The sequence below is a fragment of the Bactrocera dorsalis genome, chromosome 2, assembly GCF_023373825.1.
Source record: "Bactrocera dorsalis isolate Fly_Bdor chromosome 2, ASM2337382v1, whole genome shotgun sequence".
Classification (NCBI taxonomy): Eukaryota; Metazoa; Arthropoda; class Insecta; order Diptera; family Tephritidae; genus Bactrocera; species Bactrocera dorsalis.
In genome coordinates, this window is record NC_064304.1 from 68,045,911 (window position 1) to 68,117,999 (window position 72,089).

At 38.1% G+C, this 72,089-nt stretch overlaps 2 protein-coding genes across 3 annotated transcripts; one reads left to right on the plus strand and one right to left on the minus strand.

The window, feature by feature from the left end:
* Window positions 1-51,053: 51,053 nt before the first annotated feature.
* On the plus strand, window positions 51,054-53,914 carry LOC125776699 (uncharacterized). Of its 2 annotated transcripts, none has more exons than XM_049450237.1 (3): window positions 51,054-52,035; window positions 52,111-52,288; window positions 53,283-53,914. In XM_049450237.1, the coding sequence occupies exons 2-3, from the start codon at window positions 52,111-52,113 to the stop codon at window positions 53,912-53,914; spliced, it is 810 nt and encodes a 269-aa protein (XP_049306194.1). In that variant the 5' UTR covers window positions 51,054-52,035. The 2 variants fall into 2 exon arrangements, with proteins under 2 accessions (XP_049306194.1, XP_049306195.1); XM_049450238.1 differs by having other exon boundaries at window positions 52,111-52,270.
* Window positions 53,915-53,996: 82 nt separating this feature from the next.
* LOC125776685 (uncharacterized) lies at window positions 53,997-55,508 on the minus strand. The gene is made up of 2 exons (XM_049450207.1): window positions 55,246-55,508; window positions 53,997-55,192 (listed from the first exon to the last, which is right to left on the minus strand). Exons 1-2 carry the CDS (start codon window positions 55,322-55,324, stop codon window positions 54,306-54,308), a joined length of 966 nt encoding a protein of 321 aa, XP_049306164.1. The 5' UTR covers window positions 55,325-55,508; the 3' UTR covers window positions 53,997-54,305.
* Window positions 55,509-72,089: the final 16,581 nt, after the last annotated feature.

Genomic DNA, 72,089 nt, shown 5'->3' on the forward strand with positions numbered 1-72,089 from the left:
GATTGAAATATACATACATACAGTTCAATAAAATACATTTTTGTAAATTTTTGGCGGAATTGTGTGTTGCCTTTTTCTTTATACATAAGGTTCCGAACGGTGAGTGCTAAGAAATTAACTTAAAAAGACAAAGTGAGTTTAAAAACTCCACAGGATATGAAGTACTTAGTTCGGTATCTATAATTGTAGCCATTGACAAATATTCCTTCATTTCTCCTTGAACCTCATTTAAAATGTCAGTGTTGATCCTATTAACAATTTCTTTTCTTGGAGCTAATATTGCTCTTGGAGGATGGAGTCATGTGTAGAAGTTCACGCAAGTGAGGAAAGTTCTCTGATCGCCATTCACTTGGGAGTGGCCAGAAACGATTCTTTTACATGTGACTCAAACAGCTCACGACTTCCGGTCTTTGACCAAGTATCCTCTGGGTAGCCTAAGAACATCCGTTTGAAGGCGAGCTAACGTGAGAAGGCGAAACATCCCCTGCATAGGGTTGTGCGCTGGGTTTGGGACCCGCCACGTAAAAAAACACCCCCAATGAAAAAGCAAACACAGCCTCGGATGAGAGACCCCCCTTTTGATGACGACCATGGCAAACGAAATAAGGACTATGATTTGAGGGCATGCACCTGGAATGTCCGGTCCCTTAATTGGGAAGGTGCCGCTGCCCAGCTGGTAGATGTCCTCGTAAAGATAAAGGCTGACATCACCGCCGTCCAAGAAATGCGATGGACGGGACAAGGACAGAGACGAGTAGGTCCTTGTGACATTTACTACAGTGGCCATATAAAGGAGCGCAAGTTTGGTGTTGGATTCGTGGTGGGAGAGAGACTCCGTCGCCGAGTACTATCATTCACTCCGGAGAATGAACGTCTAGCCACAATCCGCATCAAAGCGAGGTTCTTCAACATATCGCTGATTTGCGCCCACGCCCCGACGGAAGAGAAGGACGATGTGACCAAAGATGCCTTTTATGAGTGCTTGGAGCGCACTTATGAGAGATGCCCCGCCACGATATCAAAATCGTGCTTGGCGACTTCAACGCCAGGATGGGCAAAGAAGGTATCTTTGGCACTACGGTCGGTAAATTCAGCCTCCACGAGGAAACATCCCCAAATGGGTTGAGGCTGATCGACTTCGCCGGGGCCCGAAATATGGTTATCTGTAGTACTAGATTCCAGCATAAGAAGATACATCAAGCTACCTGGCTGTCTCCGGATCGAAAAACCACCAACCAGATCGATCATGTTATAATAGACGGAAGACACGTCTCCAGTGTTTTAGATGTGCGTGCGCTCCGAGGTCCTAACATCGACTCTGACCACTATCTTGTTGCAGCCAAGATTCGCACCCGCCTCTGTGCAGCTAAACACGAGAACGAGAAACTGCAATCACAAACGACAGCCGAACGGTTTTCTACTCGTCTTGCACTCCTGCTATCTGAGAGTACTCATCAAAAACTCGGTATAAGGGAACTGTGGGACGGCATTTCAAACTCCTTACGTACAGCTGCAACCGAAACCATTGGTTCTCGGAAAGTTCAAAAGAACAGCTGGTACGACGAGGAGTGCCGTGTCGCAGCGGAGAGAAAACAGGCTGTCTACCTCGCAACGTTACGATCGACCACAACACGTGCGGGATGGGATAGATACCGAGAGTTGAAGAGGGAAGCGAGACGCATTTGCAGACAGAAGAAGAAAGAGGCCGAAATGCGTGAGTACGAACAGCTTGATAAGCTGGCCGACAGGGGTAATGCTCGAAAATTCTACGAAAAAATGCGGCGACTTACAGAAGGTTTCAAGACCGGAGCATACTCCTGTAGAACCCCCAAAGGTGATCTAGCCACCGATGCCCAGAGCATACTTAGATTATGGAGGGAACACTTCTCCAGCCTGCTGAATGGCAGTGAACACATAGCACCAGGAGAAGGCGAACCCGATACCCCAATCGATGACGATGGAGCAGACGTTCCATTGCCCGACCATGACGAAGTTCGAATAGCAGTTGCCCGCCTGAAGAACAACAAAGCGGCAGGGGCAGACGGATTGCCGGCCGAGCTATTCAAACACGGCGGCGAAGAACTGATAAGGAGCATGCATCAGCTTCTTTGCAAAATATGGTCGGATGAGAGCATGCCCAACGATTCGAATTTAAGTGTGCTATGCCCAATCCATAAAAAAGGAGACCCCACAATCTGCGCCAACTACCGTGGGATTAGCCTCCTCAACATCGCGTACAAGGTTCTATCGAGCGTATTGTGTGAAAGATTAAAGCCCACCGTCAACAAACTGATTGGACCTTATCAGTGTGGCTTCAGACCTGGAAAATCAACAACCGACCAGATATTCACCATGCGCCAAATCTTGGAAAAGACCCGTGAAAGGAGAATCGACACTCACCACCTATTCGTCGATTTCAAAGCTGCTTTCGATAGCACGAAAAGGAGCTGCCTTTATACCGCAATGTCTGAATTTGGTATCCCCGCAAAACTAATACGGCTGTGTAAACTGACGTTGAGCGGGACCAAAAGCTCCGTCAGGATCGGGAAGGACCTCTCCGAGCCGTTCGATACCGAACGAGGTTTCAGACAAGGCGACTCCCTATCGTGCGACTTTTTCAATCTGCTTCTGGAGAAAATTATTAGAGCTGCAGAACTGAACCGAGCAGGTACAATCTTTTATAAGAGTGTACAGCTGCTGGCGTATGCCGATGATATTGATATCATCGGTCTCAACACCCGCGCCGTTAGTTCTGCTTTCTCCAGACTGAACAAGGAAGCAACGCAAATGGGTCTGGCAGTGAACGAGGGCAAGACGAAATATCTCCTGTCATCAAACAAACAGTCGTCGCACTCGCGACTTGGCACTCACGTCACTGTTGACAGTCATAACTTTGAAGTTGTAGATAATTTCGTCTATTTAGGAACCAGCATTAACACCACCAACAATGTCAGCCTAGAAATCCAACGCAGGATTACCCTTGCCAACAGGTGCTACTTCGGACTGAGTAGGCAATTGAAAAGTAAAGTCCTCTCTCGACGAACAAAAACCAAACTCTATAAGTCGCTCATAATTCCCGTCCTGCTATATGGTGCAGAGGCTTGGACGATGACAACAACCGATGAGTCGACGTTGCGAGTTTTCGAGAGAAAAGTTCTGCGGAAGATTTATGGTCCTTTGCGCGTTGGCCACGGCGAATACCGCATCCGATGGAACGATGAGCTGTACGAGATATACGACGACATCGACATAGTTCAGCGAATTAAAAGACAGCGGCTACGCTGGCTAGGTCATGTTGTCCGGATGGATGAAAACACTCCAGCTCTGAAAGTATTCGACGCAGTACCCGCCGCGGGAAGCAGAGGAAGAGGAAGACCTCCACTCCGGTGGAAGGACCAAGTGGAGAAGGACCTGGCCTCGCTTGGAATATCCAATTGGCGCCACGTAGCGAAGAGAAGAAACGATTGGCGCGCTGTTGTTGACTCGGCTATAATCGCGTAAGCGGTGTCTACGCCAGTAAAGAAGAAGAAGAAGAATATTGCTCTTGCACACAACCACTGATTACAACACAAATTTTGTTGCAATTCCGGAAAAACATTAGCAAAGAGATCCACATCACTTTCTACTAAATTACAAAATTCTTTTGACAGTAATATATAGCCTTCAACGTCAACATCTAAACAACCATCAACAATTTTCAACAACATCTCTGCGTAATGTCCTGAAACCACGTCATTATGAAGATGCAGGCTCATATTCGTTTTCAGGCGGAGTTTTTCAACTGTCGACCATAAGCTTTTTTTACTTTTTGTAAATTGGGCAGAACGTCCGTCCGTCCATATTTTACAAAGAAGATGATGCATGCTACTTCTCAGTTCTTCGCTGCTGCTCGGCCGACAATCCATCGGCCCCGCCGCTTTGTTGCTCTTCAGGTGTGTAATTGCTATTTGAAATTCTTCATGGTGAGGGAATGGTACGTCATCGATTGGGGAATCGGGTACCGCGTTGTACTTTCGCTGCAATGCAGCAGGCTGGAGAAGTTTTCATTCCATAATTTTTGTATGCTTTGAGCATCAATCACTAGATCACCTTTTACGGTTCTACAGGAGTATGCTCTGGTCTTAAAACCTTCTGTTAGCTGCCGCATCTTTTTGTAGAATTTTGCCCTTGTCGGCCAGCATTTTGGCCTTTCTTTTTCTGTCTGCAAACGCTTCTCGCTTCCCTCTCCAACTCTCGATATCATTCCCATACCACACTTGTTGTGGTCGATCTTAACTTTGCGAGGTAGGCAGTCTGTTTTCTCTCCGCTGCGAAACAGCGCTCCTTGTCGTACCATTTGTTCTTTTACATTTTCGAAAACCAATGATTTATGTTGCATCTGTACGTAGGGAGTTTGAAATGCCGTCCCACAGTTCCATTTTACGGAGTTATTGAAGCGTGTTCTCAGAGAGCAGGAGAGCAACCGTTCTGCTGTCTGTTGTGTTTGTAGCTTCTCGACGTCGAATCTTCCTTGTGTTTGTTGAAGTGAGTTTTTTGTTGCATAGAGGCGGGTAACAATATAGTGGTCCGAGTCGATGTTAGGACCTCGGAGCGCACGCACATTTAAAACACTGGAGGCGTGTCTTCCGTCTATCACAACATGATCGATCTGGTTGGTGGTTTTTCGATCCGGAGACAGCCAGGTAGCTTGATGTATCTTCTTATGCTGGAATCTAGTACTACAGATAACCATATTTCGGGCCCCGGCGAAGTCGATCAGCCTCAACCCATTTGGGGATGTTTCCTCGTGGAGGCTGAATTTACCGACCGTAGTGCCAAAGATACCTTCTTTGCGCACCCTGGCGTTGAAGTCGCCAAGTACGAGTTTGACATCGTGGCGGGAGCAACTCTCATATGTGCGCTCATAGAATGCATCTTTGGTCACATCGTCCTTCCATTTCGTCGGGGCGTGGGCGCAAATCAGCGATATGTTTAAGAATGTCGCCTTGGTGCGGATTGTGGCTAGACGTTCATCCTCCGGGGCAAATGACAGTACTCGGCGACGAAGTTTTTCTCCCACCACGAATTCCACAACGAATTTGCGCTTCTTTTATATCCGAGGCTGTTGAAAATGGAGGATGGAACATATGTAGAAGTTCACGCAAGTGAGGAAATTTCTCTGATCGCCATTCACTTCAAAGTGGCCAGAAATGATTGTTCTACATATGGCTCAAGCAGCTCACGACTTCCGGTCTTAGACTAAGTATCCTTTGCGTAGCCTAAGAAGGCGACCTAAAGCGAAAAAGCGAAACATTTCCTACACAGGGTTGTGCGCTGGGTTTGGGACCCGCCACGTACAAAAACTTACCAACTGCTTGGGATGAGGGACCGCCCAAATGGGTTGAGGCTGATCGACTTCGCCGGGTTGTGAAACATCAACTCACGTCACGACTGTCTAGGCACTCACGTCACTGTTGACAGTCTTAACTTCGAAGTTGGAATCAGAATCAACACCAACAACAACGTAAGCCAGCAAATTTAACGCCGGATATCTCTTGCCAACAGGTGCTACTTCGGGCTAAGTAGACAATTGAGAAGTAAAGTTCTCTCTCGACGAACAAAAAGCAACTCTATTAGTCACCCATTATTCCCGTCCTGCTTTATGGTGCAGAGGCATGGACGATAACAACTGATAAGTTGACGTTACGAGTTTTCAAGAGAAAAGTTCTGTTGAAGATTTATGATCCTTTGCGCGTTGGCCACGGCGAATATCGCAATCAATGGAACGATGAGTATACGACGACATTGACATAGTTCAGCAAATTAAAAGACAGTGACTACGCTGCCTAGGTCATGTCGTTTGAATGGACGAAAACACTGCAGCTCTGAAAGCATTCGACATAATACCCGTCGGGGGAAGCAGAGTAAGAGGAAGACCTCCTTTCCGCTGGGAGGACCAAGTGGAGAAGAACCTGGCTTCGCTTGGAATCTCTAATTGACGCCACCTTGTGAAAAGAAGAAACGAATGGCGCGATGTTGTTAACTCGGCTATAATTGTGTAAGCGGTTTTTACGCAAGTAAAGAAGAAGAAGACGCAGCGCAGAACCCTGTGAAGGGAATATTTCGCTTTCTCACTTTAGCTAGCCTTCAAACGTCATGGGCTTTTTGAGCCATATGTAAAAGAGTCGTTTCGGGCGATCAGAGAACTTTTCTCACTTGCGTGAACTTCTACACTTGTTTACTTCCTCCCATTTTCCACTTCGAGAATTTTCTCTTCGTATGTTTCGATTGATGGATGACTCATCATTTTACGCCTTTAATTATTCATCACCTACGTAAGTTGCCTGTTATCTTTTGTGATTTGGCGACTCTACTTTTACAATTTGGTAATTCACAACTGTATCGTAAAGATCGACATATTTAATGTTATATGTATATAGTCAGTATTCATCTGTGCCAAAAATTGTAATTAGATTGCGATTATATTTTCAACTTTCGATGTTGATCAGCAAATCAAAATAACAAAACAAAAAAAATCAACTTTTGGCTATGAATCTTTCATTGTAGAAAAAAAAAATAAAAAAAAAGATTGATCACGATGGAGGTAGGGAAGCAGAATGTCATCAACCCACCTTTAGTTTCAAGAAATAAAATTAAACTGCTCCCCTCCCCCCTGCACATAAAACTAGGCTTAATTTGTTAAGACGCTATATGAAAATGGACAATGTTTTTCTTTAATGTCAAGAAAAATTACTGGTCTAAGCATAGAAACGTTAAAAGCAGGAATTTTCGATAGTCCAAAGATAAGAATATTAATTAAGGATATTGATTTCTTAAGTTCGATGAATGATTCGGAACGAGCTGCGTGGACTTCGTTTGTCCATCAATGTGCACTAAATCAACAGTAATCTAGATCAATTTCCAGAGAATTTTGGATCCTACAGTGAAGAACAAGAACAAGAGCGGTTTTACCAGGACCTTAAAACCATAGAGTAGAAATATCAATGTCGATGGGATCGGTATATGATGACACTACCGCTGGGGTATACAACGCGATTGTCCTAATACATCTTATTCACGAAAGTCGCGAAAAAGACAATTTTTGTTTAAATGGTAACTTAATAAATGCTGTTTTCCTTTATAAAATTGTTTAGATGCAAATATTTAGAAAAATACTCGTAGGAAGTCAAAATTTTTGGTACATATGTAATCAGAATACAGTCCTAAGATAATAAAATAATACAGTTTATTGGCACCAAAACTAGTGTTGACCAGTGTAATACAACTTGACAAGTGATGAATGGTGAATTTATACGTCTGAGCCTGAAAATAAATAGCAGTCGACAGTATAGGGGTTTCCAAATAAGCCAAATCCAAAACTGAACATGTTGCAATTATACCACTGATACTGATGACGCCGCCCCGCCCAATCTCTTCTTCGAAGTTCTCTCTCGTCTTTTGCGACAGCTCAACCGATCCAGAGTCTAGTCGCTCAATTCTGCCTTTCCATATATTGTTTGAATAGCAATAAAGGCAAGCAGCAATAACGCAGCTGCAGCTATGCGAGAGTATAAAAAAAATAAAAACAATAAAACATGTGAAGGGAGCGACACCAAAAATTAGAACAAGTGAAGTGAGCGACGTCAAGAAAGGCAAAGCAGCACAGCAACCATCCCAGAAGGATAGCAACAAACAGAACAGTATAGTGGTAAATTCGCAATAGTTCGAAAATAGTGAAAGTGAATAGTTGATATAAATCAAATAAGTGTTTATGAATTTTTATTTGCATTTGTATTTTGATTTAAATAATGTAACTAAGCACAAATCATTTTTTTATTGTCTACATATCGAAGACTAGGCGTGCAAGTACATTGGGACGATTACCCAGCAAGCACATTCAAAATAAATTTGAACGAATTTTTTTGTTCTTTCGAAAATTCACGCTTCACAAAGAAACATCGCACTATCTATCATCAACTCAATTTGAAGTTTTTCCGTTATTGGTTAAGTAACTTGTGAGCTTTTTGCAACATATTTGCAAATATTTTTTAAATTTTAATTTCAAAGTTTTAGGTCCGATTTTGTACAACATTTTTGCAATCCCGGTTCAATTTTCAAACGCAATGGAATCCATGAGGACCTTTACCAGAGCTGCAGACGCTCTACTGGAGTTTGAGGAGTCCTTTGCTCCAACAGCAAACAACCAATGTGCCTACTCTCTTGAAATACAATAAGCTGAACTGAAATCTATGTCGGCAGAGGTAAAGTCAGAATACAAGTTGTGTTTGCCAAAGGTGGATCCTTCCGACATAAGCTCAATTGATGAGATTAAGCTTAAATATTCAAGCTGTTACTACGCTTATATGTGTTGCGCGGCCTTGATGGGCGAACACATGCACAACCTCACGGCGTTGAACCAAATCCCAACTTCAAATCCTACAGTGATTCAACCTGAACGGTTACAACAAACGGTAGAACTCGTGAGGTATTCCATCAACTTACCGCCATGTCATATAAAAATATTTTATGGCAATTTACAATGGCCGTCATTTAGAGATTTATTTGCCGCCATTTATGGGAATAACATTAGACTATCTCCAGTAGAAAAGTTATTCCATCTGAATCCAAAAGCCCGAGATGAGGTGAAGCACCTCTGAAGAATGACGGATTCGCATTGGTTTGGAATAATTTGTTGTGTAGATATGAAAACAAGCGAGTGCTTGTCAACACGCAATTAAATTTATTGTTCAAGCTTCCGCACATTTCAACAGAATCTGAGACCGAACTCAGAAATTTACAGCGGATGTCAGAGATCCCAAAATGGGTTGAGTTAGACAAGATTCTAACCAAACGGGTTAAAATGCTAGAGAGAGTATCAAACCTCAAAGGCAAGTTGGGTGCTCAACCCAAGATTAAGTCGGCTGATGGTGAAGGTAGGATACCAACCTTGCAGTCAAGGATTGGATCCAACCCCATCAATTCCCATCACGCCAAGGCAAACAATATTAAATGAAAACTGTGCTCATCTCAGTCGCACATTTTGAAAACTTGTCAAAGATTCATTGAGATGCAGCCTAACGCACGGTTAAATGCTGTCAGAAAACTTCACGTCTGCCTAAACTGTTTATCGGACTCACATGTATTCAAAAATTGTAAAAGTATGCTTAATTGTTCCAAATGTAAACAGAGACATCACTCTATGATTCATCGGGATCCGAATGAGGGAATAGTTCAAATAACTGACATTTCTACTAAATCTCATGTGGCCTGTATTAAGGCCAATGTTTCAATTGTGCCTACCAGTCGAAGCATGCTCTTAGGTACAGCCACGGTCACAACGAGAGCCCTGTTAGAGCCCTGATTGATTCGGGATCTGAAGGAACCTTCGTAAGCAACAGTCTGCAAAAACGCTTAAATCTGACAAGAAACAAGGTCAGCGCCCGAGTTTCAGGATTAAATAATACCGTGCCAGGACGAGTGCAATAGGTATGCTCGATCACAATTGGCTCGCTCCGTAACAAATTTGGTATTTCCAAAATTTGCTGGACTGCTTCCATCCAGATCAATTAATTCTTCAATTGTAAAAAGGTACCCACATCTGGCATCTGACAACTTTTCTCGTATACAGCTGTGCTTTCGTACTCTTAGAAATTTGTTTAATTTATATAATATTTAAAACTTTTTGGAAATTATCTGAATTAAGTGATCCGTTAAGATAAGTATCACTGTTATATTGTTCTATTAAAGCAATTGAAATTTACTTTAATTGTGTATTGGCTAAACTTAATTTATTCCGCCGAGTCATTTTAAATAATGCAATTGTAAGTCTTAATTTATATTGCTTACTTAAATTTCTTTATTGTTTTTATTCGTTTCCATCTTTGTCCACAGCTGTTCTCGAGTTTCTTACTTTTCGTGTGTTACAGTGCATCTCAAACTGCTCGCTACATTGGTTGTTATCTTTGATAACCAACTTTTTTATTGCATTCATTTGTTATAAATATTTTTGTCATTGCTCTTTTTACTTTTTCTATTTAACATTTTTATATTTTTATTTAATATTGTTTTTTGTTCATTATGACTTATAATTTTCCGATCTGCTCTGTGAAAGGCGAGTCGGAACGCTTTGTTTCTTGTTGGCTCTGTGATAGACTTGCCCATCTTAAATGTGCTGGACTGACAGGTAGGATGATGGCTTCTATTCTTGACAGTAAAGGCTTGCGCTGGTCTTGCATAAAATGCAGACCAACAGAAATTGAATTGTTTAAAGTTTTTAAGCAGAGTGTTTTTGGTCGAGAGCTTGAAAGCCTTACTGAAAAATTTAGGCATTATGAAACGTTGTTTTAATCATTTCAATGTCTAAATGTACAGGAAGAGAATCCAAAACCTTCATTTAAACGTAAACGTCCGTCTGATGAAGATACCACTGTACGAGTATCTTCTTTAAAAAGAATGCCGCCCACCCATTATTGACCTCATTAATCTTTCATCCCCTTGTCCTCAAGGAGAGAAGGTTCCGTCTGCTCAGGGCACAGAGAAAACTGTTACTGAACACGGTAAGTGGAAAACTTCTCAAGATCCGCCTCCAAATACCTCCAAGTAAGCTTATAAAAACTTAGTTGTAATACCGCGGAAAAACGCAATTTTCATCTCGAGACTTGCTGCGGATACTACAGTCGATGATATAAAAAGTTATATCTCGTCGAAATTAAAAACGGTAGATACAGACATTCGTAAATTTAATTTCAAATACAACAGGGATATTTCGTCGTTTAAGATCGACATATCCGCTGACAATTTTCAATTGATACTTGATAAATCATTCTGGCCATCTGGGGTCTTTGTGCGCGAATTCGAGCACAAACGAGATAAGCCCCTGTAGTTATCACTAAAACGCCAAGAAACACTGTGAATACAAAAAACTAATTATCAATAATTCGCTGATTATTTATTATCAAAATGTTAGATGTCTTAATACAAAACTTACTGATTTGTATTTAAATAGCATTCATTGTAACTTTAAAATCATTGCTTTCACTTAACTTTATCTTATACTCGTATACCACCTCACTCGGACATATCTGTATACATATATGCAGCATGCTTTATTAATAAATAATGTTTTCTCAATGGCTAATAATACTGATTCCATGATTGTTTTGGGAGATTTCAATTTACAGTACGTATCATGGAAATCTATTGATGATTACACTATTCCTATTAGTACTCGCTTATGTTTTAACGAGTTCTTAGACGAAATGTCGGAGTTGGGTCTTAACCAAATTAATTTAATTTCAAACAAGTTTGGTAAGTTCTTAGATCTAGTTTATGTTGATAACGCTCAAATGTTCTCCGTTGTCCGATGTAATCCTTTGTATCGGCCAGGGGACCCTTATCATCCTGCTTTGGAAATTAATATCGAAATCATAGCCAACTTTGCTCATAATAATACACAAGACCTTTGTTTTTGGTTCGACTTTGCGAAGGCCAATTTTAAGAAAATTAATAACGAACTTTCTAAAGTAACTTGGCCAGATTACAGTGGCAATATTCAATTTAGTGCTTCCCACTTTAATGAAACTGTTTCAAACTTATTTGAAATATATGTTCCGAAGTGTGTTGTTACCCAAAAAAATAGTTCTAATTTATGTTTTTCGAAAGAATTATGTAAATTAAAAAATAGAAAATCTCGTGCTTTTAAACTTAAAAAAAAAACTGGTTTAGTTGCTGACTATTCAAAATATTCTAAATTGCGTCGACAATTTGCTGAGCTTAACAAAATATGTTATAATAATTATATAAATAAAGTAAAAAATAATATTATACGTAATCCAAAATTGTTCTATGGTTTCGTCAACTCCAAACGCAAGATTTCTAATTTTCCGTTCGCTATGAAATATAAGTCTAGTATGTCTAGTGACAATTATGGCCCAGGTATAATTCCCTCATGCTTTCTTAAGAAATGTGCCAAATATATATACCAACCCCTAACAAAACTATTTAATTCATTTCTTATGCAAGGCTTATTTCCATCCATATGGAAAAAGTCATTTATAAATCCTTTACATAAAAGTGTAACTGTTGACAGTCATAACTTTGAAGTTGTGGATAATTTCGTATATTTAAGAACCAGCATTAACACCACCAACAATGTCAGCTTGGAAATCCAACGCAGGATTACTCTTGCCAACAGGTGCTACTTCGGACCGAGTAGGCAATTGAAAAGTAAAGTCTCCTCTCGACGAACAAAAGCCAAACTCTATAAGTCGATCATAATTCTCGTCCTGCTATATGGTGCAGAGGCTTGGACGATGACAACAACCGATGAGTCGACGTTGCGAGTTTTCGAGAGAAAAGTTCTGCGAAAGATTTGTGGTCCTTTGCGCGTTGGGCACGGCGAATATTGCATTCACATACAGCTTTTTTTATTAGGTTAATTAAATTTTCCGGAACTCCTTTACATACTAGGGCTCTCCAAATCGCATCATGTTTGAGAGTGTCGAACGCTTTCTCAAAATCGATAAAGCAAAGGTAGAGAGGAGTTCACCACTCTACCGACTGCTCTACAATCACTCGTATAGTGTTAATGTGATCGACACATGAGCAATGGGGTCTGAAACTAGCTTGTTCTTTACATAGCCCATGAATCAGCGAATCAGATAACCTTTTGTGAATTATCTGCGTTATTATTTTATTCACCATACTTAATAGTGTTATTCCTCTCCAATTTTTACATTCCGATAAATTTCCCTTCTTCGGAAGAAGAGTAATAGCACCTTTTTTTCAACTCGTCTGGTATGTTTTCTGAGGCCCAAATATCTTTAAGTAGAGGAAACAGTATCCGCGCTGTCGTCTGAGGATCAGCTTTTAGGAGTTCTGGGTTGATGTTATCCGGCCCAGGAGTTTTGTTGTTCTTTAATGCTCTAATAGCAGTCATTATCTCCGTCTCATTCGGGTACGAGGTGTGAATGTCACGTCTTGGTATGTGACGATGGCAACCACATGCCTGAATAGCCTCCGACGAAGTTGGTGAAAGCAATTTTTCATAATAACACTCCCAGATGGTAGTCTGCTTATCTTTGGCCGTTGTCAATTTGCCATCTTCATCTTTTAGCGGTTTGGAGGTTTTGAGTTTTTCGTTGGCCAGTTGCCGTATCGTTTGATACAGGTCACGAGTGCGGTACGTTTCCGCGGCGGTCACTTGCAATATCAGCTCCACGTTTATTCCGCATGTCCATAAGGGAACCGCGCCATTTACGACTTATTGCCATGTGATCAATCTGATTTTCAGTCATTCGATCTGGAGATGTCCAAGTTATTTTGTGGACGCGTTTATGATTGAATAGTGTTCTTCCTATAACAAGATTAAAATTAGCGCAAAGCTCGGTGAAAATTTCGCCATTCTCAGTCATCGTGCCTAACCCGGCCCATCGTCGTCTCTAACCCCTTATTGTGATGACCAACTTGGGCATGTATATCACCCATTAAGATGATTATATCACCCTTATTGATTTCAGGCATTACTTTTGTGAGGCAACTATAAAAGGCTTCCTTAACTTCCACTTGTGCTACATTCGTTGGAGCATAGCTTTGTACTACAGCCATGTTTCTAGCTCTTGTACGCAGCCTCACTGAGATGATTCTATCCGAGTGAGCTTTGCATTCTATAAGCCCCGCAGAGGCTGACTTAGAAAGAAGAAATCCGACGCCATTCTCTCTTCTTTGAGTGAGCTTATTTCCAGAAAAAATGAATTTTTCGCCAGAGCTAATTCGAACGCAATCAAACATTAACTGGAAAAAAGTTGCGCTCTCTCTTCTTTTGAGACAGCTCAACTTATCCAGACGTGGTAAGTGTGTTTCCAAAATTTTATAACAAAAATATATTTATTATAAGAAACATTTTGTTTTTTATTTAATATTTTGTGTGGAATCATTTGGGCCGTCCGTTTCCCCACGGCCAACCACAACCACGAAACGAGCCACAACGTGTTCCACCACTCGAATTATCAAATACAGAGCTGTAAATTCTTAGTGGTACACAATCATTTTTTTTTCAGTTGCCTTAAATCTATCGGAAAAACCAGCCACAAGCGTGAATATTGCCAAAAACAATTGCATTTTTGAGCACTTAAGACTTAGATTTGATGAGCAAAGCACCGTAAAATCTTGACATGGCATCGTGCAAAGTTGTATCCTGATATATTAATTAATTTTTGATTTGTATACTGGCAAGTGAAAGTTAAAAAAAGGATTTAAAATTCTGTTATATGGGATGTAGGTGGGGCTTTAGTCCGATTTCGCTCATTTTCACAATATAAAATAAAAATATCAGTAGAAAATCACTTAAAATATGGTTGAAATCTGTCGATCGCGTCTTCAGATATTTGAGTTCCCTCCACACCACACTCATCGCCTAAAGGCTTCTCAATACCATCTCGAGTGTAAAGTTTAATATCACTCGAGTTTGGTTATTGATTTATCGGGACTTTTTAGACTTTCTCAATAATACATTAGGTCTAATCCCAAACCAGTAAGAAAGGGCTAAGTTCAGCTGCAACTGAACATTTTATACGTTTGCAACTTTTAGAAATCAAACCAAGGAAAATACCTTAAGATGAAAAATGTCAACCTGAGGATCGAAATCCAAGCAATTTTATATATATAGTACATATCATACTACTTGTATATATAACTCATTTGCTGACAGACACATAACGTTTGTTTAAAAAACGAAAACCATTATAAGTAGTATACGGAAGTTGGGGTAGTATCGAAAAATTTATCTATTTTTTCCCAATACCAAAAACTGTTAACATGTCACATACTAAAAAACTAATCATATAGAGTAAAGTCAGTCGGATGTTCGAAAATCCTGATATTAGTTATATGGGGGGTAAGTCAAGTTTTCGCTCAAATTTATTTATTTTTGGCATAAAGATACACTGTTATGAATATGCTAGCTCATTTTCATTGAGATAACTCACATATTCGCCGATATATGCGGTACAAAGCCACCCGGAAGTTCGATTATCTATATATAAAATGTGCGGACTAAGGGAAGTATTGATCCGATTCAACCCATTTTTGACATACAGACATACCATTGTCAGAGAAGTACTATCCCCGAATTTCAATTGATCAAATATAAAGGTGAATTTTAAATTTATACGTGTTTTTCGAACCGGTAAATTCTGTAAGCTGGTAGTACTCTTAGTGACATCTAAATTTCGCGGCAAAATATTTATTAGTATTTGAGATTTGATTTTTACTATGTCTGAATTTATTGAACAAAGAAGTGCGATAATGCACCATCTCATACTGCATTGGTTATTCGTGATCATTTCGCCACATTTTCAACTATTACCGTGCCGCAACCATGGCACTCGCCTGATTTACTTTCGTGTAACTTCTGGCTACTCAACAAATTCACATGACCACTCCGACGGCACCGTTTTGAGCCAATTGAGGATATAAAAGCTGAATCTAAGAAGGCTCTGATTGCCATCACGACGAAGGATTTTTCCAAGATGTCGGCTTTAGTATACCGTCCCAGGATTTCGGGAATAAAATGGGTGTGGTCGGATAGGGGAGATTCTCCAGATCAAGAATATATATAGTTATAGCCGCAGGAAGCTTATAGTTTTCCAGATATTCGTGTTTAAAGTTGAAAATTACCACTACTTGAAGTACGTATTTTCTCGATATAAAATTAATTTTGCACTTATATTTTGCACTTGTAATATAAGTATATCTACTAGCACTTTACTAATTCGTTTGTATACATTTATTTTATATAATACAGTGCAAAAGTAGCTTTTATTTTATACATTTAACTATTTGTTGAATTCTGATTATTTAAGAAAAACAAATGAATTACAAACTGTCAAATAATCAGTGTTACGAACCTAATATAAGCAAAAATAAGTTCAACGTTAAAAAAATTTGATACACCCCGGTGTTTGTCCGACCAGGGTTATTTTTTTTTTGAAGCGCAAAAAGGAATTCTGCGCGAAAAAAATTTGATGCACCCCGGTGTTGGACCGACCAGGGTTATTTTTTTTTTTAAAGCGCGGCCGAAGGCCCCCCACGCAAAAACGAATTCTACGCGAAAAAAATCGGATGCACCCCGGCGTTGGACCGACCAGGGTTATTTTCTATGAAGCGCGGCCGAATGCCGCCATCGCAAAAAGGAGTTCATATATGTGGCGTGCTCACGAGTTGGAGAATTATCTTTTCTGTACACCGGAACAGAAACCAAAAAATGTTGTTTATCAAGCTGCGTTACATTGAAAAAAAAATTAAATAAAAAATTTAACTTTCTTTCCATTTCAAAACATATAATTTCGCGTAGGACAAGGGCTGCGAGGTCAGCTAGTGTTAAATAAATGTGTAAACGTAACGTAATAAACGCGAATATCTCGAAAACTATAAGCTTCCTGCGGCTATATATATAAGAATATAACTATATATATTCTTGATCTGGAGAATCTCCTCTATCCACCATACCCATTTTATTCCCGAAATCCTGGGACGGTATACCAAATCCTTCCTTTTCCAAGTGCTATGATTCGTTGGCATACGTGTATTGCTGCGGGAGGAGATTACTTTGACAGAGATGACATGAACAAAATTCACCTTTCAATTTAATCACAGTAGTATATATGTACATACACATCTATACATAGAAGTATATTATATTGTCAAATATGAGAAATAATTAAAAAAAATAGACCTTAATTTCACAAAAACCACAAATATTCCTTTGAAATATTGTATTTTAAATGAAATGTAATGAAATGAACATGTATTCATAAATACTTATACACAACATGATATTCATATCAATACAAATGATTTCATATCTTATATATAAAAAGGAATCGCAAAATGTGTTCGTAAGCGCATAACTCAACAACACCTGGACCAATTTTGCCAATTTTTTTTGTAAAATGTTCTTTGAGGTTCAAGGAAGGTTTTTACAGCAAGAAAAATTCGAATAATTGCCGGAAAACCCCTAAAACCAGCCCTTTTCTTTTTCCCATACAAACGAATGAATGATGGTTTATTAGTAACGCTGAGAGAACGACTGAACCAATATTGATGAAATTTTCAGAGAATGTTCGTGTGGGGATCGGGGAAGGTTTAGAAATAAAAAAACCTGTATGCTTTTTGTGAGGAAAATTCGGAAAATTGGACAATTCCAAAAAGTTAATTTTTTCCATACAATTTTTTTTCAATTTTTTTGTTTTGTTTTTTAATTATTTGAATCGTTCAAACTTGCCGTTTGTTTTAAAAATTTTTGAAAATTATTCAGTGAAAATGTTATGTGTGTTGCACACAAAGTGATCAATTACGGATTGAAATTTGCTACGGTCGGCGTTCTTTTTGGCATCAACTTACATAAGCAGCCCAAGGCACATGACCGTACGTACGGTATTATGGATCGCGGTCAATTCGCAAGCGATCGTCACGATGTCACACCACGACTTTTCAAACAACAGCTATGATGTTTGTGCAGTCATGCGGAAATTCCTGATGCAGAGAAAGATCCAGTATTATAAAAGTGGTGGAAACCAATATGGTTCATAGACCTTGCATCCACTACAATCCCTTTTCGGTTTGTATATCTGACAATAAATGCACGAAACACTATCCATGTGCTTTTCTCTCGGAAACACAAACTGAAAATATCCACTCTATCGGCATCGCTCACCAGATAACAATGCCAGAACATTCAGCAATCAATTTAGAAGAGTGAATATCGAAGCTGACAACACATGGATCTTACTATATTCCCCACTGTTGTTTAATTAACATTCAAAACTCATATCAATATTGAGTATTGCAGTTTGGTGAAATCTATAAAATGCGTTTGTAAGTAAGTCACCAAAGGAAGCAATACGATACGGTTGATACGTGAACTGCAATAATCCAGAGAATACAGTACAGCCAGTAGAAACACCGCGAGCAACAAAATTAACATTTACGAGTTTTTTCTCAACTTTCGTCAGTGATCCGTTTGCGAGGACATTTGGAAATACCTTGATATTACACCTGGAATGCGTCGTCGAAGAAATAGTTGCGCAGAAAGCAAGGCCAACCAGTAGATGGGCATCCAGGTGTGTTATCAACTAATGCCTTCGGACGAATTTACACAATCTACCCAAAAAACGACGATTGTTTCTATATACCTTCGGCTGCTATTGATTAATGAACGCGGTTCAACTTAATTTGAGTCATTGCGTACTGTGAATGGTACGGTGTCTGCGAGTTTTGGAGAAGTAAGCCAGCAATTACAATTGCTGGAAAATGTCAATCACTGGAATGCAAATGAAGATGAAGATTTTTGATGATAATGAAACAGCCTTCAAATCCCCACCTTTTATGGGATACGAACAAAAATAACATTGCCGAAGACATTTTACATCGTCTTCGCTAAAACTTGGAAATGGGTCAATTCCGGTTGATACTTCCGGTGGTTTGATATCAATTCCATTCGCCGCTTATCAATTCACGAAAGATGAACTCATCACAAATGTTCGGCCATTGCCAAAATAACGTAACTACGATTCCTTAAGTGCACGCGAAATGTTAACTGCCTAAAATACCGATGTTGTTGACTTAAACTGGAAGATTCAAAGTCAAATTCCGGGAGACTTGCGCTCATACAAAACGATCGATCGTTTTGACAATGAAAACGACGCCGTGAATTATCCAGTGGAATTTATAAATTTTTTGGAGAGGCTTGGTAGAATGCCAGCGCATCATTTGCGTCTCAAAGTTGGATCTGTCATTATTATGTTCCGCAATCTGCGCTATAGAGTACAAGGAGGCAGAATACTTGATTCTAATAAATCCTTTGAGTTCTAACGATTTGCCATTTCAGTTTAAACGTATTCCGTTTCCAGTGAAAATTGCATTTGAGATGACAATCAACAGGAAACAACGATAGTCGCATAGTGTGTAGCATAAATTTTGACATGCTCTATTTTTCACACGGTCAGATATTCGTGGCGTACTCACGAGTTGGAAAGCCATATTTTCTGTATACCGGAACAAAAACCAAAAAATTTTGTTTATCAAGCAGCGTTACATTGAAAAAAAATGCAACGTTAAATTTAACTTTCTTTTCATTTCAAAACACATAATCACACAGGACAACGGCTGCGGGGTCAGCTAGTTTTATATACATATAAATAAATATATATAAGATTACAAACAACAGGGGTGCCGGGCCGACAAACTGTTGGTTTTTCCTTTTCCTTTTGGAATTTCCTAGTTCGTTCTTTCGACAGTAGAGATTATAATATGTATAGTCATTGGTTATTTCCATATCAAATAAGTGATAAAATATGCTGTCCATGACATTGAAACTGAAAACATTTCTGCCCATTTGTGAATCCATGATACGAGTACACACTAATTATATTGCCAAACACTGTTTTTGTCATACGGACTCTGTGATGACTTTTTTCAGCTAAGTGTGCCCTCATTAACAATATATAGTATACAATATATACATAATGACTTTGTCCAATTTTCTTGTACTACCTTCATATTTCATCTTATATATCATATATATATACTTATGTACTAATGTGCATCTTTTTAAATAACTTCATTTATACAACTGTGTAACTGTTGCATTCGACATATTTAATATACTTGTACGAGGTGTGTTCAAAAAGTATCACGAATTTTGTATTTTTTCAAAAATTATTTATTTATATTTTATATACTAGGTACAATGTAAAATAATAAAAAAAAATATCGTGATAATATATTTCAAAGGTAGAACTTCTTTATAGTAAACTGATTGATGTGTGAATAATTAAGTATGTCAGCCTCTGCATTTATGTGTTACAAAGTAGGCATGTAAACAAAGTGTTCTAATGACCCTATTTTTATGTGTGTGGAGAATAAACTTTTAAACATTAACGTCGTAATTTCACGTAATTAATTAAACAATTTTATTCAGACTCTCATAGCATTTCCTAAGAGAAATCGTTGTAAATCCTGAGTTTCACTTAAATGTAGTGTAACTTGTAGAAGACTGCTGGCTGCACAAAAACCCAGACATATGCCATCTGCTGAAACAATGATTTGGACCGAACCGACGTAAGTGATTGTTTTTTTGTTTTACTCAATCAAAAGGCATTACAAACAGGTTCAAACACACTACCCAGTATCCAAACTTGTCTTTGGCCAATAGACCGACCCTATATAAGGTAAGTGTTCCCAATTATGGTCCAACACCTAATTCGGTGCTATTTCGCTTACAATTTTTTTAAATTAATAAATACTCGTAAGTCAATGTAACCTATGATTTTAAGGGCAGTTTTTTAAATTGCCAAAATAATAATCAACTTTATAATTGAACAAGTAAGGAAGGGCTAAGTTCGGGTGTCACCGAACATTTTATACTCTCGCATGATAAAGTGATAATCGAGATTTCATTATCCGTCATTTACATATTTTTTTAAACGTGATACCTCAGCTCAAATACCGTATTTGTGTAAAGTTTTATTCCGCTATCATCATTGCTTCCTAATGTATATATTGTACGAGTATTATACAGAGAAGGCATCAGATGGAATTCAAAACAGCGTTATATTGGAAGAAGGCGTGGTTGTGAACCGATTGCACCCATATTTCGTACATATCATCAGGGTGCTAAGAAAATATTATGTACCAAATTTCATTGAAATCGGTAGAGTAGTTCCTGAGATATGGTTTTTGGTCCATAAGTGGGCGACGCCACGCCCATTTTCAATTTTAAAAAAAAGCCTGGGTGCAGCTTTCTTCTGCCAATTCTCCCGTAAAATTTTGTGTTTTTGACGTTTTTGGTTAGTCGGTTAACGCACTTTTAGTGATTTTCAACATAACCTTTGTATGGGAGGTGGGCGTGGTTATTTACCGATTTCTTCCATATTTGAACTGTGTATGGAAATGCCCGAAGGAAACAACTCTATAGAGTTTGGTTGACATAGCTATAGCAGTTTCCGAGATATATACAAAAAACTTAGTAGGGGGCGGGGCCACGCCCACTTTTTCAAAAAAATTACGTCCAAATATGCCCCTCTTTAATACGATCCTTTGTGCCAAATTTCACTTTAATATCTTTATTTATGGCTTAGTTATGACACTTTATAGGATTTCGGTTTCCGCCATTTTGTGGGCGTGGCAGTGGGCCGATTTTGCCCATCTTCGAACTTAACCTTCTTATGGAGCCAAGAAATACGTGTACCAAGTTTCATCATGATATCTCAATTTTTACTCAAGTTACAGCTTGCACGGACAGACGGACGGACAGACGGACGGACGGACAGACGGACGGACAGACAGACATCCGGATTTCAACTCTACTCGTCACCCTGATCACTTTGGTATATATAACCCTATATCTGACTCTTTTAGTTTTAGGACTTACAAACAACCGTTATGTGAACAAAACTATAATACTCTCTTTAGCAACTTTGTTGCGAGAGTATAAAAATATTTCCATAAGGGACGCATCCAGAAGAGAATTTTGGATTTTCCGCCGTTGCCCCCCATTCACCCCTGACTACAATGTATGTTAGTTGGTTGGAAGCAGTTGACTAGCGCGGTGGTGATAATTAAGAGGTCAGTAGGGTAATCTGGTCTGTTTTTTCGACATTTTTTTTCATAGAAATTTTTGTTCTACAAACGAACTTTTTTCATATATCACGAGGATTTTCGTAGAGTATAAAACCACTTTTTTCAGAATTTTTTGATGACTTAGCTCAGAGAAATAGCTGGGTGAATACGATGGTTTTTTCACTGGCAGAAACGAGTTATAATGTTTGGATCCTCTGAAACACAAAAACCCAATTTATTCTTAAAAATTACATGAATGGTTATCTTCCCTATTGGAATCATAAAAAATGTTGATAAATAAAAAAGTAATTAACGTTTTTTTTTAATTTTTCCCCATGTATATTTACATAAATTTTATCATAACATTGTAAATAAATTATGAAAAATATAGGGACGATAGCCAGGCGTTTTGTGAAGATTTATAAAAAAAAATTAAGCAAATCGATTGAGTAGATCGACCAGAATCATGTCCGCTAGTTTAAAGAAGTGTGTTTTGAGAAAAACGCGTTTAAAGTTATTATTGTTTTTAGGCCTTTTTCAAAACCTTCCAATGGTAAAGTGGGTTTCTAGATTAATTCTAAGAGTATAAGAGAACAGAAAATGCAAAAAAAAGCAAACAAGATTCGAAAGAAGATTACCCTACTGACCGCTTAACAATTGTTGTTGTGAAAAATGCTAAGAGATGTGACTGATATCGTAATTGGGTAAGTGCATACATATATACATATACTGGGGTTTCCAATAAGAGTAATATAATTTTTAAAACAAAAAACTCTCTATATGTAAAAGAAATTCAAATGTTTTCAATTTAATGCGATGTAAATCGATACAATATAACATCATTCAAATGGTTCCTCAACTTCTTTTGCATTAACCCAATTTTCGTGAACTTTTTTCACTAAATCAAGTCATTTGTCATGCATAGCACGTTCAATATTGACTTTTAAAGCTTGAATAGAGTCTGGTTTATTGCTAAAGACCAATGACTTCAAATAACCCCACAACTTCTAGGAGGCCATTCAATTTCCTTGAAATAATTGAATCTCCAAACTTTTCCGGCTTTTCCGGTTGGTTATCATCGATCTTTAACGCTCTTAATTGACAGTAACGGTGTCACCAGCTTCATTTCGAAAGACTCACGGACCGATGATTTCACCAGACCAAAAATCACATCAAACTGTCAATTTAAGTGAATGTAATAGTTGTTCATGAACAATTTATGGATTTACTTGCCACCAAAATTACAGAAATCATTTCTTAAAATGGTTGTGGACAGTCTTGATAATGTCTTGGAATCGTTAAATTGCGGTCTTCAGCAATACTTGCCTGAAGGGCAGGAATATTTTCATTACTTCCAGCGGTTCTTTGTTTTATTGGCACTTGAACGTTATGTAAAGAAAATATGCGCTCGAAATTTTGAACAATTCGACGAAGATTGGCTATTATTACGACGAGAAAATGGCAAAAGCTCCCGAAAAGTTTCAATTTGCGAACGATTGTTTCGATATTAAAATTTAATAATTAGTAAACATTCTTTGCATATTATGATAATTTTTTCTTGAACAAAAACTTTTCTGCTTTGAATTATGTCATTGTTTCTGAAAATTTCCAGCTGAATTTCCATTTATAAGAGCTTTATATTTATTTTTTATGAATAATAAATGAGCGATATATCTTTTCAGCATGAAATTTTAAACTTTATTGAGCACAATAAAAAAATTATCGATCTTGACCTACATATTAAAAATACTTAGAAATCATATTAGCCCTATTGAAAACCCCGGTACTAAACTATTTGTACTATAAAGTATTTTTTACCAAAATATATGTTTTAATATTAATTTCATATAATAAAGTTAGAAAAATGTTAAATGCAACGTTGGACAGCATTTGGTACATTGAAATTTCACTTGTACCGATTTATGTGCTATGAAACGATAATAGAAACATACAAGTATTTCGCTTAACTTTTTTTTGGGGTTTAAAATTGAGTATTAATATATATTTAAATTCTTAGCTAGAGTAAACTCAATAAATTGTTTATGCATCAGTTTTGGTGGAATTTAAATTAGTTACGAAACAGTTTACTTAAAATATTACGGGTATTCTCTGCTTAATATTTTTAAAAATATGTATCCCGGAAATAGGCTTCAGCTTTAAATTGTGTCCCTAATCCCGTTTTATAGGCTAATTATGGTTCAATGCATTTTAACAGACACTTAGATGTCGCCATCATGCCAAAATACACACAGGTGTCATGAAATTTAACTCTCGAAGTAAAAATCGTATGACATATATATTCCTGAGCTTCAAAGGAATAACGTGTTCCGAAGCAAATTTATTTAATTATTTTAGGAGATATTCGGCCTTAAAGTTCAAAAATTCGCAAAATTAGACCATTTCAAGGAGCTATTTCACCACATTAAACACACTTTTTTCACATTTTTCAAATCAAATTAATTAAATTGCACTATAATCTTTTAAATAAACCTATACTTTACTCCTTTAGCACGTTTTTTACCTAAAAAATCTTTATTTTAAAAATCACGTTTTACACTTGTATGAACCTCATTTGTTTACCAAAAATTACGACGAAATGGAGCGCTGCCATGTGATGATAAGGCAATTCGCTGAAATTCCTCTTTTTCGCAAAAATTCCTCTATTAATGCATATGAATATTTTCTTTTTTAAATTTATTGAGCAAATAAGTAATATTATATACATGTATTAGTAATTCGCTCGGCCAGGGTTATTTTTTAGAGCTCGGCCGAAGGCCGCCAACGCAGAAAGGAGTACTAAGCGAAAGTACTTCAGTCACCCCGGGTATTCGCTCGGCCAGGGTTATTTTTTTAGAGCGCGGCCGAAGGCCGCCAACGCAGAAAGGTTTACTACGCGAAAGTACTTCGGTCACCCCGGGTATTCGCTGATGATTTTATTATAGTATAAAATTGTAATATGTATATAAAAATGTTATATTACAATCATATACATAATATAATATTATCACACGATTTTACTTATCTGTGCTTATTAATTATAAATTACATATTATTCATATATTCATATATGTATGTATGTATATAGAAAAGTGTTCACATATTCAATTTTAGCTCGAAAAATCTTCTTTATAGTTTTTTTATAGTTAATAAAGAAAAAGGAATCACTCGAAAGTACAAACAAAGAAAACGCTGTGAAACGCTAAAAAAATCCTTCACTTTTGGTTTTTAAGGTGTGGCAATGCTGGTTTTCCTCGTAAATATAAACACTCTAAGCTTGTCAGCCATAAATTTGGTAAGTGATTTTAAATGACTAAATTTGGCTGAAAAATTACAAAATAAAAGTGAAAAGTGAACTAATTTCAATGTTAAGAGTGTATATTTAAATATAGTGAGTGAAAAACGTGAAAATATTCTGTGAAACATGGTGAAATAACATGTGTTCTTAGTGCAAATTTTTGAATTTTTAAACTTGAATATTTTTAAAAATATTAGCTATCTTTACATAATTTTTGGATATTCCTCCTCTAGAGAAGCCCCCCTATCCGTACATACCCCATTTTCCCGGAAATTCGGTTTTTTTACCCCTCCGCCAAAGCAAGCGGAATCGTGCCCTAAGTTCGCGTATAACCGAATATTTTATACCATAGGTGGGCGCAAGTTGATTTTCCTATGCACGCGTGCATAGGCCTTTGCTGCGACGAGCAGCACAAAATATTATGCAACGAGGGCTGTCTGATAAATAACCGACCTCAACGTGAAGCTAGCGGCACATCTGAAAAAAAAGTTTCTACTTCAAATTGTGCATATTATAATAGCTACTCGCCAAAATTTGAGAAATTTATCTTGCGCAATTATCTGTTGACAGTCGTTTTTGTGAGTCTATTTCGGTGATTTCCCCAAAATAAAAAAAATTGAATATCGAGCTGTAATTAAATTTTTATTTTTGAAAGGCAATACGCCTTCACAAATCAAAGATGACTTGGACTCTGTGTATGGTGAATCTGCAAAATCGTTTACCACCGTAAAATTTTGGGCAGCTGAATTTAAACGTGGACGCAGGAGCTTGGAAGATGATGAACGTCCTGGGCGTCCAAAAACTATAACCACTAACGATAACATCGCTAAAGTTCATCAATTGGTACTAGACGACCGCCGGATTAAAGTTAGGGAAATATTATGAAGATGTCAAAAGGAACTGTTTGTCACAAGATTTGGGCATGAGAAAGCTGTCCGCGCGTTGGGTGCCGCGTTTGCTTACGCTAGACCACAAACGTGCGCGCATGAACACTTCCAGCGCTCTGTTGGCTCAGTTTAGAGGCAATAAGACCGAGTTTTGGCGCCGATTGATAACTGTAGACGAAACTTGGATTCATCATTATACGCCCGAAACAAAAATCCAATCTAAACAGTGGATTAAAAAAGGGGGAACCAGCCCCAAAAAAACCTAAAGCTGTGTATTCCGCTGGGAAAGTGATGGCGAGTGTTTTTTGGAACAGCCATGGAATTATTTTTATCGACTATCTTGAAAAAGGAAAAATTATAACAGGAGCATACTACGCATCATTATTGGACAAGCTAAAGGAAGAAATTTCGAAAAATCGGCCACATTTGCAAACAAAGAAAGTCTTGTTCCACCAAGACAACGCACCATCTCACACCTCAACAGTCGCCATGGCGAAAATCCACGAATTGCGGTTCGAACTGCTTGACCATCCACCTTATTCACCGGATCTAGCACCAAGCGACTTTTTTTTGTTTCCTCAACTTAAAACTGCGCTCGGCGGCCAGAGATTTTCGTCAAATGAGGAGGCAATCTCTTTCGTGAACTCGTATTTTGCAGACAAAGACGCCAAGTACTATTTGGAAGGGTTGCAGAGATGGGAGCATCGTTGGGAGAAGTGTGTGGAGTTACAAGAAGACTATGTAGAAAAAAAAAAAAAAAAATTTTGAAAAAGTCGCGTGCATCATGGTTAGGTCGGTTATTTATCGGACAGCCCTCGTATTTATAGAATACGAACGATCGGTAGCCCTCGGCACAATGAAGACTGAAAGGCTAGCCAGTGAAAAACGCTGCTCCCTTCCTTCCTTTTCCTTCTTATCGGCAAAATATGTGCACAGTGAAAAACGTGGTGAGAACGCAGAAATCAGCCATCTTTGCTTTGTTTTCATTTGAACAATGTTGCCATTGCCCAATACGCATATATAGTTTTGAGCACATCTTTGTTTTCAATTACAATTTTTTACAGTATAAAATATCAAAACTGAAAACAAACTATTAAAAATAGTTTATATATTTATAAATAATAGCATTCGACTCTGATTTTGAGTTATTTTAAGAAAATTTCAAACATATTGAACAGATTGAATTATAAAAGTTGATCATTACTACAGTATATCGATATTGGCAACCCTGCGTTGTGAGAGAGCAATCAGCTGCGGCAAAATCCAACTGTCGCGGATTCTCACGTCATCCCACAACAAAGAGAGAAGGGAGTAGCGTTTTTCACTGTGCAGTTACATTGCGCGCCCATAAGATAGGCCGTGCCAGCTGACTCGGGCCACGATTCTGCGTTTTTGATATGCTGTTTACAATGCTTACGACACGACACGACAGAACGACGGTGAACTGAAAATGGCGTTGTGCATCTTACTACATGAACATTCGTAAGAATGCAGCAACATAACAATGGCCGGCATGTACACAAGACAACGCAGTTGTCCATTTTGCATGTATACAATTTCGTTGTGGCCATACTAATACCTTTCACTTCAATGAAATTTTAATATTTTGTTCAAAGTGAAATTTTTTATGCAAAAAATAAGTAAATAGGTATATATTTTTGTTTTAAATTATCAATTGTTATTACAAATGATATAATACAGCTGTAATAGAGCTATTTTATGCTTTTATTTGTAAAATAACGTCAAGCTTGTAAGAGCTGTGAATAATTTTACATTTTACATATTAGTGGCATCATCACTCTTCCTCATCTCTCTATCTTCCATTCTACTGTCAACTCTACTGTCGTCCTACTGTCGTTGGCAAATATAGGAGAATATTGAAGTTAGCGAGAACGACAACTGTCGTTGTAGTCGTGTCGTCGTCAAAATAACAGTGTCCATAAGAACGTGTGTATTTTAATATTTGACAGATGTCGTTTGTCGTCTGTCGTCGTATTGTATTCAGCACTTGACTGGCTAGCCTTTGAATGCTATCATACCAGTGGCTATGGGAAAGCAAAACAGTCGTATGCAAACACTTGTTCAAGCAATACCACGCCGCGCTATTTCAAATATACAGTGAGAGCTAACAATGTTTATGCGCGAATGGGAAGAAAATTTTTTCTTTATAGAAAATTTGGATGGAAGAGCACAATGTCTTATTTGTTACGATTGTTGGTCGCAATTCTAAATTTTGTTTAAGCCGACATTATTTCTCTTGCCATACAAATTTTAATTTTTTTACTGGAGGTGAGCGGAAGCTAATGCTTTTGCAATTGCAAGCAGAATTTTTTTTTAATTCATTGCAAATGATAATAATAATGATACTGAAACTGATAATGGTAAAAATAATAATAAAGATATTGATTTGCCTTTAATAAAGGCATCTTTTACTGTTGCGTTGGCTTTGGCAAAGCAGTGTCGCCCATTTGAAGATGGCTTTTTTTTTTCTTAAATTTGTCTTCAAAAGTTTAGAAATGTTTTGGTGAAAAAGGGCAAGAAGTTTTGAAAATCATAGAAAAAGTACCTTTATCTCGTCGTACCGTCACACGTAGGACTGAAGATATAAGCAAATTCATCCACTCTGAGACTAAAAATAGATTGCTAAATTGCAAATATTTTTCTCTCTGTTTGGATGAGAGTACTGATCTAAATAGTATTTGCCAACTAATAATTTGTGTAAATACCGTCGATCAAAACCTTCAAACTTTCGAAGAAATTTTTGATGTTATTGCTTTGCATAGCAATGTAACCGGTGAAATTTTATACAATGTTTTGGTTGAGAAAGTCTTCTGCTTCGTTGATAAAAATAAATTAGCCGGAATTTGTACGGACGGGACCAAAGTAATGGTGGGATCGAAAAAGGGCTTAGTAGGGCAATTATTAAAAAATCATTTCAAGGTTCTTTTTTTTCATTGTATAATCCACCAGCAAGCGTTATTCGCAAAAGGTGATTATTTGAAAAGGGCAATGAATATATCAATAAAAATTATAAATAAAATTAAAGGGGGCCACAACTCTTTAAACCACCGAAAATTCAAAACGATTCTTGGGGATCTAAAAGCGGAATACGGTGACGTACTATTATATACTGAGGTCCGTTGGCTAAGCCGTGGGAGAAGTCTTCAGCGCCTGCTCGAATGAAATCTTAACATTTTTTGAACAAAATATGTCTGCAGATAATGGGGATTTCGATTTAGAACTAAAAAAACAAAAATTTTTTGTATGATCTAGCCTTTTTGTGCGACATAACAGAATTATTCAATGAATTAAATTTACAGCTTCAAGGAAAACACAAGATAATAACACAATTAGTAACCACAGTAGACCATTTCAGCCGGAAAATTCAAATTCTAATAAATGAAATAAAAAATGGAAATTTCGAATGTCAAGAACCGATTCTTAATCGACTTCGACTACTGAAGATCGATTTTGAAAAATCGATTATTTAACGAGAAAACTCGATTCTCGAGTAGTATCGGAATCGAGTTTACCATCCCTACTGGCCGCCATCGCGTGCACATTAAAATCTCCGCACAATAACCACCACAAAAAAAAATGATTTTTTTTCCATGTAATTTATATGTGAAATCGAAAATGTCGATGAGGCACCTCTTAATATTAATAAAGGGTGATTTTTTAAGAGCTTGATAACTTTAAAAAAAAAAAAAAACGCATAAAATTTGCAAAATCTCATCGGTTCTATATTTGAAACGTTAGATTGGTTCATGACATTTACTTTTTGAAGATAATTTCATTTAAATGTTGACCGCGGCTGCGTCTTAGGTGGTCCATTCGGAAAGTCCAATTTTGGGCAACTTTTTCGAGCATTTCGGCCGGAATAGCCCGAATTTCTTCGGAAATGTTGTCTTCCAAAGCTGGAATAGTTGCTGGCTTATTTCTGTAGACTTTAGACTTGACGTAGCCCCACAAAAAATAGTCTAAAGGCGTTAAATCGCATGATCTTGGTGGCCAACTTACGGGTCCATTTCTTGAGATGAATTGTTGTCCGAAGTTTTCCCTCAAAATGGCCATAGAATCGCGAGCTGTGTGGCATGTAGCGCCATCTTGTTGAAACCACATGTCAACCAAGTTCAGTTCTTCCATTTTTGGCAACAAAAAGTTTGTTAGCATCGAACGATAGCGATCGCCATTCACCGTAACGTTGCGTCCAACAGCATCTTTGAAAAAATACGGTCCAATGATTCCACCAGCGTACAAACCACACCAAACAGTGCATTTTTCGGGATGCATGGGCAGTTCTTGAACGGCTTCTGGTTGCTCTTCACCCCAAATGCGGCAATTTTGCTTATTTACGTGGCCATTCAACCAGAAATGAGCCTCATCGCTGAACAAAATTTGTCGATAAACACATTTCGAACCGAACACTGATTTTGGTAATAAAATTCAATGATTTGCAAGCGTTGCTCGTTAGTAAGTCTATTCATGATGAAATGTCAAAGCATACTGAGCATCTTTCTCTTTGACACCATGTCTGAAATCCCACGTGATCTGTCAAATACTAATGCATGAAAATCCTAACCTCAAAAAAATCACCCGTTATAAAGAGCTCAGATTTTACCAGGACTTGTTTTTAGTCATGTTGAATGAGATTTTCATGGTAACTACGAAAAATAAAATATAAACTAATTTTTGGCCCACCTTAATATATATACATATCTATATAATTACATGTTCATGTGTAAAAATATAATAAAATAAAAATTAAGTTTTTAAACAAATTATAATACATAAAAGGTAATAAACTAAAATCAAACGAGCGCGCCGCGTTACAAAAATCTAATTAATATAACCTAATACATAATTCGGGCGCGATCGGGCAAAAAACATTAATACAACGTAAAATCGGCAAAGGAGAAAAACTGGAGCACACAAGGCATAACATACCAAAACCTTACTTTCCCCCAAAAAACCCCCTTGAGGCGAGATAAAGTAAGTGTATCGTTTTTCATTTCTATTTATTATATGTATGTACATATGTATTATAACAAACGGATTTATATTTAAGATAATCCGTTTGAACGGTACAAACCGAGAAAAATTTAATTATATATATCATCTATATATATAAAACAGTAAAAACCAAAAAAAAAAATATATATACATATACATATATTTTATTTGCCTTTTTGATTACCCCAGTGTTACGAACACACGTAACAAGCTAATTTAACAATTTAATTTCAAGTATCCACTTACAAGATTTTCCGCAATACTCCTTCTGTTCCTCAAAACAGTAAGCAGTATATCTAAAATAAATAAGCAAAAGGCACAATAAAAATACAAGAAGAGAAATTAAAGACATAATAAATTCGAACATACATGCATACATACATACATATTAACTAGTAACAAATCCGAATAATATTATACGAAGTTAAAACTAAAAACACAAAGCATAAAGAGGTGAACACTTGCGCATGGTGAACTCTCTTTTGGATTCGTAGAGCGCCTACAACAACAGAAGAACGTAAAAGCAATACAAGCAATAAAAATACAGTAGAACTCCAATTATCCGAATTAATGGGGACCGGGACCCATTCGGATAATCAAATATTCGGATAATCGGATTTTTTTTTTTTAAATTGCCATTGGAGAGAATAAAAGTTACGTTTTGATATTACACTATTTTTTTATTGAATTAAATGAAAGAAACATGAAATTTTCACAAGTTTTAAATATAAATAAAATGTACTTATGTACAAGTTTAGAAATAAAAATCATTGTTTTTTAAACATCTCCGTCAATGTAAGCTGTTTTGCGGTCTTCACCGTTTTCGGGCAGCCAGGTCACGCATTCGCTTGACGGTGAGCAGTTGCAAGTGGTTACACTCGGGCTGACGCTCCATCCACTTCAAAGCAGTCTCGAGGCCGGCAAATGCTTCACTAGCTGATGGTCCAGCGTCTACTTCAAGATCAGCAGAAAGTTCTTCTTCCACTTCCACTTCAACATCTTCTCTCACACTTACAACAATTTCATCGTCATTGAGAATTTGAAAACCAGGGTTAGACGTGTCACAAGCCATCCACTCTCCTACATCTTCAACACTTACTTCTGTACAACCAGGAATTTTTACAATCATTTTTCTTATTTCCTCTAGTGACAACGCATTTTCATCATAATCATCCTCTCCATATTCTTATTTCTCACTGGCTTCGCGGGGGGAAGAATAATAGCGCACTTAGACTTTTTTTGGACAATTTTTTGTGATTCGGATAATCGGCGATTCGGATAGTCGGAGTTCGGATAATTGGAGTTCTACTGTACTTGAATATACATACCAGAGAACGTCTATCATAGAGAAGGTTCACGGCGCGAAGAACGTAAAAATATTTTTGGCTAACTCGGTCGCGATGGTCCAGTTTCACCACATACAAATTATGAGCGTGTTTCACCATATTTAACAGCGATTGAGCGGTTTTTAGAGTCTATGAGCAATAACATGTTAAAGTAAATAAAAGAGAACCAATGCAGGGCAATATACATACAAGTGTATTTATATGCAGGTGATTTCTGGTAGGCGGAGAAGTTTCTGTATGCTACATACATATGTATGACTTTTTCTAAAGCTAACATATACAAATATGTACATATGTATGTTCGCTCTTTTGCTTATATTCTTATATGTTTATATGCAAACATGTGTATTGGTATGAATTTTTTTTGTGCTTATTAATGAATACATGTCCAATTTGAATATATTTGAATTACATAAATTACTTTTTCAAAGCAATATTCGTAGTTAATGCGAAAATAAAGCCTATTTTATAATTATTTTTTGAATATATCAAAACATACATACATATGTATACTTCCTAACATATGTATGAATATATATAACAAACTATCATAATATTATTAAAAAAAATAAATAAATATTACAATTGTGATAAATGTACATTAACCGTAAATTTTATCATTCAAAACTTGTATGCACATGTATCATGACCATATGTGTTTATGTTCGCTTTCGCGAATTCAAATCATATTATCACTTATCAATAATATAACATGTGCGCGCTGCTCATACAGAGAACTTAAAAGTATAGAGAGACACTTATATGTACATATGTATGTATATTTGTATACACTTCCGAACAAATAATGCACAAGCATACAAACATATGCGTACACATGTGAACATGTCACCAACAAAAAATTGAAGCATTGTTCTACAAAAACAACAACTGCTCAAATAGCAGAAGCATCAAAAGTCAATATGGCAGCCGAATTGGCGAAGCCCAATTGTAGTAAATTTTTCAACAAAAACGATTTCATTCATAAATGCAGGCGCATATGCCACAAGCGACCTCGCTTCATTCATATAAACAGACGCCGTAACATCTCCCCGAGCATGCCTTTGCCTACAAGCGTCTTTTCGCGACGATGGCAAAAGCTAAAAATTGTCAATTCTAAAATAAGTATTTTTCCGTGGCTCGCAAAAATCTGCGTCGACATATGCATACATATTTACGTTAGTTTGTTGTCGAAGCAGTTACAGCGGCAAGGGAAGCGGTAACAATCGGCGATCCACTGTATATTTCTTTCATGCATAACCAAACCATAATTAGGACAACGCAATGTAAGTGTCAATGGTGGTGCTGATGGTAAACGCTTGAAAAGCCACGGTGAGTACGCGGGTTCGAATCTCACAGAATTTATTTTTAATTTTTGCCTTTTATTTTATGGCAAAAGTTAAAAATCATAAATTGAACATCTTCTGGTGTTTGTTCAAAGAAAGAAGTGAGAAAAGTGGCAACATAGGAGTTGTCGATTTATAATATTTGTCTAAAATATTTTTCCGTGACAAAAATCTGCGTCGATATGTATTCATGCTCATACGTATACATACATACATATTTACGCACGTTGGCCGTGAAGCTGCTACAGGGGCAAGGGAAGCGGTGACAATCGGCGGCCATTCGTTTATTTTTTTCGGCACAGCTTGGATTTTTTACCAATGTTGTGACAAAGAAGATGCGAAAAGATGCGCGCGGCACTTGTTATTATGAATGTATGTATGTACATATGTATGTGGCTCGCATTTGCCTTCGTAAACATACAAATGTGCCAAAGAAATAATATACATACATATGTATGTGTCATAGAAATTCTATGGGTACAAATATGGAAATGATTTACATACATACATGCGAGGGCATACGAATAAGTCCGCAAACATAAAAAAGTATATATATGTATATATTTACACACATATATAGTATACAACATATCAATTATATTATACAAGGGTGTTCGAATAAGTCCGCAAACAAACAAAAAAAAAGTATATACTCGTATATACTTATATACATATATATACACACATATAAAATATGTTACTGCGTAACACGACATACGCGTATTTCAATAAAATAATCGGTAATCCGGAAATAAAAACTCTTATTTACGTAAAAGAGTTTTCGGGTTTTTACATTCATCTGAATTTATACTGAAAAATTCACCTTTATTAATTTATTGATTCTAAATGAGCACAGACTCTAAAGATTCTAAATCTACTCAATTTTTAAAAATTCCGAAAATGATTTCCGATGACAAAAGTCCAAGTACACCTGCAGAAGCTACACGCTCGAAACAAGGTGCTACAAAGCAAAAAAGGGGAAAAGATATTTCTTACGCTAAATTCATTTCTGAAAGTGACAGCTTAATAAGATACTGCACTCGATTTTCATCTTCACCGATTCAAGATAACTCTGAATCGGTGCTAGAAATCAAAAATCAAAATATTGACAATTTCTGGACACGTCTCCAATCTGCATATGACGCGATAGTAGAAACTGACGACTCAGATCTACCCGAAAATTCCAAATCCTCGGCTTACGCCAAATATGAAAATTGCCTTGACCAATATGAAGAGGCAAAAGCCATGATCTCTGATCAATTGAAATTAATTAAAGCAATTTCACTTACTCCACAACCGAGAGTAGAGCTGCCACAAATTCAAGGCCAAGAGGCGAGTTCAGGCATTCACCTTAAAGTGCCAGCATGCGATACAGAAACATTTCACGGAGGTTATGAACAATGGCCGTCCTTCCGAGACATGTTTACGGCTGTGTACATAAACCATCCTAGATTATCACAAGCGCAAAAACTGTATCACCTCAGATACAAAACCAAAGGTCAAGCAGGCGTAATAGTCAAACAGTTCGCATTAAATGACTACAATTTCAATTTGGCTAGAGAAGCTCTAAAAGAACGATACGAGAATGAAAGAATATTGGTCGACCAACAAGTCACCATATTAATGAACTTACCAAAAATTCAGAAAGAAACAAGTGAGGAGTTCATAAAACTTCAATCCACTGTTTCAAATTGTTTGTCGGTTCTATTGATACAGAATATTCCCACAGACAATTGGGATCCCATACTGTTAAACATATGCTCCACGGCATTACCGGAAAAATCTTTGCTTCTGTGGGAGCAATCGCTCTCATCACGAAGAAAATGCCCAACGTTGCAACAGATGAAAGATTTCATAACTACCCAATACCAAATTGTGGAAAGGGTAGATAAAAAGACGGTCAGAACCAAAAACGTTCAACACGACCTAAATCAAAGTTTCATTAGACCCCAAGCTAGTAACAACAACAGTTTAAACAGAAGCTTTTTTAAAAACCAATCGTTCACATCTGAACAAAATAAATTAACATCATGCGAACAGTGTAAAGGAGGGCACAAGCTAAAATCTTGCGAAAAGTTTAAAAAATTTAACATCAATGAAAGGAACAACTTTGTCAGATCAAAAAGGCTCTGTACAAACTGTTTGTCCCACACACACAATCTCAATAATTGCGAAAGCAAATTTAACTGCGTATATTGCCACAAAAGACATCATTCTATGTTGCACTTAAATAACTTTCCCAACACACCTCAAAGTAGCGCTTTCTCAAAAAAATCCACGGGTTTAGTTGCAACCGCAACTCCCGAAACACAAAATCCCGAATTTTTCCAAGAGACACCATGCTGCTCCAAGGCATTAAAAACTCAAACGCTGCACAGTGAGATCCAAAGTATGGTACTATTACCAACAGCAGTCGTCTCCATCGAACACCGAGGAGAACTGTTTAAACTCAGGGCCTTAATAGACCAAGGATCACAAAGATCATTTATTGCGTCTAGGGCACAAAATAGGCTACAACTGCCTACAAAATTAGCCAATTTTGAAATTACGGGAATGGGCGGAAGAGTAGTTCAAAACTTCAATAAAATCTGCCCCATTACCCTAATTTCCCCCCAAGCGGATAAGCGCATTCAAGCAGATGCAATAGTCTTACCCAAGAATGATAGAATATAAGATTACGACGACCGCCATTACGAAACGTCATAGTTCCGTGTTGAGAAGAACAAGAGAGAAAAACTGTCAAATGGCTTGCAAATTGTAAACAGAAAAGTAAACACTTTTGTAAATTCGCAAAATATTATTAATTCTTTCGATTTTAATGAAAAGTTTTAGTGAAGCGATTGAATATTGTTGAGTGAAAAGATTTGAATCATTTCTAAAGAAATATATCGGCCTATTGATAATAAAATTGTCTATTAAATTGTGATTCAAATAGAGAAAACGTTTCTTGTGTTGTATATAAATATATACATATATTATAAGTTCAGATGTATGTATAAAGTGATCTCTGCATATTAAAGAGGATTTAGTATTAAATATATCATTTCTTTTGCAAAATAACACCCATTTTTCGGCAACTTTTAAATTGCATAATAATTATTACAAAAAGCCACTGCACATTTCATTTTAAAAATTTAATATATTTATGCTTAGAAATTTAAATAAATACAACAGTACACTTTCACTGGTTTTCTTCATTTGAACAATTTCCACACATGCTACTCTATTTATTGTGGATGTGCCTAAAACTACTTATATCTTTTCTCGCAACAATATTCTAAACATTCCACTGAAATTTTTCCTGCAAAGACGAATGAATTAATTTTATTTTGGGAATTTCCAAAAGTTGTCTGTTTACAATTTGTATGCATTTCTATGCTTGTTCTTCTCAACGCAAAACTGTTACGTCACGAAATTGTTGCACAATGTATTTGTTTTTGTAAGAATTGTCATGAGCTAAACCGACAAAAACTAATGGTAAACTAGTGTCGTAATCTTATATTCTATCATTCTTGGTCTTACCGCAATTCACGAACATGCTTCCAAGCTATCATATAAATAGCAAGCATTGGCAAAAGGTTACACACCTAAAGCTAGCAGATCCCAACTGCAACACCCCCGCTCAAATAGACCTTCTATTAGGCAGCGACCTTATATCACAAATTATAATAGAAGGTGTTGAAAAAATTTCGAAAACACTTCTGGCGCAAAATACCATTTTCGGTTGAGTCCTAAGTGGACTAGTTGCGGAACCAGTCACAACAATGACAACTCAAGTTCAGGAAATCTCAAACGAATACCACAATTGACAATTAAGGAAATTTTGGGAGTTAGAAGAACTTCCCCCCCCATTACAATTACAACGCCCGAAGATCAGTATTGTGAAGACTTTTACAAAGCCACAACTACTAGAACAGGAAATGGTCGGTACGTCGTACGACTACCATTTAAACAACAATTTCCAGATACACTCGCCATAGGTCACTCTCGCACCTCTGCAATACAGCAGTTTCTAAGTATGGAAAAAAACCTACTTAGAAAAGGTGAGCTCAAACAACATTATGATGGTGTCTTACCTCCATTTAGACCACATGGAGGAAGCAAGCCCATGCGAAAAAATCATAAAAGGCAAATATTACTCATTCTACTTGCCACATCATGCAGTAGTAAAGCCTGACAAAAAAACCACAAAGGTTAGAGTTGTCTTTAATGCCTCGAGATCCACTAGCTCGGGGAATTCCCTAAATGATATTCTATTTACGGGACCCACACTCCAACCAGATTTAATGCTCCTCATATTAAATTGGCGTATATACAAATACGTATTCAATGGGGATGTCGAAAAAATGTATCGACAAATAAATGTTCATAAAGATGATCAAGCTTTCCAACGGATTGTTTTCCGAAAATCTGCCAATAGTCCACTACGCGACTTTAAATTTAAAACAGTTACCTTTGGCGTAAACTGTGCCCCATATCTAGCCATCCGTACACTCCACGAACTGGCAGAAGACACAAAGTCAGAATTTTCTCTGGCAACAAAACTCTTAAAAACACAAACGTATGTAGAAGATATCTTGTCTGGGAGCCACAGCCTCTCACAAGCATACGAGTCCTTATCACAAGTGATAAAGGCCCTCAACACCGCAGGGTTTCCCCTAAAAAAGATCACAGCTAATCACCCAAATATCTTGAAGAATATACCAAACGACAATTTGTTGGATACTAATTTCCTTATATTCGAAAAGGAAAGTGCAACAAAAACACTGGGCATCCAATGGAATGCGATATCGGACCAATTTTCATACACGACTGAGTCCATATCCGCATTATCCGCCAATACAAAACGCCAAATTCTCTCCTCTGTGGCAAAACTTTTCGACCCCGCAGGATGGCTTTCGCCAATTATGATACAAGCGAAAATCCTGATTCAAGAATTATGGCTAGACGGAACTGACTGGGACGAACTAGTGAAACCTCTTCGCTTAGAAAGATGGTCCCAGTTCGCCAATAATCTGACCGACATTTCGCAGATACAAATTCCACGGTGGGTAAACTATTCCCCCGAATACAAAGTGGAACTACACGGCTTCTGCGACGCCTCTGAAAAGGCATATTGTGCCACTATATATGTGCGCACACAAAGCGATATTGCAACTACAAGCCACCTACTAGTGGCAAAAGCAAAAGTTGCGCCTCTAAAAACCATAAGTCTACCACGACTTGAACTTTGTGGCGCTCTGCTACTAGCAAAGCTAGTTTCCATGATGCAGACCCACTCAAACATGGCAAAATACAAATTATATCTATGGTCTGATTCCGAAATAGTTCTAGCCTGGTTAGAAAAGCCACCACACGCGTGGAAAACCTATATTTCTAATCGAACGGCGCAAATACTTGACCTAGTAGGATCACCCACATGGCGACACGTTGCCAGTACTGACAATCCTGCTGATCTAGGTACCAGAGGGTCCAAACCCCTGCATCTCGCCACCACCACTCTATGGTGGAATGGCCCCCGGTGGTTAACAGAATCTCCCGATTCCTGGCCACAATCGCCAATGCGCAACATAATTGCCCCCGAAAGTGGAAAAATCGACACCTACCACACAATATTGGATGATAACGACATCCTTGAACGATTTTCATCGTTCCCCCGAGCACTCAGAGTAGTCGCCTATATTCTCAAATTTACAGAGCGACTCAAGCTTAAGGTAAAGGGAGCAACTTGCACCCAATGCGATACATTGACGCACCAAGACTTACAAAAAGCAAAGGTCGCTCTTATCGCATCAACCCAAGGGCGCTATTTCAGCCGCGACCTGGGGTTGCTAAGAGAATCGAAGCCAATTGACAAAAAGAGCTCACTCTAAGTACTAAACCCATTTATAGACACGAAAGGTCTGCTTCGTGCAAACGGCCGGCTTGCTAATTCCAGCCTTACGTATAACGAACGCCACCCTATAATCATACCTGAGAAGTCTCCATTTGCCACATTATTCCTGAAATACATCCACATATTAATGCTACACGCCGAACATCGCCTCATGCAACATATGGTACGACAAGAGTATTACATCCCACGTCTAAAGCCCCAAATCAAGAAATGCATTTTCATGTGCAAGGTCTGCACTATGCACAAGCAAAAAATGCGAACGCAGATTATGGCAGCACTTCCACCTGAACGCTGCAATTTCGCTCTGCCTTTCACCACCACAGGTGTCGATTTTGCTGGGCCTTTTCAAATAAAGGCGTCCATGCTAAGATCTCCCACTCTCATGAAAGGCTATGTGGCTGTCTTTGTATGTTTCACGACAAAGGCAGTCCACCTTGAGCTGTGCACTAATCTGACCACAGAGGCTTTTCTCGCGGCATTTGCTCGCTTCGTCGCTCGACGTGGCTTCCCATCAAAAATCATGAGCGATAATGGCAAAACATTCATTGGAGCTCAACGAGCCACAGAGAAACAGTTCGTGGATTTCTTTAAACAAGTATCACCTGACATCGTACAAAAGTACGCCCCCCAAGGTATCAATTGGCAATTTATACCCCCAAGCGCTCCTCATATGGGTGGTTCAAATCTCACTTCAAGAAGATAGCTGGCAGCTACAAATTTAGTTATGAAGAATTCATTACATTATTAACTAAAGTCGAAGCCGTTCTCAATTCACGGCCCCTCACGTTTCTCTCGCAAGATCCCTCCGATTTAACAGGGCTAACTCCAGGGCATTTTCTAAAAGGAGTACCCATTCTGGCCACACCTGAGCCAGGCGTTGAGTCGCTATCCTTACTAAATAGATGGGAAAGAATTAAAATTCTCCATCATAATATCAGGCGCCGATGGAAAGAAGACTATATCAAGGACCTCCACAAGAGGTATCGATGGAAAATTACAGAAAATGCGCCAAAGATTGGAGATTGTGTCCTGATTCAGGACGAGTGTCTCCCCCCTACCGAATGGCGGCTCGGCCGCATAGAGAAGCTTTGCCAAAGCTCCGACGGTCATATTCGTGTAGTCGATCTCCGTACTCAATCCGGGAAGATAATACCGACAGCCGATAACATCGAAACGTAAATGAAAAAACATTCATTCACCACACTCATCTCTACAACACCTACAATCCACATCACACATAACTACATTACCACTGCATTTTTCACCTCAACCAAAAGGGAACAAAAGGGGCGGAGAAACAAGTTCGTCACTTTTTCTTACTTCCTTTTTTGCGATCCGCTGATATAGCCGTGCGATTCAAGCCGATCTCCAACGTTTGCAACTTTTTGCGTATATCCAGTTTTTTAAAAGAAAAGAAAGTATTGTTATTAAAATTTTTTATAAATGCTCTAAGCTCTAAGATTGTAAAAAACTCCTGTGTAATAAAACGAAAGTGTGAAATTCTTGCGGAATTGTTGTGTTCTCTCTTTGTGCTAACACTAAAAACGGTGAGTGCGAGGAAACTAATCGAAAAGTACAAACAAGCAATTGGTTCTTTGGGTAGAATCAATTTACGTTATTCAAAAAAGTCTCCTTCTGCTTCAATACAGCTTTTTGCACGGTCCAAAAGCATGTCGAAGGAGTGTTTTAGCTCGTTGGCCGGTATGGCCGTCAGTATGCCGGTGCAAGCCTTTTAAATGGCCTCTACGTTTGTATAACGCTTTCCTTTCATGAGCAAATGCATTTTTCTAAAAAGAAAGAAGTCGCATGGTGCCATATCAGGTGAATACGAGGAGTGGTTAATAGTTGAAATGTGATTTTTGGTTTCGGTAAAAGTTTTACCAATTTTAAAACAAAATTTAATGTTGGCTCTTTGTTGGAAACTCATTTTCGCACCGATAACATAAACATACTGACCCTTAAAACGCAAAAACTTCATTTCCAATCCGAATAGTGTCATGAAATTCTCACTGGCCAATCGATAAAAATAGCAGATTTAACGCATATAAAGATGGCGACACCAGGGGGCGCTAGATTCAAAAAGTCCTGTTTACTTTAAAAAACTCTTTGTACATACGGTACATACGACCTACAAAACTCTTATGTATAAAAGTTCGAGAGAATACTTATGTATCTATCTTCTCTTGCAGCTTTAAGACAATTTTTCAAAATGACTACCACATCGGCTGACATTTATAAGATATAGTGTCTAAACCAACGCAAGATGCTATGTTATAAGAAACACATCGTGTGAACACTATTTTGATCTGATTTATACGCAGTACTTTACGCTCATTCCACTATGGCTTTGTTGAAGAACAACATTGTATATCTTGTTAAAACCCTCAAAATACTCCAGGATAGAGAGGTATTCGGTAATTTTCATGGCTTCTGGTCAAATGATGAAAAGGGTTGACAGAATTTATCTTTGTATAGGAACAAATAATTCTACAACAGAGAGATTAAGGAATTAAACTGACTTCCAATTTTTATTTTTACTAAAATTTGGTTATTATTCTTTCCAAAAAATTGCTTGAAATAAAACCATTAACTCCTCTGCTTTCCCCGGCGAGTATTGCGTCGAATACTTTCAGAGCTGGAGTATTTTTGCCCATACGTACGGCATAACCCAACCAGTGCAGCCGCTGTCTTTTGATGCGCTGTTAATGTATATCTCATACAGCTCATCCCTCCATCGAATGCGATATTCGTTGTGGCCAACGCGCAATAAATCTTCCGCAGAACCTTTCTCTCGAAAACTCAGCGTCAACTCAACAGATGTTGTCATCTCCATGCTTCTGCCCCATATAGCAGGAGGGGAATAATGAGTGACTTATAAAGTTTGGTTTCCGTTCGTCGAGAGAGGACTTTACTTCTCAATTGCCTTATTTTGCATTAGATTTCCAGGCTGACATTGTTGTTGTTGTTAATGCTGGTTCCAAGATAGACGAAATTATCTACAACTCCAAAGTTATGGCTGTCAACAGTGACGTGGGAGCCAAGTCGCGGGTGAGAAGACTGATTGTTTGATGACAGGAGATATTTTATATTGGCCTGCTATACGAACTTCTTCTACATGGTCGAGCAATAGAACATACACACGTGTAAAACACTGGAAACCTGTCTTCCGTCTATCAGAACATGATCGATCTGGTTGGTATTTTTCGATCCGGAAACAGCCAGGTAGGTTGATGATTTTTTTTATGTTGGAATCTAGTACGACAGATAGCCATATTTCGGACCCCAGCGAAGTCGAGCAGCCTCGACTCATTTGGTGATGTTTCCTCTGGAGGCTGAATTCACCGACTATTTAGCCAAAGATACCTTCCTTGCTCACCCTTGCGTTAAAGTCGCCAAGCACGATTTCAACGTCATGGCGGGAGCAAATTTCATAGGTGCGCTTCCAGCGCTTATAGAAGACATCTTTGGACAAATCGTCCTTCTCTTCCGTCGGATCGTGGGCGCAAATCAGAGATATGATGAAGATCTTCGAATGTCAGTACCCGGCGAGTCGCCCTCCCACCACAAATCCCACACCAAATTTGCGCTCCTTCGTCTGGCCACTTTTGTAAATGCTACAAGAACCTACTCGCCTCAGTCCTTGTCCCGACCATCGCATTCCTTAGAGGGTGGTGATGTCAGCCCTTATTTTCACGAGGACAACAACCAGCTGGGCAGCGGCACTTTGCCAATTAAGAGACTGGACGTTGCACGTGCATGCCTTTAAATTATTATCCTTAGTGCGTTTGCCATGGTCGTCATCAAAAGGGAGGTTTCTCTTCCAAGGCTGCTTGTTCCTTTTCATTGATGACGTGTTTTTACGTGACGGGTCCCGAACCCTGCGCACAACCCTGTGGAGGGGATGATTCAGCTTCTCACTTTAGCTCGCCTTCAAACGGATGTTTTCTGGCTACCCAGAGGATACTTGGTTAAAGACCCGAAGTCGTGAGCTGCTTGAGCCAAATATAAAAGAATCGTTTCTGTCCACTCCCAAGTGAATGGCAAGAGAGAACTTTCCTCACTTGCGTGAACTTCTACACATGACTCCCTATCCATTCGAAATTGCACAATTAAAAAATAACATGTTCAATTGGTTTGTATGTAAATAAAACAATATGTCTTTGGGGTCTTTTAACGCCCTAGAACTTCAAACATAGTTCAATTTTTTGATTTCAAACCGAAATATAAGGATTTGAGAATTCTCTAAGAAATTTTGAAAAACCTAAATTTGCAAAATATAACTTTTCTCTGACCAGTTTCATTTCAGTACAAAAATGCTCGCTGAAAATGGCATATTTACTTTTAGTATTTCGATATTAAGTAATTAAATTTGAAAACTAAAATTTAAACTTTAACAAGTAAGGAAGGGCTAAGTTCGGGTGTCACCGAACATTTTATACTCTCGCATGATAAAATGATAATCGAGATTTCATTATCCGTCATTTACATATTTTTTTAAACGTGATACCTCAGCTCAAATACCGTATTTGTGTAAAGTTTTATTCCGCTATCATCATTGCTTCCTAATGTATATATTGTACGAGTATTATACAGAGAAGGCATCAGATGGAATTCAAAACAGCGTTATATTGGAAGAAGGCGTGGTTGTGAACCGATTGCACCCATATTTCGTACATATCATCAGGGTGCTAAGAAAATATTATGTACCGAATTTCATTGAAATCGGTAGAGTAGTTCCTGAGATATGGTTTTTGGTCCATAAGTGGGCGACGCCACGCCCATTTTCAATTTAAAAAAAAAGCCTGGGTGCAGCTTTCTTCTGCCAATTCTCCCGTAAAATTTTGTGTTTCTGACGTTTTTTGTTAGTCGGTTAACGCACTTTTAGTGATTTTCAACATAACCTTTGTATGGGAGGTGGGCGTGGTTATTTACCGATTTCTTCCATATTTGAACTGTGTATGGAAATGCCCGAAGGAAACAACTCTATAGAGTTTGGTTGACATAGCTATAGCAGTTTCCGAGATATATACAAAAAACTTAGTAGGGGGCGGGGCCACGCCCACTTTTTCAAAAAAATTACGTCCAAATATGCCCCTCTTTAATACGATCCTTTGTGCCAAATTTCACTTTAATATCTTTATTTATGGCTTAGTTATGACACTTTATAGGATTTCGGTTTCCGCCATTTTGTGGGCGTGGCAGTGGGCCGATTTTGCCCATCTTCGAACTTAACCTTCTTATGGAGCCAAGAAATACGTGTACCAAGTTTCATCATGATATCTCAATTTTTACTCAAGTTACAGCTTGCACGGACAGACGGACGGACGGACAGACAGACATCCGGATTTCAACTCTACTCGTCACCCTGATCACTTTGGTATATATAACCCTATATCTGACTCTTTCAGTTTTAGGACTTACAAACAACCGTTATGTGAACAAAACTATAATACTCTCTTTAGCAACTTTGTTGCGAGAGTATAAAAAGTTTGAATATTGCTAAATGGAATACAATCATGCAAAAAAACTAAAATTATATTATTTTTAAATCATGTAAAAACAGAATTAGGTCACGTAAATAATATACAGATCAGAGATCAGATAAGTGTATCAACAGTAAACCTGAGTAGCCCTTCATAAATTATAATAGTATCGTGCCTTCTATCTTTGAATTTAGTGACAGTAATACGTAAAGTAATTTACATATACTTCCTACAAAATGGGCTTCTTCTTCTGTTGTTTATCTGCATATTTAGTTGTAAGTCATTTTCGGTATTAATTAATAACAATGTAAATAAATTGTAAATATATTTGTGTTTATATTTACTTTTGTAAAATTGAATTCAACATATAATTACTTGTAATTCTCTAGCATGTTTTATGGACATATCTCCTATTCATATTAACGAGTCCGAGTTGTGATTGGTGGAAGCGTACTGCCTAGGAATTAAAAATGAAATCAACCCTCTACAACTTTCATAAATAAAAATTTGCGCCGCCTCCAGTGATTAGCCAATCACAACTACCTAAATATGTCAACCCATCAACTAATTCATATTGTTGCAAACATATGTATATAGTTATAAACATATATACATGTAAATTTACATTATTTTATGCACACATATTGAAGTGAATTAATCTCTTCCAAAAATAAATATACTCCCAAATAAAGTACCCACCTCTGATATGTCTAACCTGCACACAGTTTGTATCAATACTATAATATCCAAAAGAAATCGCATAACACCTTTAATTATAACAGTTGTAATAAATGAAATGACCGACAATTTTCGGTAAAAAGGATAGGATTCTATAATATTCCTAACATATTATATTAGAAGCTTTATTATTTATTATTTATTCATAATAAAGTAATATATTTGGTTGTCAAAAAAGTCTTGCGGTATTTTCGCTAGTTGGCGCTGAAAGCGCGTAGTTCTAGTTTTATTCGTCGCATCGGGTCATGCAATACCTTTTTCGAAAGCTCATTTCACGCGCTAACACGTGTTTGATTGATTGTCGTTTCTTTTAGGTCGTTCGTGAGTTATAGCGTCGCAAACATGAAGCAAAATAAAGAGAAAATACGGCATATTTTACAGTACTACTACGATAAAGGCAAAAATGCATCTCAAGCCGCCAATAAAATTTGTGCAGTTTATGGACCCGATACAGTTTCCATTTCCATAAAATCGCTGAATTGGTCCAAAGAGACCGGCATAGTAGCAGCCGTAGCATTGGTCAAGAGCTGGGCATGAGTCATCAAAAACTCATTTCAATTTCAATAAAAATAAAACAAAATTCAATAAAAATACCGCAAGACTTTTTTGGACAACCCATTATAATAAATAATAATAAAATATTAGAAACTGCGTATATTACCGATAAATTTTCCACTAAAATTTCGGAACTGCTAAATGAAAACTGCCAAACAAGTAAGGAAGTGCTAATTAGCGGGACATTTTATACCTTCGCAATTTCCAAGGGACAAAGCGGGGAAGTACTTTCAGGTGTTGTAAAACTTTAAAATCACTATGTATCGCGTATATTGATTACAATATCCTTTTACTTTGCTAAAGAAGGCGTTTCTATGCTACTCGTATTATGTGAAAATAATTCACTCTGGGGGTGTTTGAGCTGAATAGATGACAAGTGTTTTTTTAAACACTGAAAAAATGAGAAAAAGAAAGCATTTGAAAAAAAGCTTTTTAAGACTTATATCATATTAAATAACGCTCATTTTTAAACTAAAATTAAATATTTTGTATTGTATTTTATGACATTTATTTTAATATTCTTTAATCATCAATAGATTTCCATGATACGTACGGTAAATTAAAATCTCCCAAAACAATCATGGAATCAGTATTATTAGCCATTGGGAAAACATTATTTACTAATGAAGCATGCTGCATATACTCGTATACAGATATGTCCGAGTGAGGCGCTATATAAAATTAAGTTAAGTAGATATGGCCACTATCAGCACAAATACGAATGCACTTAAATTCTACTTGCATGAAGTCTGCATGCGGAACATAGACTTCTTCAGATGGAATGGACCACCTCCTTTTCTGTTCAGCCGGTCATATAAAGATTTCGAATTCTCTGTTGAATATTTCATTATCAAAAATGTGAGGCTTTAGCCAAGTTTCCGTGAAAGCAATGATTTTAAGGTTACAATGAGTACAAATCAGCAAGTTTTGTATTTAGACCCTAACATTTTGATAATAAATAATCAGCGAATCATTGTTAATTAGTTTTTTGTATCCACGGGATTTCTTGGCATTTTAGTGATAACTACAGGGACTTATCACGTTTGTGCTCGAATTCGCGCACAAAGACCCCAGATGGCCGAAATGAGTTGTCAAGTATCAAGTGAAAATAGTCAGCGGATACGTCGACCTTAAACGACGCATTATCCCTGTTGTATTTGAAATTAAATTTACGGATGTCGGTATTTACCGCTTTTAATTTCGGCAAGATATAACTTTTTATATCATCGACTGTGATATCCGCAGCAAGTCTCGAGATAAAAATTGTTTTTTCTCCGCGGTATTACAACTAAGTTTTTATTAGCTGACGGAGGTATTTGGAGGCTAATCTTGAGAAGTTTTCCGCTTACCGTGTTTAAGAACAGTTTTCTCTGTGTCCTGAGTAGATAGAACCTTCTTTTCCTGAGGACAAGGATATGAAAGATTGATAATAGCGCACTGGAAATTTTTTATTTGCGTTATTTTTTACAGACGATGCGTTACAGATTTACTAAGCAAAAGCCTGATGCCAAACTTTTACCAAAGAACGTAATGATCTGAAAAAACTGCGATAATGATTCCAACTAGCTGTTTTCGAGCCAACAAATTGGGCAAGCATTTTGCTAGAATAACGAAAATCGTTAAAGGTAATATATGCGGGCAGGAGTACTTTGTTCATTGACAAATTTTCGCCATTAAACTATATTACAAGGTGGGTTGCAAAATAAACAGGTCGATTGTCCGGTGAGAACTTCATGACATTTCATCGATTAGAAGTGAAGCTATTGCATTTTAACCGTGCGATTATGTACTGCGATACAGTCGCAAGTCTCTAAATTTGAGATTTTAAGTTAGAGACAAATTTTGAGACTTGAGACGATTTTGCTATTCTGTAAGTGACAGTCACAAAATCTATTACATTTCATTATTCAGAGATGTTTTTACACTTGAATGATAATAAACATGTCGATAACAATTATTAAATTTTCTATAACATAGTCAAAAAACATAATTATCAATAAAAATAAATATATATGTTGACTTTGTTTCATAATATTTACGAAATTTAGGTAAAATTTATTTATTTTTAACCTTTTCGCGTTTGAGTTGCTTACAAAATATAAAGAACCCACAATCGATTAATATCTATGATGATCTCTATTCAGTATATTCAAAATGTCGGACAAGAGTTCTTTTTAGTTTTGTGACCTGCTAACTACTAGGTCTCAATATTTTGAGACTAACGCTAGAGACTGTTTAGTGAATAGTAACTAGTCACAAATTGAGATTTTGCCTCAAATTACTCAAATAGAGTCTAGAGACTGGTTAGAGAATCCCGCTATTAGTGTCAGTATGTTTGTGTTATCGGTGTGAAAATGAGCCTCGAACAAAGAATCAACATTAAATTTTGTTTTAAAATTGGCAAAACTTTTACAGAAGCGATTCAATTGATGAAACAAGTTTATGGCGATGATTGTCTATACCGTAGCAGAGTGCACGAGTGGTTTCAACTTTTTCAAAGTGGTCATGAGGACATAAATGACGATCAACATGTGGGCCAATCAAAATTTGTGATCACTGGAAATTCCATCGAAACTGTGTTTGAATTCATCAAAAATCAGCCGAAATCATTGTTGAAATTCATGTAAATGGAATTGAACATCTCCAAAACATCGATTTGTCACATTTGAGCTTGCGAAAGGTATGTGCAGGGTTTGTTCCGCACAAATTGATTGACGACGAAAAATTGCTCAGAATCCAACATTCGAAGGACGATTATTTTACCAAAAAGCATATTTTAACTACTAACCACTCCTCGTATTCACTTGATATGGCACCGTGCGACTTCTTCCTTTTCAGAAAAATGCATGTGCCCATGAAAGGAAAGCGTTATGCAGTCGTAGAGGCCATTCAAAAGGCTTGCACCGGCAGCATGAAGTTACGGAAACAAATGCACAATACGGTAAAACATAACATTTGTACTTCGGATTTCAGTTAAGAGATTTCTGCAAAGAAAAAAAGAAATTGATGACGCGTCGTTTTGGAGGTGTTCGTAGCTCTCGGCACGAAACTTGCACTGATTCAGAGACAATAATTTAATTAATAAGCAATCTGTGCGTTGTGTCACATTATTTGCAATTGGTTTTGGCGGGAAGAAGGCTTAAATATTTTCAATTGTTTAACAAAAATGTATGTAAAATATTAGTAGTTATTCAAATTGACCTTGAAAATTTATCTTTGAGTACATAGAATTTCATCGATTTATCTGCAGTAGTTTAAGGGAAAATAATTTTACAGTTTTATCGTGCTCTGAAATTCGACCTTCGATGACATTAACAAAAAGCTGAATATTTACAAGCTATTTATATCAAGAAATATGCGTTCGATCCCTCACCTAATAAAATATTAGTTTCCAAAATCGGTGACTTAAGGAAATTTTCGGAGTCCACTTCACGTGGTTTGACCCATTAGTATTTCCCAACATAATTATCTTAAAATAAAATAGACAACCTATTTTTACTTTAAATTATTTAATTATTTTTGTTTTCTTTACATTTTATTTGCCACATCTATTTTAGTAAATAATAAACAAATTTGATAACAAAACCATAATTTGACTTATATTTTTGATCTCCAATGAGATCAAATATCTAAATATGTCTACCGTACTCTTCAATATTGGTCGAAAAGTGTACGTATGAATTGAGCGTTATTGTAATTATAGTGTTGTAATTGAAAAATATATCTCCTATCTTCATCGATTGTCCAGTGACATTTCATGACATTTCTTTGATTGGAAGTGAAGTTAATGCGTTTTTAGTGTCAGTATGTTTGTGTTCGCATTCGATGGAACGATGAGTTGTACGAGACATGTATACGACGACATTGACATAGTTTAGCGAATTAAAAGACAGCGGGTACGTTGGCTAGGTCATGTTGTCCGGATGGACGAAAACACTCCAGCTCTGAAAGTTTTCTTCGCAGTACCCGCCGGGGGAACCAGAGGAAGAGGAAGACCTACACTCCGTTGGAAGGACCAAGTGGAGAAGGATCTGGCTTCGCTTGGGATATCCAATTGGTGCCACGTAGCGAAGAAAAGAAACGACTGGCGCGCTGTTGTTGACTCGGCTATAATCGCGTAAGCGGTGTCTACGCCAGCAAAGAAAAAGAAGAAGATGTTTGTGTTATCGGTGCGAAAATGAGCTTCGAACAAAGTTTGGTAAAACTTTTACAGAAACGTTTCAATTAATGAAATGAAAAATGAAAAAAAATTAAAATTTATGGCGATGATTGCCTATCCCGTAGCAGAGTCCACGAGTGGTTTCAACGTTTTCAAAGTGGTCGTGAGGACATAAATGACGATCAACATGTGGGTCAATCAAAATCCGTGATCGCTGGAAAATCCATCGAAACTGTGCGTGAATTCATAAAAAATCAGCCGAAATCATCATTGAAATTCAAAACATCGATTTATCGGATATTAACCGAACATTTGAGCTTACGAAAGGAATGTGCATTTGCTCATGAAAGGAAAGCGTTATACAGACGTAGAGGCCATTCAAAAGGCTTGCACCGGCATACTGGCGGCCATACCAGCCAGGGAGCTAAAACACTCGTTCGACATGCTTTTGAACCGTGCAAAAAGCTAGATTGAAGCAAAAGGAGACTTTTTTGAATAAAATAAATTGGTTTTGTCGAGAAAACCATTTGTTTTGTTTTTTTTTTTAGTCCTGTTTACTTTGGAAATCAGTGTGATTTTAATCGCGTCAACAAAAATTGTATTAAAATTAGCCTTAAATGATTACTATGCGATATAAACTCATGCGAAGAGGCAAAATTTTATATATGGACTTGACGTGGAAAACGTCAGCCAGTCAGATGGAAAGTAAGTAAACATTACATATATATAGTATGCTATATTGGGTGCAGAGAAAGGGGCGGACTAATTGAATTAATTTGGACATTGCTCAGGTAGTTGAGAACATATTTTGAAGCAATCTTACATATCGTCACCTGAAATGCAAAATAACGTATCATCAAAAAATTCGAAATTGAGTGTCTTATTGATTACGCTTCACTACATCAAATTATATACGTAATATTAAATATGTTCAACATTTTCTGATTCTGCGGTCATATATAAACCAGTTTTAACCAATATTAATATTTTGTTTCACTCATGTTCCATTTTATTCCGTGTTTCATTCATGCCACTGTAAATTTCTGAAAATGTTGTTACGTTAATTTGCATTTCAGGTGACGATATACAAGTATGTAACTCACACACTGAACATAAGGCTTCTTAGAAAAACAAAAAAAAATTGATGTACTATATGCGTGTGAGGGAAATTTGAACATTTTATATTATGTGTGTGTACACAATATTTGGGAGGACGTATGGAATCGATGTTATCTATAATCAATACGGATGTTCGAAAATCGTGGTATTAATTATATGGGGCCTAAGGCAAGTTTTCACCTCTTTTAGCAATTTTAGGCAGAAAGATACATTAGGGGTATTCGGGATCTGTTGTATTTGCCATTGTATTTTTGTATTCGTGGTTTCTGTGGTTTTTATAGTAAATGTAGTAAAAATCCAACAACAAAATATACATACCATTCAAATACAACAGTGTAAGAAAATACAATAGTGCGACCCTATTGTAATTGTGGTTTTTGTTTTGTACATTTCTCACAGCTGATCACAATTAAAAAGATGGCTGAAATGATGGACGCTGTAAGTTTTTATTGCTAAGCTTATTTTTAAATATTTTAATAAAAAGTCTATTTTACAGAAGTTAAAAAAGGATAAAATAAGGCGGCGGGAAAAACCGAATAAGAAATGGACAGAAGAAGAAGTGGGCCAAGTACTTAACTATTTGCAGGAGCATCCGTCGTTTGAAGTAATTTGCAGCTATTCCTATTTTGTTTGTTTATATTTATTTGTATGGACGCTTTTATATCTTTTTATACTACAGATGCCTTCTGCACAAATTTTTTACAAAAAATTACTATTGGAAACAGGAATCTCAGCAGATTGGAATTTAGTTCGGTGGAAAGTACGCAACATGCGCACCGCATACAACAAAGCAGAGCAGTGGAGAAATGGGACAGGCGCCGGCCTGTTAGAGGAACAAGGTATCGAAAGTATTGATCGTAAGTAACGGGTGATTTTTTTGAGGTTAGGATTTTCATGCATTAGTATTTGACAGATCACGTGGGATTTCAGACATGGTGTCAAAGAGAAAGATGCTCAGTATGCTTTGACATTTCATCATGAATAGACTTACTAACGAGCAACGCTTGCAAATCATTGAATTTTATTACCAAAATCAGTGTTCGGTTCGAAATGTGTTTTATCGACAAATTTTGTTCAGCGATGAGGCTCATTTCTGGTTGAATGGCTACGTAAATAAGCAAAATTGCCGCATTTGGGGTGAAGAGCAACCAGAACCCGTTCAAGAACTGCCCATGCATCCCGAAAAATGCACTGTTTGGTGTGGTTTGTACGCTGGTGGAATCATTGGACCGTATTTTTTCAAAGATGCTGTTGGACGCAACGTTACGGTGAATGGCGATCGCTATCGTTCGATGCTAACAAACTTTTTGTTGCCAAAAATGGAAGAACTGAACTTGGTTGACATGTGGTTTCAACAAGATGGCGCTACATGCCACACAGCTCGCGATTCTATGGCCATTTTGAGGGAAAACTTCGGACAACAATTCATCTCAAGAAATGGACCCGTAAGTTGGCCACCAAGATCATGCGATTTAACGCCTTTAGACTATTTTTTGTGGGGCTACGTCAAGTCTAAAGTCTACAGAAATAAGCCAGCAACTATTCCAGCTTTGGAAGACAACATTTCCGAAGAAATTCGGGCTATTCCGGCCGAAATGCTCGAAAAAGTTGCCCAAAATTGGACTTTCCGAATGGACCACCTAAGACGCAGCCGCGGTCAACATTTAAATGAAATTATCTTCAAAAAGTAAATGTCATGAACCAATCTAACGTTTCAAATAAAGAACCGATGAGATTTTGCAAATTTTATGCGTTTTTTTTTTTTAAAAAGTTATCATGCTCTTAAAAAATCACCCTATATAATGAATTTCGAAATTTATATTTTATTAGTAATTTATTTTATGCTTTTAGAAAAACTGAGCAAGATGTGTCCCCATTATAAGCGATTGCAGAGCATATTTTTTAAGAGCAAATCGGCAGACTCGACACAGTACGTGTTCCAGTCCGAAGATGGTACAACTAATCATGGTGAATGTGAAATTATTCAGCAGAGCGAATATGACAGTGGTAGTATGTTCGTTGACGAAATTGCGACAACGACTGAAAGCGAACATGATAATTTATTTTATACGTTGCCGAATGATATAGAAATTGCAACACCAGTTTCTTCTAAACGAGCTCAAAATATAAATGACAACAAGGCAGTAGAATTCGCTGAAAAGATGAGGAAATCGGCACCGAAAACAGCAATTAGCAAATTATCTGCACTACAATCGGAAAGAAATGAGCTACAAATGCAACGCTTAGAATTAGAAAAGGAGAAACACAGAGACTACATGGAAAGGGAGGAAATACGGATAAGTATAGAAAAGGAAAAGTTTGTTTTGGAAAAAGAAAGACACGAGAAAATGTTTGAGCTGGAAAAAGAAAAATTAGCCATAGAAAAAGAGAACAATAAGGATAAATTAAAAATTTTGACTATGGAGCTGGAGATGAAGGAGCGACTAGCACGTTATGAGTTAGAACTAAAATACAAACAGTAAAACAGAAGCTAAGTTTTTTTCAGAAAACAGAAACCAAAAATTACAGATTTTCTTTTGTTTATTTATGGAACAACAATCTATTGTTATATGAAAGAGTGCCTCATTAAACTTTTTGTTTATTAAATTTATTTTTGAATTAAAAAACTTGTACTGTTACTAGTCAAACATCATATGGTATAAACCTTGTCTCTTCATTTCGATTTCCTGTCGGGTATTAGTTTGGAATTCTTCTTCTGGTTGGTTTGGTTCTCGATTTTCTTGATCGACAAATATTGTCTTTATTTCCTTTTGGTTTAATAAAATATTGTGCAAAATGCAGCAGACTCGAAACCAATCACAACAAAATTTGTGACTTTCTCTGTTTTGAATTCGCATTCTGAGCTCCTTTAGACTACCAAATTTCTCTTTTAACAACCCAAAACAATTTTATAATTCGTACGCGATACTTACTATGGCGTCGATTAAATTCATTGCGTTTTTCTATGTCCAATTGCTTTGAGTTGCTTCGATATGGTGTTATTAACGTTTTGGAAATCGGATAAGCTGAGTCACCTGCTAGCCACTGAAATCCTGAAAAAAATTTCGACTCTTCAAGAAACAAAGCGCATGTTTTATATACTTTAGCATCATGAGCGCTACCCACATGGCCCACTACAATATGTCGAATTCTGCATTTGTGGTCACAAACCACTTGAGCTTTTATAGAGTAACGTCGATTTTTAGAAAAATACGTCGTGTGGTTATGGACGGGCGCTTCGGCAAGAGCAATCTCTGTCCCATCTACGTAACCAATGCAATATGGAAGTTCGTTGAACGTTTGGGAAACTATTAAATTTCTTTCAGCGTAATCTGGCCAAAATATAATTTTTCTCTCCAATCGTTGGAAAGCTTTAAATACTCTTTCTGTTATAACGCCAATTGTGCTTCCATCGCCAATTCCAAAAATAGAAGCTATTTTCCTTATGGAAGCATTTTCACCGTAAGCCCCAAGTCTGTATAACACAACTGCAACTTGCAACTCTATAGAAAACTGTTTGCAGGAGTGAAGTCGATTAAAAACCTCGTCTGTTTTAATTAACCCAACCAAATGAGTGAATTGAAATCGATCCACCCTTAACATTTGCTTCAACCTGGTATCATCCAGTTCACTTAACACATCCAAACGCCAAGTTATACTTTTTGGAATAAATTTCTCAATTCCTCGGCGGCACTGCAATATAATGATCACCTCTTCCATAGAGCAGTCTAAAATATCATCCACGGCTGCATCATCGGCATCTACAAATACGGAACTCGAATAAATAGCTCTTTATTTATAAGTATTTACCTACCGTTCACATCAGCAATTTGATCTTCACAATTATCAACAATAAAATCTAATATTTTAGTTTTTTCGCTTTTTCGCGGCATATTTCTCACTTTTGTTTATTTGTTGTGGCACAAAAATCAGCTGTTCGGCAAATTTTACAACGACATTACAATGGGTGTGTTCGCGATTTTCTTGTGTATTTCTGAATTCGTTGTAAAAAGAGTAAATAATTACTACGAATACAACAGATTCCGAATACCCCTATTGTTATTATGCTCACTTGTTTTCTGTAGGATAAATCACTTATTGTAAGCCACAAGTTCAAAAATCTTTGTATTGAATGATACTTTAAGTCAAAGGCAAATGGCATCTATGTTAAATGTTGCACAACAAACAATTTCAGAACGTTTTAGAGCTATGGAAATAATCCAAAAGCGTGGAAAATGGGTACCATATGAATTCAATGAAACGCAAATGGAAAACTGAAGAGCACTTGCAAAATTTTAGTTCAAGGACAGTCAATTTCTGCATACAACCAAACAGTTATCAGGAAGCGGGTCAAAAGGTTTTCAATAAGATATCTCACAGATTGGCCCTTATTTTCGGCAAAACGTTCGATCCTATTTTTAAAACGACGGGTGTTCGTATGGATTGTTCTGTTATAGTTTGAATGGTTAGCAGATATGTAGATACATTAAACCTACGCCCATCTACGAACACGTATACCAAGATTTGTTATGATATCTCAATTTTTAGCCGTGAATACAAATGGTTTGGACCTTGGTCCATATATAATATAATCAGTTCCAATCTTCTGGTTGACGCTTTCCATAACGGGTCAATATATTAGATTTACGCTCTTCGGTTAAGTTTATTGCCATATACGAGTATATCTCATTTGTTGATTCCTTGGTATAAACCGATATTTTTTATTTATTAAAAGTTGGCAATAGGCTCTTTAATTACCACCAAACCTTGAAAAGGTTTGATCCCTTATATATGTAACGGGTGATTTTTTTGAGGTTAGGATTTTCATGCATTAGTATTTGACAGATCACGTGGGATTTCAGACATGCTGTCAAAGAGAAAGATGCTCAGTATGCTTTGACATTTCATCATGAATAGACTTACTAACGAGCAACGCTTGCAAATCATTGAATTTTATTACCAAAATCAGTGTTCGGTTCGAATTCGGTTTATCGACAAATTTTGTTCAGCGATGAGGCTCATTTCTGGTTGAATGGCTACGTAAATAAGCAAAATTGCCGCATTTGGGGTGAAGAGCAACCAGAAGCCGTTCAAGAACTGCCCATGCATCCCGAAAAATGCACTGTTTGGTGTGGTTTGTACGCTGGTGGAATCATTGGACCGTATTTTTTCAAAGATGCTGTTGGACGCAACGTTACGGTGAATGGCGATCGCTATCGTTCGATGCTAACAAACTTTTTGTTGCCAAAAATGGAAGAACTGAACTTGGTTGACATGTGGTTTCAACAAGATGGCGCTACATGCCACACAGCTCGCGATTCTATGGCCATTTTGAGGGAAAACTTCGGACAACAATTCATCTCAAGAAATGGACCCGTAAGTTGGCCACCAAGATCATGCGATTTAACGCCTTTAGACTATTTTTTGTGGGGCTACGTCAAGTCTAAAGTCTACAGAAATAAGCCAGCAACTATTCCAGCTTTGGAAGACAACATTTCCGAAGAAATTCGGGCTATTCCGGCCGAAATGCTCGAAAAAGTTGCCCAAAATTGGACTTTCCGAATGGACCACCTAAGACGCAGCCGCGGTCAACATTTAAATGAAATTATCTTCAAAAAGTAAATGTCATGAACCAATCTAACGTTTCAAATAAAGAACCGATGAGATTTTGCAAATTTTATGCGTTTTTTTTTTTTAAAAAGTTATCAAGCTCTTAAAAAATCACTCTTTATTTAGTGTTTGATTTATGAAACAAAAGATATTATAGTTATTTTATATGGGAAGTAGGCGTAGTTGTGGTCCGATTGCGCCCATTTCCGCACTGTAACAAAAAAATGTTCGGAATTTATTTTCTGCTTTTGAGATACAGTGTTACTAACTTAGTTGTTTTTCCCTAACTGTAGGGGAGAACAGCCGAATAGGTTTTTTAACGGTGATATAGTTTTAGGTGTTTTTTAAACGTTTTAATTTTTTTACTTGAAAACTACGAAAAATATGTGACACCAACTGGATCGACATACATTTTTGTTTAGTTTATCAAATCCCTTAAAATGAGGGAAATATAAAACGAAATATAAATAAATATGGGAGAGAAGCACGAGTAATAGGGTGGGTCGATTCCGGAATTTTTTCGTTTTGGGATTTCTAATAGTGCGGAAAAGTTGCCTTAGTACTTCCTGATTCCAATGCAACTTTTTGTTTTGAGATCGGATCATCTTCAACCCCAACTCCGGCCTTGAAATTTCGGAAATTCGCCTAAAATCGTGAAATTGTCTACCTAGCACCTGAAATACGCATTTCATGGCAAAATGTATAAAACAAAAGTTATTTGTCACGTCATTTGCTACCGAAATGGCATACATGATCATGGCCGTAGGACGAACCGTTCCCGAGATACAAGCGAAAAGGCGCCACAGCGCAAGGAGAAAATTGTTGCAGCTCTCAGCTAACCTGTATTGGTCACCCAGAACCCACCGCGTAGAGGTGGCTGATCTTTGGGTTCCTCCCAAGCCCAACCCAACCAACCAACCATATGTCAGGCTTGTTTTAGTCTGAATCTGTGCCAAATTTATTGATAAAATCAGATTTTGTACTAAACTTTGGCACTTGTTGCCTAGATTTCAGTGTAGAGCGTATAAAACGATCACGGGATTGGGGGCCAATAACTTTAGAAGATGCCCCTGTCACCAGTTTGACGATTCTCTCGACTGCCACGGTGTGAGAGGGAAATTCACTAAATTTCCATACCTCTGCAGTGTCTCCCGATAGCCCTTTTATGAGTTCTTCGTTAGAAACTGAACAAAGAACTGGTGGAACAGTCAAGGTAATCATATCGTAATAATTATAAGCTTTAAAATTCAGCTTTGGCACTTTATTACATTTAACCCTTCCATTTACAGTGTCAGACTCTGTTTCTCTGGCTGCCAGAAGACGGTCAAGGGCCAACTTTCTGACTTCTATCCGTTCGTCAGTCATCATACTAAGGAAAATGTTTTCTGGAAGAGCAAAGAAAGCATTCTGTTGAATGGATGAATCGACAACCTTGCGCAGTTTAGCAGGTAAGTATCTCGACCTTTGAATTGCAGCATAGAGATGGCGCGAGCCATCTTTGATTGAACTGTTGAATCTTACTGAGAACCACAAAGGTGAGTAAACTGTAAGTATGTACTTGACCAAAATCTTTATTTCCTTTGTTGGTTTGTCAGTAGAAATGTATAATCTCAGAATTCTATTTGCACAGGTGAGCCAGCGAGATTTGAACATGTTACCTGGATGCATCGACGCTAAATCTGAGGAACATTGACCGGAAATAACAGCTTCTGATATTTTATAGAGATAAGCTTGGTCTGTGCTAAGTTGGGTCGGATTAATAACCTCAGAAGGTAATTGGCAGGATGGAAAACTTTCAAATTTGACAACAGGCAACTTCTCACAATCAGGGAGCATTTTACCTATGTCGCCAGAGAATGTATTTGGACTCTTTGAGACACCATCTATGTGTTCGAAAAGAGCACGAAATGGAAGTTCGTTGAAATGTAGAAGACAAATAACCCACTGTAATGGCCTACCTATTCTTTCTTCTAGTTTCCGAATGATTCCACCTTTCCAACCTGTGTTCGTGTTGGTTCCATCAGCACCGACAACTTCTAGATGTTCCACATCAACTGAATTGTCTTGTAAATGTGGCCATATAGCTTGCGTCTCATCCTCAACTGACCCGGAAGGTGATGTGACGTGGCCAAAGTAATGACAACCAGGTTCCGCTATAAGAGAAATATGTTCCTCTTTGACAGTGTCGCGGTAGTACTTTTCACCTTCGCTGACTTGCGTAAGGGTATTGTTTTTGCGGCCGTCAAAATGCAGCCCATATACAGAGTCAATACTTTCGGTGTTTTGGAGCTTAACTCCAACACTTTTTTGCCCGACTAATCTTGCATTTGTCAGTTACAAAGCTAGCCTGATCCTCAGTTATCAAACCTGCTTTTTTGGCATCCAGAAAAGCAGATGAAACAATCAAGGCCGCTGCTCTATCACTTACTCCAAATCTTTGGGCATCTAAAGCAGTGTGTTCTAATACTAGTGTGTTTTGTTTGGTTTTAGAGGATGGAAGAGAAAATTCATCATCAGCATCGTTTTTGGAAGAATCCATGTGCGACGCACCTACATTGTTGTCGTCTGTATGAGAGTCTGGCTGATCTGAATGGTCACGTGTTCTAGCTGATACTTTTCTAGTAAGTGTTGATGTTGAATGACGTTTTGAAAGCTTTTCTTTACGTTCAGTTTTCTTTGTAATCTTTTTTGTTTCAGGTAGATCAACACTTCCAATGCGACCAATTCTTCTGGTTCTCTGGTCCAAGAGAAATGGTTGTTCATTGATAGGAACTTTCCTTTCCTTTGGACAAGTGCAAGAAGAAAAATAAATGCATTTACACGGAGCGATGTCAAATAATTTTCCGGCAGAAGAGACAAAGTCGTCTCTTTTAGAGCTCAAACCTATTGGGTTTCTTAAAAACATTTTTAAAGAGTCAGAAATTTCGTATGGTATGTGGTGAGCATTTGTACAACTCTGGTGGGTGAAACTATGGGAATAGATGACTTTTTGAAAGTATTTTCAACCTTTTTTGCAACTATTTCTGTAACCTCTTTACTCCTAGGTTCATAGTTGTCACCTCGGAGTCGCCCTATACGAAATCTTTCAAACTGATAACACAAAATAGCATCCTGGTAAGTAGGTAACTGGGACTCAGAGAGATTGTAGGATATATGCCAAACACAGAACATTTCTGTCTAAATTTAAATTTAGATACAGACATTTTGAGTTCTGTGTTCTGTTGAGAGAATATAAGTGACAGCACTCGGCGAAATCAACGACAAGAGTGAAGGAACTCGATGAAAAAATATTTATGTGGAGACCAGTCCGAACGTGTCGTATGGCGCAGGGAAATGAATGTAAGTGATAGAACTCGGCGAAATCACCGACAAGAGTGAAGGAACTCGATGAAATAAATATTTGTGTGGAGACCTTTCCGAGAGTGTCCTTTGGCGTAGGTGAATGAATGTAAGTGATAGCACTCGGCAAAATCAACGTCAAGAAGTGTGGCCGCAAGCCGATTTTCACCTTGCGCTGTGACGCTCCGCATTTTCTCTCGTATCTCGGGAACGGTTCGTCCTACGGCCATGATTACATACACCATTTCGGTAGCAAAGATCGTGACATATAACTTTTGTTTTATACATTGATGCGTATTTCAGGCGCTAGGTAGACAATTTCACGATTTTAGGCGAATTTCCGAAATTTCAAGGCCGGAGTTGGGGTTGAAGATGCAATCCGATTTCATAACAAAAAGTTGCATTGGAATCAGAAAGTACTAAGGCAACTTTTCCGCACTATTAGAAATCCCGAATCGAAAAAAGTCCGGAATCGACCCACCCTAAAGAGTAACAAAAAGGTATTCTGGTTTGTTAAAATTGCTTTAGTCATTATTTACTGTATGAAGTTAATTATTTACTGTGTGAGTTGTTGACGAGTGCTCTCATAGAGCAGGAGTGCAAGCCGATTAGAAAATCGTTCGGCTTTCTGTTGTGATTTGAACTTCTCGATGTCGAACTTTCCTTGTGTTTGTTGCCGTGCGTTTTTTGCTGCACAGAGGCGGGTGCGTATCTTAGCTGCAACAAGATAGTGGTCCGAGTCGATGTTAGGACCTCGGAGCGTACGCACATCTAAAACACTGGAGACGTGTCTTCCGTCTATCACGACATGATCGATCTGGTTGGTAGTTTTCCGGAGACAGCCAGGTAGCTTGATGAATCTTCTTATGCTGGAATCTAGTACTACAGATAACCATATTTCGGGCCCCGGCGAAGTCGATCAGCCTCAACCCATTTGGGGATGTTTCCTCGTGGAGACTGAATTTACCGACCGTGGTGCCAAAGATACCTTCTTTGCCTACCATGGCGTTAAAGTCGCAAAGAACGATTTTGACATCTCTCATAAGTGCGCTCCAAGCTCTCATAAAAGGCATCTTTGGTCACATCGTCCTTCTCTTCCGTCGGGGCGTGGGCGCAAATCAGCGATATGTTGAAGAACCTCGCTTTGATGCGGATTGTGGCTAGACGCTCATTCACCGCAGTGAATGATAGTACTCGGCGACGGAGTCTCTCTCCCACCACGAATCCCACACCAAACTTGCGCTTCTTTATATGACCACTGTAGTAAATGTCACAAGGACCTACTCGTCTCTGTCCTTGTCCAGTCTATCACATTTCTTGGACGGCGGTGATGTCAGCCTTTGCTTTCAAGAGGACATCTACCAGCTGGGCAGTGGCACCTTCCCAATTGAGGGACCGGACATTCCAGGTGCATGCCCTCAATTCATAGTCCTTATTTCGTTTGCCATGGTCGTCAGTAATACCTAACGGCGGTCCCGCAAGACCAAATACCAGCTAACGCAGCCGGAGTTAAGGGTTTAGTATGTAGGCGTACTGCTACGCAAGTCTAGTAAAGTTAGATAAGACTAATTGGGCGCGATCCCGAAAGAGGTGTATCTTTAGCGGGAAATATGAATCGTGCATGATACTTGTATAAGGCAGTATCTTTTGGAAGATTCCCCATCCGACAAAAAAAAAGAAACCACCAAGCCTCAGCAATACGAGAGACTTTAAATCAGGAAATCCCTTCAGATGAGTTCAAACAACGTTAATGAAGCCAATAATTCAGACCGAAAAAAACAGATTCTCGAGAAGATTATAAAGCTTTGAACCAAGCACAGAAGAAAAGTTCATTATTAATAGGTGTTTTTTATTTGAACAGCAAATTAAGCTATTAGCTTATTTTGTATAGAAGACTTAGCCAACAAAATTATGTTGGCTTGTCATAGCTTGTATATTGAACCAGTTCATCGCTTTCACAATAGCTGTGATTTTTCCAAAAAAGTACGATATAGTTCATTTTGACAGATGAAAAAGTAAACAAACCAAAATAACAAATTTCGTGTTTTCTTTAAGTTAAAATTAATACAAATATGAATATTGTGATAATTATATGGTAATTTAACAACAATTTTTACAAATTGAAGAATTCCAACTAACCTTTTCTCCGCATCAGACATTTTGAAACAAATTGAATATCATCTGACTATTCCCGCCCGCACTGCCATCACACTTCGTTTTTAAAGGAAAATATGAAATAAGCTAAGTGCGTTTTATTTGTCCATTATTTAGCCATTAGCTTGTGATGGTCAAATAAAACACAACTAATATTAAATCCGTTAATTGACCCAAAGGGAGTTGTGACAATTGATGACAGATTAAGCAATTCTTAGACATTGCTGTACGACTAAGGTTACCAATTTTAGTAGTAAATAGTAAATGGAGGGTGGAGTCATGTGTAAAAGTTCACGCAAGTGAGCAAAGTTCTCTGATTGCCATTCACTTGGGAGTGGCCAAAAACGATTCTTTTACATGTGACTCAAGCAGGTCACGACATCCGGTCTTTGACCAAGTATCCTCTGGGTAGCCTAAGAACATCCGTTTGAAGGCAAGCTAAAGTGAGAAGGCGAAACATCCCCTGCATAGGGTTGTGCACTGGGTTTGGGACCCGCCACGTAAAAAAACATCCCCAATGAAAAAGCGTAAACAGCCTCGGATGAGGCAGGACCAAGCTGGACAAGAATGCCTCTTCAGAAACTCCTTTCGTGGTTATTCAGCTGGCCTCAAGCTTCTTCGCTGTCATTCCCTTATCCTGAGTTCGTGAACCGCTATTGCGGCCCACTCACTAATTTTTGCCCATACCAGCTTTGATTACAGCATGTGACTTATAATGTTGTCAGGAGTCATCCTTTGGTTTATTATTCCTTCGATGGTAGTTCTCTCCACTTCGTATCTCGAACAGAAGAAAAAGATGTGTTCGGCGTTTTCGTTGGCACTGCTACAGAATGAACATTTTGTGTTATCGTCATGGCCGAATCTGTAAAAGTATCCCCTGAAACAGCCATGGCCTGTCAAGAATTGCGTCAGATAAAAGTCTGTCTCCCCATGTTGTCTCTCAATCCAAGCTGATACGTTCTTAATGAGCTTGTGCGTCCATCTTCCTTTTTCTGCCGCATTCTATTGTCTTTGCCACTCTTCGAGGCTAACCTGTCTCTCCTTTTTTCGCTCGTCAGTTGTTAAATGCCTATTCATAGTCTTAGATTTTAGGTAGGCTCTAAGTAACTCTGAGGCCATTAAGTCCGGACCAGATATGATACTGGCCGCTTCATGTCAGATCGTTCTGAATGCACAGGCTACTCTGATGGCGCATAGCTTAGTCACTGCCTTTGCCTAATTGGCATTTGTTTTTTGGCGCAGTGCTTTTCCCCATATAGGGGCCGCATACATCAATGTTGACTGACTTACTTTAGCTAGTAAGGCTCTCCTAGTTTGACTCGTTAGCCATTATTCTTGACAGGGCCGCTGTAACAGTAGCTGCCTTGCTACAGGCTTTGTCAACATGCGCTTTGAAACTTAGTCTCGTATCATTATAACGCCAAGGTATCTCAGGGAGTTTTGCGTTGTAATGTTGTATCCATCGATATTTAAGGTGACCGTTTCTAGTTTTTTCCTGCTCGTGATAAGCACCGCTTCCGTCTTTTCTCCGGCCAGCTGTAGCTTAGTTTCCGTGAGCCAGTCCTTAATTTTTGCTGTGGTCACATTGCAGAAGTTATGAATTTGGGAGAGCTCTTTCGCAACTATCGTCACAGCAATGTCGTCCGCATAGCCAATTATTTGAGCCTCTTTTGGCAGCGGTAGGCGAAGCATCCCGTCGTAAAGCACATTCCAAAATAACGCACCCAATACGGAACTCTGCGGTACTCCACCTGTCACCACGTAGCTTTTTGGGCTGGCATCGGTGTCGTACAGTAGCAGTCTACCAGACAGATAGCTACTGATTATCCTTAGTAGAAATCCCGGAGTGTTTCTTGCCTCTAAAGCCCTAATTATATGTGGCCAGGAAGGAGGAATTAAAAGCATTTTTGACATCAAATGTAACAACTGCGCAATATTTTTTTATCGCCATGCATCCACCTGGTTCCCTTATGGCCTTGCCCGCAATATCCGTCAATTTTCCGACTGCGTCCATGGTGGATCGATGTCTTCGAAAACAAAATTGGTTTTCAGACAAGCTAGGCAGCTCCTCTTCTAGGTGACGTTCCAAACGTTTGCAGATCAACTTCTCCAATATTTTTGCCATCGTATCGATCATACAAAGTGGTCTATACGCACTCGGCTTGCCCGCCGGTTTGTTTGGCTTCTGGAGGAGAACCAGGTGCTGTTTCTTCCATACTCTTGGGAAAACGCCTTCGTTTAGACACCTAGAAAAAATTTCAGCAAAGGCCTTCTTGCTGTGTTTAAATGCAATCTTAAGCGCCTTGTTTGGGATGCCACTTCTACTACCTCCTCCTCGTGGATTGACAAAACTTCGGCCACTGATGGGATTGTTCTGCTCGTATGCTGTTCTTGCGATGGGAAAAGCGTTTTCACCACCTTTTCTAGTAGTGTAGCACAGGTTGGTGCCTGATTTTTACCCCCCTTGACCTTTGCCATTACTATTTTATAGGCGTTTCCCCACAGATTTTCATCTACCTTCTCGCATAGTTCTTTAAAGCTTAAGGTCTTACTTCTTTTAATAGCCTTTTTGAACTCAATTCGCTTTCTTTTAAAATATTCTCGCAGTCTTGTGTGTTCTGGCGTACCTAAGCTTCTTTGGGAGAGGCGTCGTGCTCTGTGACACTCGTTTCTTAGTGCACTATTCTCCTCATTCCACCAGTATGCGGACCTTCGGGGTGCGTTTTGCCTTTTTCTACACATGACCGTGTCGCAAGCTTTACTTACGTGACTTACCAGCATTTCAGCTTGACGATCTAAGTCGGTCAAGCTAACCATTTTTTCATCCAGCATGAGGTCGAAGACGTTCTCATCTAGCGTTTCCACCTTCCATCCTTTTTTCCGTTGCTTTTTTAGATTGCCTTGGTTTCGCGGCTTCTTACCGATTTCTAGCATAATGGCAAGATGATCACTATGTGTGTAGAAGTCGCACACTTTCCAACGTGCAGATCGAGTCAGTGAGTTGCTGGCGAACGTAATATCTATAATCGATGCGCGACCATTCTTCTCGAAGGTATTTCTACCTCCCGTACGTTTTGAGCAGAGCATTACCTCGCCTGTTTCTCTTGCTACTACCTCATTCGATTGCCCACGCATTAAAATCACATTTGGTGTAGTAGTAAAGGCGTCCTGGACTAATTCATCGAGGATCTGTTCATAAGCACCTTGTAGTATACTCGGAGGGAGGTAGCAGCCTTGAAATAGATTCCGCCCATTTTCGTACGCGTATAATATGACTTCTCCAAGAGCGGCTTGTCTTGGAAGGCGTTTTCCCTCCAGGCCCATATGGCAACTTTGCTTTCTTTGTCGGAAATCCAGGTACCAGCACTTATGTTTTTATACTGCTCGCAGACTATTGCCACATGTACCTTCTTCTCGCAGATTGTCTGTTTCAGTAACTCTTGGGTCGCTTCGCAATGATTTAGGTTGATTTTTACAACTCTAATTTCGCCGGTTTACATGCCGCTTGGTAGAGGGGACATTTCCGCTTCCCATTCGGTGATCCGTATCCTTTGTTCCGTTTGATTTGCATAACGCACAGGACGGTTTTTTGTCGCATTGTTTTGCGAAGTGCCCCGTTTCACCACATTTTGCACAACACTTGCTTCTGTCATCCTCGCTGGTACATTCCGTCGCCAGATGTCCATATTCCAGGCATCCGAAACACTTCCTAAGGTTCGGCTTCTCCCTTACTCGGCATATAACGATCCAATCTTGATTTTACGTACCTCAATTAATTTTTCTGCGTCCGATACCGGAATGCTGATCACCGCCATCTGCGTACCCGCGTATGCCTGTCTCATGCTTTTAATTGAGCTTTCCCTGAAGGAGCCTAGCACATTAATTTGTGATCGAATTGCATTTACGATGTCTTCTTTTGTTGTTACCTCATCTACAGATACCTCATGGTTTAAGGCTCTTATCTGTGCCTGATCACCTAACACCTTACATATCTCCTTTTCATATGTACCCGTGTTTATCATTTGCGCCTTTTTCATTTCCAGGAGTATCTCGCCTTTTGTCGTCTTTCTGATGCGCGACACGTCCGAGTTTTTTGAGGGCATCCTCCTTCTTGACAACTCTAAGTATGTCGCTGTACGACATGTTTCCAGAGCGTGAAATTATAATTGCGTCCCGTCTCGGACGTGGGACATGAACAGCCTTCTTCTTCGTGTTTGGCGTGTTACGCTTCACCTGAATCCAATCGTTTTCTTTTCCATCGTCTTTCCTTCATTTTGTAGGAATGTCGCCTTCATTCCTTTTGATAGCAGCGGGCCTCTTTTGCTTTTCTCCTTGAATTGCTTTTTTCTTCTGCGTGCCTTAAAAGGACACTTCGTTGCTTTGATATTGTTGTTGTACTCGCATTAGGCGCGCTAGTGGAGCTTCGTCACAGAAGTTAGCAGATCACGTATCTGATTGTTAATCGAGCGTTGAGGCAGTTTCATTGCTTTAGTTAGCTTCTTGATCATATCTCCCAGCTGAGACATAATGTCCCCTTTTCGTTGCGTACGTTCCTCTCGAGGCATGCTGTCTTGCAGCGCTGGCGGTGACGATCTCGCTTTTTCAAGTCTTTCCACGGTGAGCCCCTGTTTCGGTGATCGCATCAGTCTTGGTGCGCATCTAAAGGCATCAGCTTAGACGCAAGGACCACTAAAGGTCGCGTTCTCCTGGACGGATCCTACAGCCAGGATTTTGCGATCCTACAGCCAGGACTTTGAGTGCCGTTACTCGATAAGCAGTCACGTACACTGCTATTTTTGCTTTTGGTATCTTTTTTTAAATAATTCTCCATTTGTTATTTTTCCCAGCGCATCGTGTGTAGAGGGGCGGGCCGGAACGGGTATACCCTCGGGGACCAGGATCCTACCCCAGTTCCCTGAGGCCTGTTCTTCGCTTTATCAGTCCCGGAAAGCACGAACGGATCGGCGTTCACCCGGGGCAACGCAGGCTACTACTCCTGCGCCCAATGCACACCCCCTTACCAGGGATCGAAGTGGCTGTTTACTGATACTTCACGCGGCTAACACCTCGGCAGAGCAGGCTCACATCACCCTTCACATCCCACCAGCGGAGACATCGCTGTTAAGATACATATTCAGGGACTCCCAGTGCGCCACGCTGTGTACCGGTCATGTTGTAATATCAGCCGCACATAACATGGTGAACAGACGCTGACCAGGAAGCCGCCCATTATGGGTCCGTCGCGCTTGGATTTTTTTCCCCTGTTCATCATGTCCAAACATGATGAGGGGACACATATTTTTATGTGGCGGTACAGATTCGCCACAGTCTCTCCCGGTAACGGCCCTGAGTCAACCGATGTGGCCCTGCACCGAATCGAACCGCATTAACTTTTTTTCTGTGTGAAAGTTATTACGCCTACTTTATTTAATTTTTTATTTAAATTGCCTGTCAAAGTTTGATAAGGCCCATTTTGATCTAAACGGAAATGTAAACAAGCAAAATGTTATACGGAATCAAATGAATGAAATGAATCAAATGCAGAAATAATCCACCAGGCGGAACTGTGTGGTACGCAGTTTCATCAAGATGTATTGTCGGGTAATACTTCTTCGAAGAAAACGGTGTGACTGTATCTATCAATGAGCACCATTATTTCAATATTTGAATGACTTTTTTACCCAGAACTGTGCGGAAGACGTACCCCTTTCAATAGCGTTTGGTTCAGGGAAGATGGAGTGGAAATTTTTAAAACAAATTAATATCAAGAAATACCTATTTCCGCTGCTCTTCAAGGTCACCTGACCTGACTGCACCAAACTTTTTTAAGGAGTTATGTCAAGCAAGAGGTTTACAAAACAAAACCCGGAAACGGACTGAATTGAAGCACTCCATTAAATTGATAATTGTGACAATCCCGACTTTAACCCTTCAGGCCGCAATGAATAATTTTCTAATTAGGTGTCGCATATATGTAGCTGAGCATGGAGGTCATTTACGTCCCATAATTAATTATATATTATATAATATAATTATAAAATTTATTTTTCAATAAAAAAATTTAATGCATTGGTTAAAAAAAGATCAATAAAATGCGAATATGGCAACGTTGGTTTTGCGAAGAAACGTGAAATCTACAATTGTTTCTTGAAGGAAATTCAAAGTAATCGTAAAATTCATCCTAAATTAGTTAAAGTCATTATTATGAAGTTAGTTCATTTTAAAATGTTGTATAAATCTTACCAATCATCAACCACATTCCTTAATTCGCAATGAAAATATTTATATAATCACAATGCGTAACCTGCTATCAAAATTACTTGACCACAGCTCAAGAATTAAGGAATTTTTTTTTTTGAGCATTTACTTGAGAGCTGGAAATGGACCTTTAGGTTGAACAAAGCGTGATTTCACAAATGAATCAACCAGCGCACTTGCGGTATTATGTTCTACCTGAACCATTGCTAATTTATTTATTTATTTGCTCTCTACTTTGATGTAATGGGTCTGGGGTTGATTATTTAATAGGCTGTATAGTAGAAATGTAAATTTGCAGAGTTGTATGCGGTATGCGGTACGTCAAGCTCTATAAGGAGAGACGGGTGACTATTGATTCTTTCGAAGTGAATTCCGGCAGGGGGTTAAATTCTTGAGGTATCAGAGCATTGTGGTTTTTGTGCCATTTATGGTATTATATTTATGGTATTATACGAGAATTTTATGATGCAGTTCTTGTAGCTGTATACTTTTAGATTGTGAATGTACGTTCATAGCAAGATATCAGAGTTGAAAAAAAATAATATTAGTATTTTTTTTGACTGTTTGAGACAACTGAGCGTTCAGACATGAAAACTGTTAAATTTCTGTTTGTCTGCTTTGTGACTGAGTGGGATTAGGGCTGCTTTGCTACAAAAGACTTGGAATTGCTTAAAGAATCAAGGGTTTTATATTTGTAGGTCATGAAACTGGAAATTTGACCATGCCAGTATAGTTGAATTGTCTGATAAAGCATATTCAAAATTTTAAACTACATAAATATATCAACATCTTCTATTGTGGCCTCCGAGCTTCTTTCCTTAATATGTTGACATCGCGCAGTCACGTGTATCTTTCTCTTAGTTGAAAATAAGGAAGAGAGTTAAACTTATAGCATTTTTGTTCATTTCTTTTACTTTATTAAAATCGATGAGTTCATGGCTTTTCCGAGAAATTCTTCAAATAGCAATGAATGTTTGTTTTGCCTTTTTATAAAGTAAATTCAGTTCAACTCCTTTAATTTTCAATACCGGTTAATAAGAATATGATTGTAATTCATCTATAATTTCGTCCAAAGTAAACAGGAATCTAGCGTTTCCTGGTGCCGCCATGGTGTGTTGGAATCTGCTATCTGGAATGTCCAGTGTGAATTTCATGACATTTCATTGATTGGAAGTGGAGTTATTGCGTTTTAATTGACAGTATGTTTGCGCTATCGGTGTGAAAATGAGCTTTGAACGAAGAGCCAATATTAAATTTTGTTTTAAAATTGGTAAAACTTTTACCGAAACGTTTCAATTGATAAAACAAGTTTATGGCGATGATTGCATATCCCGTAGCAGAGTGCACGAGTGGTTTCAACGTATTCACCTGATATGGCACCGTGCGACTTCTTCCTTTTCGGAAAAATGCATTTGTCCATGAAAGGAAAGCGTTATACAGACGTAGAAGTCATTCAAAAGGCTTTACTTTGCTTTTGTTAAAAGTCTTGTTAACTTTGGAAAACACCTTGGACATTGATGAAACTTGTTACACGCATTCTTTGACAAAAAAAAAGGTCGAGTTTGTAGATGGACTTAATCGGACTATTGCCACGGCCACAACACGCCATTAACCATATAACGTGTATAACCCATAACTAAACACTAAATTAACATATAGAATTCTAATTTGACAAAAAAAGGAGGACGAGTTCGAAGATGGGCGTAATCGGACAACTGTCACGCCAACAAAACGCCATTAAACGAAAACCTAGGAAATGCTATACCTAAGCACTAAAATAAAAAGTACACACTGTCAAGTATCTGGAATTCTTCATTTAAATCTCCCGCTTATATGGAAGACAGGTACATTTTTTCCTAGGTTGGTACAACTGTCCTTAATTATGATACCAGAAATGAGTGCGACCAGTCAACCAGTGTGTTTACAGCAGCTGTTTATGTCAGTCGACCTCAATAGTGTTTGTCGAATTTTACAATGGCTGAAAATATTGATCAACGTAAGTGTGTTAAGTTTTGTGTTGCGAGCGAATTTTCATTTGCCGATAAATTGAAAATGTTGCAGAAGGCTTTTGAATCCGTTTTATCAAAAACGCGTACAAACGAGTGGTACAGAGCATTCAAGAAGGGTCGGGAGACCGTCGAAGTCATGTCTCGTTCTGGACGGCATTCAACGAGTGTAACCGATGATAACGTTGAAAGTGAAATGAAAGAAATTGTCGCTGAAAATAGACATGTGAGCTTGAGAGAGATTGGTCATAAATTGGAGATGTCACACGAGAGCGTACGTATGCAGCGTATGAGCGTATATGTTGCTGCAAAACTTGTTTGATAGAACTAAATTTCCTTCAAAAAAGGTTTCGGGAGCATCTAGCTGCAGACATGCTGTATCGAGCCAATTCGGATCCCACCTTCATAGAACGCATAATTACTGGTGACGAGACATGGGTCTACGAATTTGACACACTTACGAAGCAGCGATCATCCGTATGGCGGCCCAAAGGCACCAAAGCCGAAAAAACACGCCAAAGCCGATCGAAAGTGTAAGTAATGCTCATTGTTTTCTTCGATATTCGTGGTGGCGTTCACTATGAATACGTTCCAACTGGTCAAACCGTCAACAAAGAGTATTATCTTGGTGTTATGAGGCGCTTAAGAGACGCTATTCGTCGTAAACGTCCAGTTTATGGGTCAATAATTCGTGGATTCTTCATCATGAGAACGCACCATCGCACAAAGCCAGCATTGTGAATGAATTTTTGGCCAAAGACTCAACAAATATCATTGAGCAAGCACCGTATTCACTTGATAAGGCCCAGTGCAAAAATATGCGACTCCGCCTAATTCTCATATACTACAATTTAAAGTTCCGCTTGTTTCTTTTACTTTATTGCACAAATCAAGAACATTAATTAATTTGCACGAATAATGCTTTAGCAGTATGCAACCTTATGACCAAAAATTGTCCAAATCGAACTAAAACTTTTCAAGCCCTAGATACCCAGTACCTGTAGTTGATTTTTTATCGCAAATATCGGTCAATTTATGAGATATATAATTGGAATTCAGGATTAATCATTTCCTGATAGTAGTATGTATATATGTGAAAAATGGGTTGAATCGGGTTAATACTTCACCAACATATAGTATATTAACATCATTTTTTTCGAACATCCGCCTGACTTTACTCCCTATGATTGGTGCTGGTGTGTAAGGAAACTTATTTAAACCCAGGGAGAATTTTATAGTATCGGGTCGATACGATACCCCCAGCTTTCATGTCTTTCATATGCTTTTCGTT

Coding starts and splice junctions, on each gene's coding strand:
- LOC125776685 (XM_049450207.1), bottom strand. CDS start 55,324: ATGCCGCGAAAAAGCGAAAAAACTAAAATATTAGATTTTATTGTTGAT. Junction 55,193..55,245: donor TCAAATTGCTGATGTGAACG/GTAGGTAAATAC, acceptor CCGTATTTGTAG/ATGCCGATGATGCAGCCGTG.
- LOC125776699 (XM_049450237.1), top strand. CDS start 52,111: ATGCCTTCTGCACAAATTTTTTACAAAAAATTACTATTGGAAACAGGA. Junction 52,289..53,282: donor AGGTATCGAAAGTATTGATC/GTAAGTAACGGG, acceptor TTATGCTTTTAG/AAAAACTGAGCAAGATGTGT.